The 72,089-nt window shown below is 39.4% G+C and overlaps 1 protein-coding gene across 2 annotated transcripts; it reads right to left on the bottom strand.

The window, feature by feature from the left end:
- Positions 1 to 32,973: 32,973 nt before the first annotated feature.
- On the bottom strand, positions 32,974 to 51,566 carry lysmd4 (LysM, putative peptidoglycan-binding, domain containing 4). Of its 2 annotated transcripts, none has more exons than XM_063004548.1 (4): positions 51,492 to 51,566; positions 42,112 to 42,380; positions 35,690 to 36,101; positions 32,974 to 33,093 (listed from the first exon to the last, which is right to left on the bottom strand). In XM_063004548.1, the coding sequence occupies exons 1-4, from the start codon at positions 51,502 to 51,504 to the stop codon at positions 33,041 to 33,043; spliced, it is 747 nt and encodes a 248-aa protein (XP_062860618.1). In that variant the 5' UTR covers positions 51,505 to 51,566; the 3' UTR covers positions 32,974 to 33,040. The 2 variants fall into 2 exon arrangements, with proteins under 2 accessions (XP_062860618.1, XP_062860619.1); XM_063004549.1 differs by having other exon boundaries at positions 35,744 to 36,101.
- Between the last annotated feature and the right edge of the window lie 20,523 nt (positions 51,567 to 72,089).

The raw sequence follows: 72,089 nt of genomic DNA, 5'->3' as shown, positions 1-72,089 counted from the left end.
TTTTAGATGTACAGTATATTAACAAATGAAATGAAGTTGGCCAGACTAAACAAGAAGTGTCTTTGGTTCATACTGTCTGCAACAATGAAATAAAAGTAAAAGTATTTTTGTCCCGAATCACGAATCCAGCCTCTGTGTGCGCCTGGAACTTATGTGCACCTGCCATGTCCACCTTTCTGGGAGCACTCAGTCTGAAGTCAACGTCCCTCACTATGATTGGTCTTTCGCTGATTGTCCACAGCTGCACCTCATTTCAGGTGAATCAGTCAGCGGATGCTATTTTGAGTTTGCCCCTGTTTGCCCATGTTTGTCTCTTGTTAGTCATTGCTTCTTGTTATTTCAGGCTCCTGTTAGTTCATTCTCTTGTCCGTGCTCTTGTCTGTGCTCTTGTCCATGTTTAGAAGTTTAGTGTTTAGTCTAGTTCATGTTTTATGTTAGTCAGGTTGCATGTGTTAGCTTAGCTTAGTGTTTAGGTTCTTGTTTGTAGAATTAACATTTAGCATAGGTCATGTGTTTGTGTCTTGTCTTGTGTACCCCTGTCTTGTGTTTTTATAAATAGATGTTTGTTTAACATCCCTGCCTCTGTGTCCGCCCCTTCTTGTCACGTCTAGCCCAATTCGTTACAATTTTATTTGCATTAGCCATATTGTCCCAACGTGTACACTTTGGGGTGTTTCTGCATGTCCTTTCCAATTGTAAATTTCCAATGGGTATAAGTAATTTAACAGTAAGTTCTGCTAGTCCAAATGTCCTATATAATTATATATTTATAATTATATAAATTAAATGCAAAGTATTTTAACATTGTAGTTATTTTAATGTAAGTTCTTGCAATGTTGTGGGGTTCTCTACAATTCCATTTTAAAATAAATTCAAAATGATTTGCCTTGAGATGTGTTTTCTCAAGTTCACATAGAATTTATTAAAATCTTGTGCGTAGTTTAAGAGTTTTAGTGTCATAAATCATTAAACATGTTTACAGCAGAGACCTGATTAACAGTAACATGCGCCTATTTATTATTAAAATGTCCTACTTTCTAATAACCAAACGAGAGCCGAAAAGCCAAAAGCAAGACGAGCATAAACTAACTATGACTTTGTACAAGAGCCAATGACATATGATAATAACACTATAAATTATTAAAAGGTCTCTAACTGATTTGCAGGCTTCTACAGGGATTGTATGCTATTTTTTTCGGGGTCAAACACACAGGCTCTGATTTCACTTGCTTGCACAAATCACACACACACACGCACACACACATTTTAAGTGTGTCGACACTGAGCTCACTTGCAGTCCCACTTGCCTCAGGATGCAACCTTTCAAAAATCTCCATTCCAAACTGACAAGTTTAAACAAAGCAATTTCGGGCCCTGCTGCACCTGCTGTGTCCACAGCCTTAATGTGAGCTGTCTGGTCGGAAGATAATAATTTGTATCATTACGTGGCTGAAAAGAGGACTGGGTTTGGGGTTTGCATGAGTAAGTGTGTTCAAATGAAGCTCTGGTGAACAGAGTGGCAGAAGGCAGAACAGATGAAGAGACGGGATTTAAAAATAAATAGATGTGTACACCCAAATATCAAACATTTCTAAATAATTACAAATAATATGGAATTGTTTCTGTAACAGCACTACTGCTTTAAAATACCAACTTTTCTAAAGGATTATCTTCTTTTACCACTGTTGGGTGATTTTTTTTTAATGCATTTTCTCCCCTTTTAGCGCATCCAATTGCCCAATTGCATCATGCTTCCTCTCCGCCTATGCTGATCCCTGCTCTGACTGAGGAGATCAAAGCTAACCCACGCCCCCTCCGACACGTGGGCAGCAAGCCGTATGCATCTTATCACCCACATATTGATGTGTTGTTTCACCTAGCGTTGTGTACGGAGAGACACACCCTAAGAGCACTCTTTCCTCACATCTGTGTAGGTGCCTCTAATCAGCCAGCAGAGGTCGTAATTGCACCAGTCTGACAGAGAGAGACCCATCCCATCTGGCGGCCAATGGTTGTTCATGTGGCCGCTCAGCCTTAGCCGGCAAGGCAGAGCTGAGATTCGATGCGATGTATTCGAGATCCAGCTCTGGTTGCAGCATGTGTTTTTACTGCTGCTCCACCTGAGCGGCCTGTTGGGTGATTTCTGGCTTAAAGTTGTAAGCGAACAAACTCAGTTAAAATTTATAAGCCAATCTATGCTTTATGTAGGTAGAGAGGATAATTACGAGAGATGTTTTGGTTGGAAATGGTGAGGGCGGGAGGAGTAGTAATTGGTCGTGTCTTGGAGACTGAGAGAGAGATTATAGTTGGGATTTAGCACCATCTGATTTCCACCTTTTCGGACCTCTCAAAGAAGCTTTAAGGGGAAGATTTTCATGTGATGATGAATGCTTCACAAAGGAAGCTGACTATGTAGAAAAGTGATGTAATTAGTTTTTTTTAAATTCTTAGTAAAGTTTTTTAAAAAGTGTGGAAACCTTTTGAAGAACCCTCGTACAACAACATTTAAAGTAGCTGTGTTTAAAATTGTACACTACGGCGCCCAGGTAATGCAGCGGGATATTCTGCTAGCACACCAGCACCAAGATTCTAAACTCCTCGGTCAGTAGCTGTGTTTAAAATTGAACAACAACGGCACCCAGGTGGCGCAGTGGGATATTCCTCTAGCACACCAAGCTCCAAGATTCTGAATTCCTCGGTTTGAAACTCGGCATTGCCACCAGTTGCACCCAGGTGGCGCACCCAGGTGGCTGCACCAAGGTTGAGCAGCGGGATATTCCGCTAGCACACCAGTGCCAAGATTCTGAACTTCTAGGTTCGAAACTCGACGTTGCCACCGGTCAGCTGGGCACCATCTAGCAGGCATAATTAGCAGTGCCAAATTGCACACTACTGTATTAAATCATAATTATTTTTAACTTGTGCACTTAGAATGTTTGTTACTCACTATGTAGCACAAACAATGTGGTTTGGGAGGCAACCAGTAAATTACTTGTAAAAAAAATAAAGTAAAAATACTTCAGTGTGAAGACTTTACATTATGTATGAACATAATGTAAATAAGGAATTAATGGAGCTAAATGAAATGGATTGTGCTGTTACCTATGAGAAAAGATGCAAAAATGTTTAACATTGATTGGCACTCAGGTGATGCTCTAGTCTATCTCACCACCAGGAAGAACTTCAGCTCTTAAAACTTCAGCAGACAGAGGGGGATTCCTCATTGCTGCTGCAAAATCCAACCTTTATGTCCAATTTAAATGCAGGCATGAGATTCACATAGCGTGACTCTCCATATGTGGTACAGGTCTTTGTGCGAATCTGCTGGTGTATGTTGGAGGGGGATGGTGACCTCTGTGGCTCTTCTTGTCAGTGCAAGGGGGTCAGAAAAAATATGGAGAATGCCCAACAAAACAGTGCTTCAAAAACCTCAAAAAATGTCTTATTCAATTTCTTTTAAAACTTGCCTTGTTTATTTAAGTTTGCCTTGCCTTGTTTATTAAATTTTGAGTGTTGGATTAAAGACCCTCAAATCTTGTTAAGGCAATGGTGATTGGCTTTGCTAGACTATAACTGACACCATAACTACAACCCCAAATCAGTAGGGACAGCATGGAAAATGCAAATAATAAAAAACACAGAGTTTCTTACATTTACTTTGACTTTTACTTGATTGCAGACAGGATGAACCTGAGATATTTCATGTTTTGTCTGCTCAGCTTTATTTCATTTATTAATAAACATCATTCCTGTATTTCAGGCCTGCAACACATTCCAAAAAAAGTTGGGACAGTAAAGCATTTACCACTTTGTAATATTGCCATTCCTTTCACCACACCTAAAAGACATTTTGGCACAGAGGATACCAAGCAATCTTTTCCCTGGAAAAGATGACGTCTTGAAGGCAGCATATGTTGCTCTAAGATCTCAATGTACTTTTCTGCGTTACTGCTGCCATCACAAAAGTGTAAATGACCTTTGCCAAGGGCACTGACACAGCCCTATACCATGACACACCCTGGCTTTTGGACTTGTTGCTGATAACAGTCTGGATGGTCCTTTTCATCTTTGGTCCGGAGCACACAGTGTCCATTACTTCCAAAAAACACCTGGAATGCTGATTCATCTGACCACAATACATGTTTCCACTGTTTGATGGTCCATCCTAGATGCCTCCGAGCCCAGAGAAGTCAATGCTGCTTCTGGACATGGTTAACATAAGGCTTCTTTTTTGCACAATAAATTTTTTAAGTGGCATTTGTGCATGTAACTCTGTATTGTAGTGCTTGACAAAAGTTTGCCAAAGTAATCCCTCACCCATGTGGTTATATCAGCTATTGTTGAGTGGTGGTTCTTGATGCAGTGCCGTCTGAGGGATCGAAGATCACGGGCATTCAGCTTAAGCTTGCGTCCTTGGCCTTTACACACTGAAATTCCTCCTGATTCCTTGAATCGTTTAATGATATTATGCACTGTAGAGGGAGAAATATGCAAATCCCTTTCAATCTTTCTTTGAGGTAAATTGTTTTTAAACATTTCAATAATTTTCTCACACATTTGTTGAGAAACTGGAGATCCTCTGACCATCTTTGCTCATTAAAGACTCAGCCTTTCCTGGATGCTGCTTTTGTACCAAACCATGATTACAATCTTCTGTTGACTTCACCTGTTTGGAATCACATCATTATTTAGTTCTTTCACCTCATTACTAGGCCTTAATTTCCCCCAACTTTTTTTTGGAATAGGTTGCAAACCTGAAATGCAGGAATGGAGGTATATTAACAAATGAAATGAAGTTGAGGAGACAAAACATGAAATACCTCAGGTTCATTCTGTCTGCAATCAAATAAAAGTCAAAGTAAATGTAAGGAACACTGCTTTTTTATTGTATTTGCATTTTCCATACTGTCCCTTGATTTGGGGTTGTAATAAAAATGTATCTTATTTATTTTCTGCTTTTTTTTTACGTTTTGCTCTATAGCACATACATCTTTAGATTTGTGTGGTCTACCCCTCTCAACTGAGCTGTTGCTGCTCTGAGAAGCTTTTTATTGCGGTTACAGTTCACCAGGATAGATACGGATTACACAGAAGAGTGATTACATTTGAACTCACTAGTTGAAAAGGTGGCTTTTTGAAAGTCAAAGAAGCTTTCAAATTAAATATACCCTGTCTGGCCGTTCAGGTGGTGCAGCGGTATAATACTCTAGCACACCAGAGCTGGGATTTCGAATTCATCGTATCGAATCTCAGCTCTGCCATCCAGCTGGGTGGCTATATGAACAATGTTTGGCTGTTGTTCATCCAGGGAGGGAGCCGGATAGGGACCTCATAACTGATGCAATTATGACCTCTGCTGGCTGATTGATGGAGTCTGCACAGAGTCGAGGAATAATGCGATCAGGGTGTGGCTCTCTGTGCACAAGGCTGATCCGCTTATGAACTCGCCTTGTGCAGGTGAAAAGATGCAGGTGGCTACTGCACACGTGTCGGAGTTTGCGTTTGTCAGTTTGCTCACCACAGCTCCAGGAGAGAGGAAGCATAATGCAATTGGGTAAAAATTGGACACGCTAAAAAATTGGGAGACAAAGAGAAAATGAAAAGAAAAAAAGAGAAAACCCTGTCCATAACTGCCTATGCGACCTTTGCTAACTGGGCAGCGGTTGTGGTTTTGTTGTATTCTATTCAGGAAATTCACCACACATGTGGCGCTCGGCTGCCTCTGACTGATCACACTCATCTGCAGGCAGTTTGTGTGCTAGTTTTAAATGGATTGTAATTTTACTTTAAACTTGTTAAAATGTCATTGGTAATAATATTGGCTATTAAAATGCTAATGTAAGCTTACATTCTTTGAAACAGTGACTAGAAAATAAAAATAATTATTCAGTCAATTATAGGGCTTATTGGTTTTCTGGCCATAACTTCAAATCTTTCTTAGTGTGCCAGTCATTAGAAGACAATTTTTTGGAAAATCTAGTTTTCTTGAACCATCTGTCTGAAGCCAAAGTTGCTGAGTATTTGTAAACAGAACTGAGGTTAGACTTTGAAGGATAAAAACTCCAATGTTTATGCCAGGGTTTGATTAATGCCAGGGTGATTTGGTATCTGGGGTGGAAAAAAGTTAACCTCTCACACATGCTCTGGCCTGCTTCCACTGTCTCAATGCCAAAATAACGTTCACTCTTTGGAAGCAGAAATAACAAAGTTGCAAGGGATTCTGGGGTTTTGATTCATTCACACAGTGCATAACACGTTCTGGCAGATGGACAATGACAACATTTCAAAACACACAAAGACAACCGGTTTAGAATCAAAAGACAGTGACGAACTGCACTGGAACATCCAGCATTATGAAGGGGACAGATGAGAGGTATTAATTTGGGGGAAAAAGTGTAATGGAATTTAGTTTGTTCTGGTCTGTCAGGATTTCATAGCCAATCTCAGCACTTGCTTGACTTTTATCTACCAGCAAAACAACAGTAAACATGCTTTATTGTTTACAGACCATCTTCCCCTTCTCACGTTTCCCTTTCTTCTGGTCAAGGGGTGAGGTTGCTAAGCAATGTGACCTATCTCCAAGGTGATGTAAATCCCTTGGGTCTGATTCTCAGTAATCACCTACCACACACACACACACACAAACCTGTACAATTCAGGTTAAGACAAATGCAAAAAGAGACTAAAGTTGCCTTTACCCTCGTATGCACTCATTATCAGTACAGATCCATGTTCCGTATTCAACAAATAAACAGACAAAACTTAAATCTACCATGTTAAAATATAAAATAAGATTCAAAAACCTTTTCCACAAATTAATCTATAAGAAATAGTATATGGGCGGCAGCACTGGTGGGAAGCACTGTCGCCTCACAGCAAGAAGGTCCTGGGTTCGATCCCTTTCCGTGCAGAGCTCTGGTTTCCTCCCACAGTCCAGAAACATGCAGTCAGTTGGAGACACTGAATTGCACTATAGGTGAATGGGTGTGTGTGTGTCTGCCCTGCGATGAACTGGCGCCCCATCCAGGGTGTTACTGTGTGCCTTGCGCCTATTGAAAAGCTGGGATAGCCCCCCCCCTTCCAAAATAAGAACATTGGCAAAGAACATTCTCATGTGTCTCATGTTCTTCCTGTGTCTGTATAGGCTTGATCTGGGAACAGTAAAGCATTAAGAAGGTGGACAGGCTATTTTAAATTACACTCAATTGTAAGTGGGTGAATGTGTAGTGTGTTGCAATTGATTGGTGTCCTCTCCAGGGTTTATTCCTGCCTTGAGCACTGTCTGAGTGTTTCTGGGAGGCACTGGCACATGGGTACCCTGACCAATAAGTTAATAAATCCTAGATGCCTCCGAGGCCAGAGAAATCGATGCCGCTTCTGGACATGGTTAACATAAGGGTTCTTTTTTGCACAGTAAAGTTTTAAGTGCCATTTGTGCCATTGGGGTTGTATTAGAATTTATAATAGAGATCTAATTATACTTACTGTAAATAACAATAGTAACAATATACTATTGATATTTTCACCTATTGCACCTATTATTTACAAACAAATTTCTCCACAAATTACTCCACAACATTTGTTAAAGCATAATAAAATCCTTGACAATCGTTCTACAATCTCCCTGTATTTGTGACTTCAGCAGACTAAAATGCTTGAATTTGCAGCAGCAATTTGCCCCCATATTTGTGACATGGTTCAATAACATTTCTATAACTGATGAAAGAAATAATAATAATAATAATAATAATAATATAAATAATAATAATCAATGGAAATTAAAGAGTACCCATAAGAATGAAAACATGCATATTAAAACTTATTTACAAACAAAATTCTCCCCACATTTATTAGACTAAAAGAATCACATAAATTCATCACATTTATTTCAGAAACAACAGTTTTTTTGTTATTATATTGCTTATTCCACTACAGGTGGCCCTTACCTAACATAAAAAAAGAAGACTCCTCTTACAAACAGTGGATTCTGATATTGAACTCTGGAGCAGTGAAAATACTTTACACTTCAGCATCTGCCAGTATGAACTCTTTTCTGTATATAATATCACATTCCAGTTTTAGCAGATGCTAGAAGAACATAGTGGATGTATATGGGACCACTTAGGCTGTAGGCTGCTCAGGCTATAGACAATTCTTAGCACTGTAATGGCACTGACACGACAATGACATAGTATGAGTATTTCAGGTGCAGCAGTGTTGCTGAGATCCTAAAAAGCCATTCCTACACATTATGATATGTACAAAGAGTAAACAAATTTTTTTGGCTTTATGAGGGAGGTTGTGGCAGTTCAACGTAATAAAATGAAAGTAAAATAAAAAAATAATAATAACAAATAATGTATTCATAATGCCAGCTGTAAATGTTGGTAGTAAAAGAGTAATGGTTTAAAGCTGTTTTTAAAAGCATTGGCTGGCTCCTTCAAAGAACTGTGTGTTTCAATCTTTGTGAAAACTTGTTGGGACGAGGCCCCATGTACCATAAACAGGTCTTATAGCCAAACATTAGTTTCCGGGCCTCAGCAGAAATTGACGCTTTGCTAAGCGCTTGGCTTGAGCAGTGCGGTAAAACATCAAAGTGCACCACGACCTGAATATACATCAAATCCACTCTGAATGCATACACATAAAACTATGTTTAGATGTATTTTCTTCACTGTGTGGTAGTTTCACTTTTAAACCTATGTTATAGCTCGGGGTGCTAAGAAATGAGAAATGTGAGAAAGTTTAATGTGGCTTAATGTACTAAAAGAAAGACAAAGGAAAACTAACCTTCTCTCAGTTATTATTTGTCATAAGTTCTCTCCTTATGAAATTCCTTGGTTGTTGTTTTAGTACAATAAGTCACATTGAGCTTTAAGCCTTGTTTGTGCGGCATATCATATCAAACAGTTTGTTTCATTGGAGGCACTTTGAAAAGTTCGGGGCAAACTGGGTCAAGTTCAATCATGAACCTTGATCACCGTGTGAAGCTCAAAACTTTCAAACCCCATGTGGCAAAAGTGTGCGGCAAGCTAAGTGACACAACCACACTCCATAGGAGACAACGGCACAGCCAGCACAAACGCGGTTTTGCCACTTCTCATGTAAATGCACCCTTAAAAACATATTACAATTTCTAGTGAAGGCTCTACAGAAAACAAGAGCCTAGAGTTAAAACAAGGGGCATAAAAATGTGATATATTTAAATTTGGGTGGCACAGTGGTAAAGCTCATAGAGTGGGTGCCACACTAAAAAAATAACCTGGGTTTGATCCTCACCTGTCTGTGAGAAGTTTCCCCTTTTTTCTTTGTGTACGCATACACATAATGTGGCTTCTACCTACAGGGGTTGGACAAAATAACTGAAACACCTGGTTTTAGACCACAATAATTTATTAGTATGGTGTAGGGCCTCCTTTTGCGGCCAATACAGCATCAATTCATCTTGGAAATGACATATACAAGTCCTGCACAGTGGTCAGAGGGATTTTAAGCCATTCTTCTTGCAGGATAGTGGCCAGGTCATTACGTGATGCTGGTGGAGGAAAACGTTTCCTGACTCGCTTCTCCAAAACACCCCAAAGTGGCTCAATAATATTTAGATCTGGTGACTGTGCAGGCCATGGGAGATGTTCAACTTCACTTTCATGTTCATCAAACCAATCTTTCACCAGTCTTGCTGTGTGTATTGGTGCATTGTCATCCTGATACACGGCACCGCCATTTGATGCACATGGTCCTCCAGAATGGTTCGGTAGTCCTTGGCAGTGACGCGCCCATCTAGCACAAGTATTGGGCCAAGGGAATGCCATGATATGGCAGCCCAAACCATCACTGATCCACCCCCATGCTTCACTCTGGGCATGCAACAGTCTGGGTGGTACGCTTCTTTGGGGCTTCTCCACACCGTAACTCTCCCGGATGTGGGGAAAACAGTAAAGGTGGACTCATCAGAGAACAATACATGTTTCACATTGTCCACAGCCCAAGATTTGCGCTCCTTGCACCATTGAAACCGACGTTTGGCTTTGGCACGAGTGACCAAAGGTTTGGCTATAGCAGCCCGGCCGTGTATATTGACCCTGTGGAGCTCCCGACGGACAGTTCTGGTGGAAACAGGAGAGTTGAGGTGCACATTTATTTCTGCCATGATTTGGGCAGCCGTGGTTTTATATTTTTTGGATACAATCCGGGTTAGCACCCGAACATCCCTTTCAGACAGCTTCCTCTTGCGTCCACAGTTAATCCTGTTGGATGTGGTTTGTCCTTCTTGGTGGTATGCTGACATTACCCTGGATACCGGGGCTCTTGATACATCACAAAGACTTGCTGTCTTGGTCACAGATGCACCAGCAAGACGTGCACCAACAATTTGTCCTCTTTTGAACTCTGGTATGTCACCCATAATGTTGTGTGCATTGCAATATTTTGAGCAAAACTGTGCTCTTACCCTGCTAATTGAACCTTCACACTCTGCTCTTACTGGTGCAATGTGCAATTAATGAAGATTGGCCACCAGACTGGTCCAATTTAGCCATGAAACCTCCCACACTAAAATGACAGGTGTTTCAGTTATTTTGTCCAACCCCTGTACCTTAAACACACAGAAGGGTGGCACGGTGACTAAGTAGGTAGCACTGTCGCCTCACAGCAATAAGGTCCTGAGTTCGATCCCACAGGTGGGGAGGTCCGGGTTCTTTGTGGAGTTTGCATGTTCTTCCCTTGTCTGCGAGGGTTTACTCCAGGTGCTCCGGGTTTCTCCCACAGTCCAAAGACATGCAAGTGAGGTGAATTGGAGATACTGAATTGTCCATGACTGTGTTCGATATAACCTTGTGATCTGATGAACCTTGTGTAATGAGTAACTACCGTTCCGGTCATGAATGTAACCAAAGTGTAAAACATGATGTTAAAAACCTAATAAACAAACAAACATACAGAAAAATAAACTGGCTTCTTTAAACTGCCCTATTGTTTGAGAAGGCACGTAAGTGATAAGCATAAGTATATGGTGATTTGAAAATGAATGAATAAATGTATGTTTTTAATTGTACATTTAAATGTATAAACCTAAGTTAGGATAAAACTGTTTATGTCAAAAGGTAAATATTGTATCAGTTAAATATTTTCTGCAGTTTAAAGTAAATGCAAGTACTGCCAACAGGAAGCAAGAGAAAGTAAATGTCAAGAGCTTATGCACAGCACACAGAGGCTCCATTCACTGTTTTGCAGGTTATGGCAGGTTAATTTGGCAGACAGACAAGCCTGTCCAGTGTATTGAGGTAAGACCTTATCAGAAGGGCACCAGGACATTTATCTGGTTTTGGATCAGCAAACCCATGCTAAAGAAAAATGAGCCAACTAGGTCCTGACAAAAAACTCCTCACTCCTCAACACACCACCCCCAAAATGCACAAATACTCATCGTCTGGCTGCCGATGAGAGACATCTGCCTCACTCATGTGTCCATCCTCTGTGTTGACTAATCCCTTCATCATCTGCAGTGCTGATAACCTCCTAGTCATGTCGTTGGATGGTGCGGGATCACAGTGGGTAAAGTGGAGCATGAGATAGCTGAGATACACTCTTGTGTTGCAGAGTTAAAAAGTACTACTCATTTTGGCAGTACCATATTAGAGTTACTGGCAAAGTGACAAGGCTGAGCTGTGGGAGAAAACACTGTGGGAAAGGCTTCTCATCATGCAGCATTTTGGACGAACAGAAAAAGAACATGTTGCATGGCGTCATGTCTATCGATTCCATATGCTGCTCCCTGACATGTAAACAGAGGCAGTGAAAGCAGAGAAGAAAAAATCTCACTGTGTGTTCTTTTATGAAGGCACACTTCAAACGCAAGCCAAATTACGAGGGCTTACGTTTTCAAAATGCTCAATAGTGTTGATAGGTTTTCCATCAGACTTGGCTGCCAGGTTCTAGAATACAAAAACACTGCAATTTATTTTTAAATATAAACTTATCAAATACACAATACACACACAAACACTTGCACAGTCAAAGCTCCCATTCTCTATGCCAACGGGGTTCTGGGCACCATTTGCTCTGCAGCTGCACATGCAGTACACATCTGGGAATGTAGCAAAAATAGTGCCAGTGTGATGTGCAACAAATGTTTTCCAAGCAAGTTTAAGGATGAGCTGAAAATCGTGAGATCCCTTCCAATCTCCTTGTCTTCACCCTCTCCCATTTTTTCCAGAATTTATAGAATCCAACAGCAAGTGGTTTTCATTAAGCATGTAATCTTTCAAACAAATGGCTATGCAGCTCTTGCAGCTGGGCCTGTGATTACAGGGAGTTATTATACTATTTACCCCATGTTGTGCCCAGCCATAGCTACATTAGCACTGGTTAAGTGGTGTGTAGGCCTTTTGTTTTCAACAAAAAACCCTTTTTCTCCCCTGCTGTGTACCCCTGCCCCGACTGAGGAAGAGCTGTACAGTGGTACCTTGAAACTCAACATTAATTGGTTCTGGGAGTGGCGTTGAGTTTAAAAGGCGATGAGATTCAAGGTATTTTTCCCATAACAATATATGGGAAACCTGTATGAAATATGTTTCATGGTCCCGTGGAACTGCATATATTTTAGGCTTATGTACAATAATGGGGTAGTTTTTGACACTTATAAATTGAAAATAACACTGAAATACAATTAAAAAACAATTAAAAATGAATATAAAAATATAATAAAATCTGCACTTTACCTTTACTTTTTTTTTTGTTTCCTTATGCTTCTTAATCATGGAGATGCTTGATCTTGGAATATCGTATTCTTTTTTGAGTTCAGTAAAGGTGCATTCACATGAGAAGCGGCAAAACTGATTTTGTGTTGGCTGTGGCGTTATTTCCAATGGAGTGCTTAACGTGACTTATTATACTAAAACAACGAGCGAGGATTTTTTTATTAGTGTAGAGCAGTAATAATTACGAGAGGTTTAGTATTTCTATGTTGTTCTTTCAATACATTGTCACATTAAGCTTTTTTTTAATGATGAGCGTTTTAGACTCGCTCACATTTTCTCAGCACCCCAGCTGTATCAAGTTTACATGGAGTTAAAGGGTACAAATTTCTCAACGAAGGGCGTAGAGTTTCAAGGTACCACTGTACTCAACACATATCCATTCTGACCTGTACAGTTGCTAACTGCTTCTTGACATCTAATGCAATAAAGAGAAACTCCTTCAACAACCCTTCCCAAAATACATAGCCAACCATTGCCTGAGATTCAAATCAAACCAACAATGGCCCTAATCAAGGTTGTTATTGAATATATCATACAAAATCATAAAAATTTTAATAATAATAGTACCAGTACTAATAAATGATTACAAAAATCTGTTATATGCCCATTTGCCATACACAACTGGGCCTGGCTGGTGGCAGAAGCACAGCTTGATGTAAAGCAATCCCTGCACTCTATGAAATGTTACTTACTACACCTGGAGACTACACTTTATGAGCATACCTTGGACTTAATCAGGACTGAATAATTCACTATATGTTAGCTCAATTAATTAGCCTTTTGTATGTCTGGCTGACATGCCTAGCTCATGGCCAGACTTGACCCCTTGTTTAGCTTGTTACGCAAATTTTTTTGCTGCCAGTTTTGTTGTTCTGATTTCTAGGGATCCAGCCAGTGAGTAGTAGCTACATTCCTGCATTGTAGCTGCCACAGACACCCTTCCTGTTTTCATGGTTAGTCTATGGGTGTCATTGCAGCCTTCTGGTGTTGTTGCTGCTACTAGTTTGCTGGGTTTGCTGGCTATCTGCTAAGTGCCTTAACTGTAGTGGTTGTAACTGGCTGGTGAACTGAGTAGCTGGTGGTGTTGTACCCTGGTGCTATTTTGTTTCCTCTCAAGTCTGTACCTGTGTTTGTTTGTGTTTCCAGTTGTGAAGTGTAGTGTTTATGCTCCAGTGATGCAGTTGCCTGTCTTTTCTATTCTGGAGGCCTGCTTTGGGCTGCAGCTTACAGTCTGTGTCAGTTTGCAGCCACAATATTGTTCTCTCTTGGTTAGGCCACCTGCAGTTGGGTTCACTCTTTAACATAGCAGGTGTGGGGTTACATCTGATGTCTCTGTCACAAGGTGCTCATTACTGCATGACAAATTTAGCCTTTACTATACAATTCCTTCTTAAGTCTTCCCCCAACACACAAATTCATGCACTCAAACAGAATTGACAAGCCAGTAAAACACTTCCTTGTGCTGACTGGTTAAATATTGCCTGCCATCTAATTTTCCTCTGTTTGTAGAGCCTGGGGCAGCCACCTGAACCTTCTTTTTTCTGAACATATTTTCAGCTCTATGAATGTAGAAAGTTCCTGAACCCCTTCAAGGCGTAAATACACCTGATTACATAAAGGGTATTCAGAAAGTAGTAAGACCCCTTGACTTTTTGCACAGTTTGTGTTGTGGATTTGATATGGAATAAATATCTGGAACAATGTGCTTTGGACAGATGAATCCAAAGTTGAATTACTTGGACACGTAACAGAAAACATGTTTGGCGCAAACCAAACACAACATTTGAGCACAAGAACCTCATACCAACTGTGAAGCATTGAGGTGGAAATGTCATGGTTTGGGGTTGCTTTGCAGCAGCAGGGCCTGGCAAGCTCTTCATTATAGAATCCACGATGAATTCTTCACTGTATCAGAGGGTGCTTGAGGAAAATATAAGACCATCTGTCCAAAAACTGAAGTTGAAGCGGAGGTGGACCATGCAACATGACCCCAAACATTCCAGTTAATCCACCAAGAAATGGCTCAAAAGAAAGAAATAGAGAGTTCTAAAATTTTAGCTTACTTGAAATAGCAACCTATTCAGGATGAAGGTTAGTAAGAAAAAATACTGTACTGAGAAATCTGAATCTACACATTGTCCAATTTATAGAGTAGAATAATACAAGATAACCAGATATTCATAATTCTAAAGAAATGGTCCTTATATAAGCTAAAGTGGCAAGTATTTAAGTATTTTAGTGTGACCTTCTCTTACACTTGACCAACAGCAGGAACCTGGCTCTCTTAAACCTAAATGGAATGAAACACTAATTGCTAACACCTGTGTTTGTCCTCTTCTATATTAAAATGACTGCTGTGAAAAGATCTACTACACCAGGTTTGTGCAAAACATGCTGGAGCATTACATACACATATTTTATGAGTTTAATTTATTGAAAGATCTTATAATATGTATAAGACCAAATTTAAATCATATTTTTCCATTCAAAATTGTAAGGGTTGGTCCTGGGGCTAGTAAGACTCCGGCCACTAGGGGTCAACAAGGCAATCAGGCCTAAAGCACAACACCTGTGCACAGGTCTATAAAAAGACAGAAAAGAAGTCAGAACTTGCTGGGGTTTTGTCTCACGCTAAGCAAACACAACCAGTCGGTATTCTGGGTAGAGGGCTGAGAGATATCACTCTCACTCTCACTCTCATTCTCTTGTTTCAAGTTTATCTCTCTTGCAAAGTAAAAGTGAAAAAAAGGAAGAAAGAAAAACTGTAAATAAATAAATAGTTTCTTCTCTTAGTTTATCCATTGTAGTTCTGCTTTTCTGTTGGGAATGCTTTTTGTTATATTATCTCCTTTTCCTCATGAAACTGGAGGTGGCCAGTGTTTCCCTTGGCAGTCTTTGTTCTCAGTTTTCCCGCTCAAACATTTCCCCAAAGCGGGTGGGTTTTTGTATTTTTCCTATTTTTTAAACCACTTTTGAGCCTATTGCTTTTTAATCCACCTAAGTTAAAGCACTTTCTATAGAGCCTACTTGGATGAGTGGTAGAGTGCTCAGTTTGTAACGCAGCAACCTGAGAAAGAGATAGACACCTAACACAACAAAGACTCAGGAACAGGAGAAATCTGCAAACCCAATTAGAATAAACCAAATTATACAAAAATTCAGAATGAAATATCTGAATTTTTGGGAAAATGAAACTGAAGTCCAGAATAAAATGCAGTGTTATTTGGCCCTAAACAGACACTACAGTGCAGCAGATTATCTGAGCACAGTATCAGACCCTAAATTAAGAAACACCCTGACGAGGTACAGACTGAGCGCACACAACCTGGCCGTGGAGAAGGGGTGACACACCCGATCCTGGCTGCCCCGGGAATAGAGGCTGTGCCAGCACTGCACTTTCAGTAAAGTAGAGACGGAGCTGCACTTCCTCACCCAGTGTACCAAGTACCACCACATTCAATCCCAATTCCTCCCCAAATTTAACATCATCCCCGACTTCAACTCCCTCCCAGACCCCGACAAACTGCCCCACCTACTGGGGGAGCACAGAGAGAGCTGCACATTGGCACACACCTGCCACCAGGTGAGGGACAGTGGGTGACCATGTCTCATATACACGCACACAATCTACTTTTTATGACTACCTCATTACTGTAAATGTTATAATTTTTATTGTTATTATTTGCACTGTTTTTATTAATATTTTATTCCATTTTATTTTTTGCACCTGTAACTGTTTTGTATATATTTGTTCTTTCTTATTGTTATTGTTCTTTTTGGCAATACAAATGTCCTTATTTGTCATGCCAATAAAGCCTCTTTTGAGTTTGAGTTGATAGTCTATCCCACTTGGAAAGTCTTTTAGTCTGTTTCTAAGTTTAATAATCTGTTTCATGATCAGACCAATAAGCATTTGGGTCCAATTCCTAATGAGTCTGGTGGCTCACCCTGTAAAGGGTGTGCAGGGGTTCTGGGTTCAAGTCCACCACTGGGTGAGCACCATTACAAAAACACCAAATATCACAGAATCTAACAGACATGACATTATTATTTTCATCAGCACGACCACTCTCAAAGAGCAATCAACAAACAAACTGGATACTCGAAATGTGGTACCTGGCTCACCATCTGGCTGCTTCTTTTTGATGCCAAGTTGACCCTTCTACAGTCCAAAGAAGCTTGATGAGGAATGGTCTTTTTGAAAGAATAGCAGCCAAAAAAAAAAAAACACTTATGGAAGAGGAACAGGGTGAAAAGGCTAAGATATGCTAAAGCTCACAGAGTTTGGAATGAAGATCAGTGGAAAGGAGTATTATAGAGTGATTAATACCAGTTAGATTGTGTCCAGTCGTCGATGGTATGTGAGAGGAAAAGTTGGAGAGAGATGGAACAATAAGTGATTTTAGCCTTCAGTGAAACATGATGGAGGGTCTGTCCTGGGTTGTGGCTGCATTTTTGCCAGTGGTGGTGGCAATATACTGTAGTTCAAATTGATGGGATCATGAATGTCAAAGTACAGGCAGGTTGTAATTCATCATACTGTTGCTTTTGGGTTTCTGTTGATTTGAGAATGGTTTTATTTTTCAGCATGATAACAATCCCAAGCTAATGCAGTGAAATCATATTCATAAAGAAAACAGCTGATAAATCACTGACAGTCTTTATATGGTTTCCACAGGGTCTAGAACTGAACATTATAGAAGCATCACTATGAAGAAATCACATTCCATCTCATGCTTCCCTACGCTATATGCCTGAGTGGCTTTTCGCTGGGAGACGATGCCTATTTTCCAGTGCTTGATGCCTCCTGGTGAATGCAAAACAGGTACTACATCAGTGGCTTCACCCTTTTGTGGAGAGGAGGTTAGAAAAACACCCACCCACACTGAGTTGACAACATGACTGACAGCACATCACATTCTCTGGCCAGATGTCGTCTGCTGATCTTTCAGGAAAATTCCTTAGGGGAAAAGAAAGAGATAGATCTACCCACAATGCTATAAAACCAACCAAAAGGGCAACACATCATGAGCCATAATGTTGTAATGCTGAATCTACTGTGGCTTTCTTCTCCTCACACCTTTTCATACAATTTTAAATGCATCCAAGTCTCTGCCATGCATCGTTAAATTGCTGGCAGTGCTACCAGTAAAAGACATGGCAATCGCCTGTTAAATACAAATCTAACAGTTTAGTGTTCTCAGGCTCCATATGTTGTTCTGTGCTGAGCGCTTGTTTCTAGCATGACATAAAAAAAATGGAGCATTAAAAAAAGATTTTGGCAGTAGATCCAAAGCACTGCCTGCTTACTGTATTTATTAACAAAACTACAGTATGTACTGTAGTTTAAAACTGTTTTATATACAGCTTTTTGCTTTGCTTTAGTTTCTTAGATGTGCTCTGATCTTTACCCAAATGTCTCACAGTCTAGGCTGGAAAAAGTAGCACAATCACTGTGATTTTAACTTCCCCAAAGTAAGATTCTTTAATTCTTTAGATTAACTAGTGGTAGAGGTGCTCTGCCTAAAAAGTGTAAAGTATTATTGTCCTAATAAAGTTAGGAAAATAAATAATAAATGTTTAAAAATAAAATTGTGGCACCCAGGTGGATATTCCGCTAGCACACTAGCACTTACTAGCACTAACACTAGTTTCTGAACTCCTCGGTTCGAAACTCGGTGTTGCCACTGGTCGGCTTGGCGCCATCTGACGGGCATAATTGGCAGTGCAGATACTAATTGGCCACCGTATCTGCAGGGTGGGGGCCGGACTATGTGTGGTGGGTGGGTCTTCATACGCTGTGCAAGGACCCTGATTGGCGGAAGAGATGCCTGTGCAGAATGGGCTGTGCACATGTCGGAAGAGGTGTGTACAGCGATGTGCTCTCCTTGGATGCAATCTGGTATCTCTCAGCAGTGGGAAAACAAAATTGAGTGTGCTAAATCGAAAGAAAATGCAAAAAATGGACAACTAACTGCACATCTTAAATTAGCAGATTACCACCTAAACTATATTTCCAGCAGTTTGTGGAGACTTGTTGGACTTTATTCTAAATAAATAAGCATTAATATGGCATTAATTTTCATTTCACATCATTTTTTGGTCATGGTCATGGTCATGGCAGGTCCATTTCCACCAAGAAAACACTGGGAACAAGGCAGGAATACCCTAGACAGGGTGCCGGTCCATTGCAGGGCTTCAGTCACCCTTCACATCAGACATAGCCGATCATTTCTGTGTAGAGGTCTGGCCGACCGACATCATAAAAGACCACTGTGCCCCATGTGTTTGTCCATAACAGCTTTTATTCATCTGGATTCCCACAAGAGTTTTTAGTGTCTGTAGGAACTTGTGCCAGATTTGTCAAAAGAGCATTTATAAGTTAATTAATGGTTTAATTCATCCCAAAGGTGTTTAAAGTCAGGGCTTTGTGCAGGTCACTGGAGTTTCTCCATGCCAAACTTTGTGCAGCCAGTGTAAGTAAACAGCTCTGCTTAAATTGTTCCAACAATGTTAAAAGAATGGGTGTGGCTAAAATAGCTAATAAAATAATTACAAAATGCCCAACAAGAAGGAGGTAAATAAGTAAGTCAACAATATAATGGTCGAGTCAGCATCCAGACCTCAATCCAATTGAGATGCTGTGGAATGACCTAAAGATGCCTGAAATATATTAACGACAAGAATATTCTATTCTGCTGGTTTTCACCACTGGTTGGGCAGCTTAGTTTTCCAACCCGTTTTCCAACTTTGATTGATAACTGATGTGTTTAATAAACACATTAAACATATAATTATTTTTGTATTATTATTCTGGGTAAAAATTTATTTGACTTTCCTAAACCCTATTTTTAAAAAAGGGTCTTTTTGTAAAATGCAATAAAAACAAGAATCTGTGATTTGTTCAATCCAAAATAATTTTTTTTAAAAATATTTTGGCTGACCAAATTGATTGCATGTTGAGTATAAACAAATTTGGAATTTGATCCCTTAAACACACTCAAAAATTAAAAATTAAAGGTTTACAAAATAGTTACACTGTTTTAAAACATTCTACAATATGAAGATGACTTGGTAACATGATGCCAAAGGTTCAGTCTTTGCAAGTAAAGATGGGCCATGACTCACCCCTTTGTGTTAAATATCATAAGAGACTTAATTAATTGACTGATTCATTGTCTGTTTTACCTCTGCTTTATCCTGGTCAGGGTCATTGTGGGTCTGTTTAATTAAGCGAAAGACAGGAAACACCCCAGACAGGCTGCCAGACCATCACAGGGCAGACATTCATAAACCCATGCAAACACAGGGAGAACATGCAAACATACATAAAGGCCCAGCTCTTCTTTCTGTGAGGTGACCGTGTTCCCTACTGTGCCACCATGCTGCCCTCATAAGAGAACTGTCAGAAAGAATTCTCATTTCTACATATTTCACAGCCTGTCTAGGGCAAGGCAGGAAACCTCTGTTGAATATGCGTGACCTTCAAGCCTTCAGACAGCACTGTATAAGAAATCAACATGCTATTATGATGAATATAGCCACATGGGCTCGGTAGTTAAACCATTGATACTTAACACTTAACGAAACACTATGTTACACAAGAATAAAGCCATACATCAAGTCATCCTTGCAGTCCAGATTAATCCCCTATTGAAAATATATGGTAAATCATGAGTAGAATCAGACTACAGCAACCACTGACTGTTGCGCAGCTATTCTTGTTTTCTACTTTGTTTTGATTAAAAGTTGAATTAGTACAAAATGTGGTGTAACACAGTGGTAAACATAGTTCTGAGCTTTTTTGAGTATTTTTGTAGTAACTTTAATTATAACCATTAAATAATGCAATATTTGAGGGCTCCTGGGTTAAAAGAAATCTGCAGTTCATGCAAAAGGGTAGTACGAAACATGGTAATTCACATGATAATGGTATTCTGCACACGTCTTGCACAGCATGAAATAACTGCTATTTGAAAAGATCCAAAATATATCGCACTGCACCGTAATTCCTCAATTTTCTCAAGCGCATCATGCAATGGGTATTTTGTGTTACATTAAAATGGTTTAACAGTAATCCTGAAATGGCGTACAAACGTTATCTGTCAGCAAATTGTTCTCCTCATTTCCCGCCACGTGCTGCCTGCTCAGCCACCTCCAAACCTTCCTGTAAATTTCCCTACAAATTACCCAGTGTCTAGTTGATCCCCCAGGGAGACGAGGAAAGCCTCACCAAGCCCAACAGCAACATTCCTCACCAAGCACACACACACGCACACTGAGTACTCACGTGACATGTGTAAAAAAGCCCTAAACTGAATCATGAGTTTTCAGTGTTTATTTTAAACATGTGATCCTAAGTAGTCAATGAAAACAATGTTTAATTATGATATCGTAAAACCTTTACATTATAAGGGCAGTGATGGCTCAGTGGTTAAGGTACTGGACTAGTAACCAGAAGGTTGCCGGTTCAAGCCCTGCCACCACCAAGTTGCCACTGTTGGGTCCCTGAGCAAGGCCCTCAATTGCTCATCGTGTTCAGCTCATTGTGTAAGTCGCTTTGGATAAAAGTGTCTGCTAAATGCTGTAAATGTAAATGTTTTATTGACATAAATCACTCAGTATTATATAAAAAAGACAAATATAATAATAATAATAATAATAATAATAATAATAATAATAATTTACTCCATTGTTCAGGGAATTCATAATAATGGTCTTTTAGTAAGACATAAATGATAAATATGAATATGAACAACAGCAGATATTTTTTCAGTCTTAAGTATATTTAGTAACATTTTGAAGTTAATGTCCATGAACTTACATAACTTAACTGTCTTTTTGTAAGAAAGTAAAACGTAGATTTTAGCTTTGAGGGCAAATCAGTGCAAAGCACATCCCAAAGCTGTGAATAATGATAAACAACATGGAAGTCCTCATTTTACAGCAGCCTTGGTAAAGGCTGCCCCCTAGAGGACATTCCAAGTACACTATAAAAATAAATATAAAAATAAACTTGACTACTGCGTCTAAAAATCTTGTCGATTTGATCCCATTCAATGTTTAAAGTCTCTAAACAAATGATTTTATCTTTTTATTCATATTTAATTACTTTTCCTATTTTAATAGGGACAACTGGGTTGATATAAGTGTGATAACATGCACTTAATGTCCTGTACACACGAAAACCTAGGGAGCTGCCTTGATGTCTTACTGCCTACATAGGCAGCTGCCTCAGTAGAGAGGATTCTAATAAGTCAATGACTTATAAGGCAGGTTATTCGGACAGTCTACTTCTCGGGAGCGCACATAGGATGACGTAAAATGCTGTCTATGTAGAGAGCTCACTAGCTTTTCGAACACACCCATTGTATGTGTTTTTGGGGTCAAACTGCTTTATTTTTTAGCTGTTTTTACTCACATCTGCTGTAGATGATACTGAGGTCACTATAACATGCTATTTTTGTTTTTATCTTCTAAACCTGTAAAAGTGCAAGAATAACTGATAGTTCCCATGATATGGGGGAGGGAAAACATAATTCCCACAGATATTCCAGCTTTGATATTCCCAGTGCTGTGGGGGCAGGAAACTGATACTTCACAGCACAACATAGAGAAGAGACAAACTTATAAAAGCTTGCATTGCAGCCTTCTAAGCCAGTTCTCTTGGTGCTCCATGTGAGCTATTTTAACTGAAAATGACCTGCCAATGAGGTTTTATATAACAGCTCTGACAAAATTCAAAATGTACCTGTACCCTCTTCTTCCATCTGTAATGTGTACAGCATGTGGATTTGCATTGTCTTGTTACAAAATGCATGGACGTCTCTGGAAAAGATGACGTCCTGAAGGCAGCACATGTTGCTCTAAAATGTCAATGTACTTTTCGGCATTAATGCTGCCATCACAGAAATGTAAATTACCTTTGCCAAGGAAATTCCATGTGGTTATAAGCTATCGATGAGTGATGGTTTTTAATGCAGTCCCAAACACTAAAATTCCTCCAGATTTCTTGAATTGCTTAATGATATTATGCACTGTAGATGAAGAAATATGCAAATCACTTTAAAACTTTTTCTTTTATTGAGCAACATTGTTTTTACATTTTCTTATGCATTTGTTGACAAACGGGAGATCCTCTGCACATCTTTGCTTTTCAAAGACTCTTTACTTTACTGATTTACTTTTGTACCAAATCAGGATTACAATCCCCTGTTGACATCAACTGTTTACAATCACATCAATATTTAGTTGTTTTAAATATTATGCCTAAATTTACCCCTGTCCCATTTTTTTGGAATATGTTGCAGAAATGGAGGTATATTAACAAGTTGAATTCAAACATAAGATTATGTTAGAAATAATAAAATTCTAAACTTCGACAATAACTGAAAGCCATTAAAACACCAAAAGATTTTTTTTTACATTTTTCGTTCTGTGAGATTTTATGTTGATTTGCCTATTTGTCCATAGTCATGTAATAAATATTCTCAATATACAGGCAAACTGGAAAGTCTGCACGCCCCTTTCACCATCTCCACATTTTATTACATTACAGACTCTGTCTATAATAGATTAAGTTCATTTTTTGTCACAAAATTCTACACAAAATAGTTGACAATGACAAAGTGAACATTTGTGCTAATTTATTAAAAATCAAAATGTAAAATATCATATGTACACAAGTGTGCACATCCTTTGATATGACACCCAAAAGTGAGCTGAGGTGTATTTTGTTTTCACTGATACTGCTGAGATGTTTCTACAATTTGAAGTCCACCTGTGGTAGATTTAATTGATTGGACATGATTAGGGATTTCCAACACCTGCCTATATAAGGTCCCACAGCTGACGGTGCATATCAGTGCAAACTCCCAGCCAGACCTCAGAAACAGGATTGTGTCAAGGCATAGATCTGGAGAAGGGTACAGAAAAAAATGCTGCAGCTTTCCCAAGATGCCTTGAAGCTGTAATTGCTGCCAAAGGTGCATCAACTAAGTATTAGGCTAAGGGTGTGTACAAATATGTAACCCCTAAATAAAGCATTTTTGTCAGTTAAATAAAATAGCATATTTTCTAAACCCTGTTTTCACTTCATAATTATTGGTGATTAGATTGGTGTGTAGATGTTTGAGGCAAAAAAAGGACTCCATCTATTATAGAATGAGTTTGTAATGTAATAAATAGTGGAGAAGGTGAAAGTGGTGTGCAGACTTTCCGGCTTGAAATGTATAAGTCTCTGAAACTGGTATTTGCACCCAGCTTGTGCCTGGGGGCTGCTATGCAGATGTTATTGGCTTCTAGCCTCCTAGATATACTGGTGCTGGTCATAAAATTAGAATATCATGAAAAAGTTGATTTATTTCTGTAATTCCATTCAAAAAGTGAAACTTGTATATTATTTTCATTCATTACACACAGACTGATATATTTCAAATGCTTATTTCTTTTAATTTTGATGATTATAACTGACAACTAATGAAAACCCCAAATTTAGTATCTCAGAAAATTAGAATATTGTGACATGGTACAATATTGAAGACACCTGGTGCCACACTCTAATCAGCTAATTAACTCAAAACACCTGCAAAGGCCTTTAAATGGTCTCTCAGTCTAGTTCTGTAGGCTACACAATCATGGGGAAGACTGCTGACTTGACAGTTGTCCAAAAGACGACCATTGACACCTTGCACAAGGAGGGCAAGACACAAAAGGTCATTGCTAAAGAGGCTGGCTGTTCACAGAGCTCTGTGTCCAAGCACATTAATAGAGAGGCGAAGGGAAGAAAAAGATGTGGTAGAAAAAAGTGTACAAGCAATAGGGATAACCGCACCCTGGAGAGGATTGTGAAACAAAACCCATTCAAAAATGTGGGGGAGATTCACAAAGAGTGGACTGCAGCTGGAGTCAGTGCTTCAAGAACCACCACGCACAGACGTATGCAAGACATGGGTTTCAGCTGTCGCATTCCTTGTGTCAAGCCACTCTTGAACAAGAGACAGCGTCAGAAGCGTCTCGCCTGGGCTAAAGACAAAAAGGCTGCTGAGTGGTCCAAAGTTACAGTGTATCACAAAAGTGAGTACACCCCTCACATTTCTGCAGATATTTAAGTATATCTTTTCATGGGACAACACTGACAAAATGACACTTTGACACAATGAAAAGTAGTCTGTGTGCAGCTTATATAACAGTGTAAATTTATTCTTCCCTCAAAATAACTCAATATAGACAAAGAACCGGATGTGGGTCTCTCTCTGTCAGAATGCGATTGCGTTCTCTGCCGGCTGATTGGAGGCGCTTACACAGAGATGGGAGAGGGTGCCCTTAGGGTGTGTCTCTCCGCATGCAACGCTGGGTGGCGCCAAACTCGTCAATGTGTGGGTGGCAAAGATGCATCTGGCTGCTGCTTGTGTTTCGGAGGGGATATGGGTTAGCTTCAATCACCTCCGTCAGGGCAGGGTTCGGCATAGACAGAGAGGAAGCACGATGCTAATTGAACAATTGGATGCGCTAAAAGGGGAGAAAAAGGGGTAAAAAAAATAAAAAAATAAAAAAAATAACTCAATGTACAGCCATTAATGTCTAAACCACCGGCAACAAAAGTGAGTACACCCCTAAGAGACTACACCCCTAAATGTCCAAATTGAGCACTGCTTGTCATTTTCCCACCAAAATGTCATGTGACTCGTTAGTGTTACTAGGTCTCAGGTGTGCATAGGGAGCAGGTGTGTTCAATTTAGTAGTACAGCTCTCACACTCTCTCATACTGGTCACTGAAAGTTCCAACATGGCACCTCATGGCAAAGAACTCTCTGAGGATCTTAAAAGACGAATTGTTGCGCTACATGAAGATGGCCAAGGCTACAAGAAGATTGCCAACACCCTGAAACTGAGCTGCAGCACAGTGGCCAAGATCATCCAGCGTTTTAAAAGAGCAGGGTCCACTCAGAACAGACCTCGCGTTGGTCGTCCAAAGAAGCTGAGTGCACGTGCTCAGCGTCACATCCAACTGCTGTCTTTGAAAGATAGGCGCAGGAGTGCTGTCAGCATTGCTGCAGAGATTGAAAAGGTGGGGGGTCAGCCTGTCAGTGCTCAGACCATACGCCGCACACTACATCAAATTGGTCTGCATTGCTGTCACCCCAGAAGGAAGCCTCTTCTGAAGTCTCTACACAAGAAAGCCCGCAAACAGTTTGCTGAAGACATGTCAACAAAGGACATGGATTACTGGAACCATGTCCTATGGTCTGATGAGACCAAGATTAATTTGTTTGGTTCAGATGGTCTCAAGCATGTGTGGTGGCAATCAGGTGAGGAGTACAAAGATAAGTGTGTCATGCCTACAGTCAAGCATGGTGGTGGGAATGCCATGGTCTGGGGCTGCATGAGTGCAGCAGGTGTTGGGGAGTTACATTTCATTGAGGGACACATGAACTCCAATATGTACTGTGAAATACTGAAGCAGAGCATGATCCCCTCCTTCCGGAAACTGGGTCGCAGGGCAGTGTTCCAGCATGATAATGACCCCAAACACACCTCTAAGACGACCACTGCTTTATTGAAGCTTTATTAGACCTAAACCCAATAGAACATCTTTGGGGCATCCTCAAGCGGAAGGTGGAGGAGCGCAAAGTCTCGAATATCCGCCAGCTCCGTGATGTCGTCATGGAGGAGTGGAAAAGCATTCCAGTGGCAACCTGTGAAGCTCTGGTAAACTCCATGCCCAGGAGAGTTAAGGCAGTTCTGGGAAATAATGGTGGCCACACAAAATATTGACACTTCAGGAACTTTCACTAAGGCGTGTACTCACTTTTGTTGCCGGTGGTTTAGACATTAATGGCTGTATATTGAGTTATTTTGAGGGAAGAATAAATTTACACTGTTATATAAGCTGCACACAGACTACTTTTCATTGTGTCAAAGTGTCATTTTGTCAGTGTTGTCCCATGAAAAGATATACTTAAATATCTGCAGAAATGTGAGGGGTGTACTCACTTTTGTGATACACTGTATGTTCTCTGATGAAAGTACATTTTGCATTACCTTTAGAAATCAAGGTCCCAGAGTCTGGAGGAAGAGAGGAAAGGCACAGAATCCACGTTGCTTGAGGTCCAGTGTAAAGTTTCCACAGTTAGTGATGGTTTGGAGTGCCATGTCATCTGCTGGTGTTGGTCCACTGTGTTTTCTGAGGTCCAAGGTAAACGCAGCCATCTACCAGGAAGTTTTAAAGCACTTCATGCTTCTTGCTGCTGACCAACTTTATGGAAATGCAGATTTCATTTTCCAACAGGACTTGGCACCTTTCTTACAGTGCCAAAGCTACCAGTACCTGGTTTAAGGACCATGGTATCCCTGTTCTTAATTGGCCAGCAAACTCGCCTGACCTTAACCCCATAGAAAATCTATGGGGTATTGTGAAGGGGAAGATGCGATACGCCAGACCCAACAATTGAGAAGAGCTGAAGGCCACTATCAGAGCAACCTGGGCTCTCATAACACCTGAGTAGTGCCACAGACTGATGGACTCCATGCCACGCCGCATTGCTGCAGTAATCCAGGCAAAAGGAGCCCCAACTAAGTATTGAGTTCTGTACATGCTCATACTTTTCATGTTCATACTTTTCAGTTGGCCAACATTTCTAAAAATCCTTTTTTTGTATTGGTCTTAAGTAATATTCTAATTTTCTGAGATACTGAATTTGGGGTTTTCATTAGTTGTCAGTTATAATCATCAACATTAAAAGAAATAAATATTTGAAATATATTAGTCTGTGTGTAATGAATGAATATAATATGCAAGTTTCACTTTTTGAATGGAATTACTGAAATAAATCAACTTTTTCATGATATTCTAATTTTATGACCAGCACCAGTACACTATGCTAGCATTATCAAAATTAATTTTAATGTTATTTTGGTTTATTTAAAAAATGGATGGCTACTTATAAATAAATTGATAAAAACTAAATGATGTCACTAGAGACTGATAGTAAATAACCCATTATCTAGCTGGATGCTAAGGCTGTGTCTGGTAGTAAACACTAATTAGGATACAGAGCATAATAATGACAGTATAGGTTGTTTGTGGTTAGGATGTAGGACGAAGACCCCGGTGAGAGGTAATTTACAGTAGCCATTGCATCTTCTACATGTCTTTGGAATGTGGAAGGAAATAAAAAATGAATCAAATAAAATATAGACCTTTTTCTGTAGGACCTGACAATAGACTAGAAGTGGGGTAAGATCCTTGTACGCAGCATAATGGTGCAGCAAATAGTCTGAATATTACTGCACAGGGTCATGTAAACCTGTGTTTAAATCCTGCTTCTGTTTCCTACTGAGTTCTCTCTTAAAAATGGTAATGGATGAATTAGCTTCTAATAATTGCCCTAAAGGCAATGAACTGGCACTCCACTATGTGTCCAGTTGTCTGAGCAGACTTTAGACAGATGAAAGTTATTGCTGGTATTGGAGTTATTTCTGTAGGGACGTAGTTGTCATCTGCTACGTTTCCTGCCTGCAGTTTTAATCACTGAAGAACTTGGGTCAACACTTAGAGGGCTGTTGTACCTGCCCAAAAATAGAGCTCTTACTGTTGGAACTGACACTGGACCAGAAGTATGCATTTTGCAGTGGGGTAAGGCAGCGGTCCCCAACCTTTTTTGCACCTTGGACTGGTTTCATATAAGATTTAATTTCATGAACCGGCAGGGTAATAAATGAGCGGGCCCGGTGGTTGGGGACCACAGGGGTAAGGTCCTTGTACAGTAGTGTTCAAAATAATAGCAGTCCAACACCATTAACCTGATAAATCACTGTTTTTAGTAAATATGCTATTTCTACATAGCAAAAAATTGACTTGAAAGTGTAGTAGAGTAATGAAAACAAAACAAACCCAACAATTAGGACATGCACCCCACTCATTCTGAGTAATCGAAGCATTGATTGAAAGGGGGTTGTTCAAAATAATAGCAGTGAGGAGTTCAATTGGTGAAGTCATTCATTCTGCAGAAGAACGGGTGTCAGTTTTGGCCCTTATTTAATGTAGGAGGGTGGCAAATGTTGCACAGGTTGGTCATAGCGCATTTCCTTTTGAAATACTGGGGAAAATGAGTTGTTCCAGACATTGTTCTGATGAACAGCGTACTTTGATTAAAAAGTTGATTGTAGAGAGAAAAAACATACAGAGAAGTGCAGCAAATTATAGCCTGCTCAGCTAAAATGATCTCAAATGCCTTGAAGTGACAACCAAAACCTGAAAGATACGGAAGGAAGCGTGGAACTACTGTTCAATTGGATCGAAGATTAGCCAAAATAGCAAATTCTCAGTCAATGATCACCTCCAGAAAGATCAAGGAACATCTAAATTTACCAGTGAGTACAGAAGATGATTAAATGAAGCCAATTTACCAGCAAGAACTCCTTGCAAAGTCCCGTTGTTAAGAAAAAGACGTTTCCTGAATGGGTTAACATTTGCCAAGGAACACATTGACTGGTCCAAAGAGAAATGGCTCAACATTTTGTGGACTGGTGAAAGCAAAATTGTTCTATTTGGGTCTAGTGGCCGTAGACAGTATGTCAGACGACCCCCAAGCACTGAATTCAAGCCAAAGTTCACTGTGAAGACAGTAAAGCACGGTGGTACAAAATGATGATATGGGGATGTTTATCATACCATGGTGTTACGTCTATTTATCACATACAAGGGATCATGGATCAGTTTAAATATATCAGAATACTTGAGATCATGTTGCCCTATGTTGAAGAAGAAATGTCCTTAAAATGGGTGTTTCAACATGACAATGACCCAAAACATCTTGGTTACAGACAAACAAGATTGAGGTAATAGAGTGGCCAGCCCAATCCCCTGACTTCAATCTCATAGAGAACTTGTGGGCTGAAATCTGAAACGCGTTTTTTTGTGGCAAAACCCAAAATTGCAGAAGAACTGTGGAATGTAGTCTAATCATCCTGGACTGGAATACCTGTTCAGAGGTGCCAGAAGTTGGTTGACTCCATGCAACACAGATCTCGGAAACAATTGTTCTGCCACTAAATATTAGTTCAGTAATTTAAAGTAAACCTCAAACATTTTTTCATGTTATACATACATTTTTTGAGTTTTTAAAGAAAAATGCTGGCATTGCTATTTTTTTGAACAGCCTAATATTCATTTTTCTTAATTTTCAGTAAAGGATTAACACAAACTGACTAAATCTTGTTAATGTTTTGATTTAGAATTGAAAGTGTAGTATTTTCAGTGCATTTGCATTTATGGAAATAAAAGTTATTATAATGATTTTGTGCTTTATTCGCTTTTTTAAAATCACTGCTATTTTTTTGAACACCACTGTACACAGCAGTGTTTTTTCTTTTTTGCATGGGTTTTCTTCCACCTGTGGGTGGATTATGTTCTCTTAATTGTACTAAGGTCTGAGTTAATATGCAGTTAGGTGAGTTAGGTGTAGTTCCACCTGGTGTCCAGTGTTTTCAAGCAGACTTTGGACAGATTGTGATCCTGATCAGGATTAAATCATTTTAACTCCAATGCACAAATCCAATGTGAACACATGCAAAAAATACTACTACACTTAAAATACTAAATCTACTTTTAAATTCATATACAAATTTTAGAATTTGATATTAGTCTCTATTAACAGTGCTAGGTTTTTAGGTATGAACTGCTTGTTTTATGTCTTGCCACATCAGGTTCAAATCTAGGCATTCCCAAATTTCTCAAGAATTATCTTTCTTTTCAGCCATTCCGATGCAATAATAATCTGATACGATCTCTAAGTTTCTGCTTATAGACAACCTTTCATTCTCCTTAGGAATTTCTTTTTTCCCCAATTATTATCCCGCAGTCTAGTCGTGTCCAATTACCCTGATTGCGTCCTCTATACTGATTCGACCCTTCACCGCTGACTGAGGACGCCTCTCAACTGACATACGCCCCCTCCGGTACACACAGTTAGTACAGCATTTTTCACCGGCACGAGTCGAGTTCATACACTTGACGGGCACCATGTACGGAGGGCCACACCCCCATCAGCATTATTCCTCAGCCCTGTGCAGCCAGCAGGGGCCGCAGTCGCACCAGTTATGAGGACCTATGATCCGACTTTTTTACTCTCTAACCCTGAACAACAGGCAATCGTTGTTCATGCAGACGCCCAGCCCAGTCGGAAAGGCAGAGCTGAGATTCGATACGATGTATACTTTACTGAGCGGCCATTCTTAGGAATTTCTGATAGAAAGAAATTCTGGGTTTCTTGGGTTTCAGGTAGTTGTTTCGGTCGTTATGTAGCAGAGCACCCTGCCACATTATACCAAAAGTCAGGTGATGGTCGTGGTGGTAGAGTGATAATGTTCTTGCTATAATATGCCAAATTTGCTTTTTGACAAATGTTACAAGACCCTTGTTGTCCAAAAAGCGGCACATTCACGAGGGTTTTTCAAAAAGTTTCTGCACTTTTTTTTTTTTTTAACTCTATGAAGAAAAGTGATGTAATCTGTTTTATTTTTTTCATTCTTAATAAATAGTCACCTTCTGATGCATTTTTCCCAGCATCGCACTAACTTTTTAATGCCATCATCAAAAAATGTTTTTGGTTGAGCGCATAGCCACTGATGCACCGCTGCTTTAACATCATCACATGAAAATCTTCTTCTCCTTAAAGCGTCTTTGAGCGTTCCAAAAAGGTGGAAATCAAATGGTGCTAAATCCAGACTATGAGCTCTCCGTCTCTCAGACACGACCAATTACTACTCCTCCCACCCTCACCATTTTAAAGAAAATATAAAAGTCCAGAAACTTTTTGAAGATCCTTTGTGTAATTTGTCTGTTATTATTTCTATTTTTTCAGCTGCTTAATTTCCCCCCAAACATCAGATAAGCATTAATGTTTAATTTAGTTTACAATCATTTTCTTTTTAATACTCTCCAATTAATACCTTGTCCTTCCGGCATTTTTTGTTACGTTCTGAATGATTATCTGTGACTTCTAGAAAAAGTGCAGATGGAATGCCTTTATTTGTCCTATATACATATGCATGTGTACAGTACAATTAATTTTTTTTTTTCCCACATATTTCCACTTTTTGGGAGCTGGAGTCAGACATTGTATGACACCCCTGGAGCCAAGAGGGTTAAAGGCTTTGCTCAGGGGCCCAACAGTAGATGCATGGCAGAGCTGGGATTCAAAGCCACAAGCTTCTAGTTGGTAACCCACAGCTCTACCCAGTAGACTACCACTGTTAGAGATAGTAGCTCTCACTGTAGTCCCAAAAAGTTATGAAGAGGTTTAAAATATCTGCTTGACTTTGATGATAGGCTCAAAGTGATTGATTTATGTTTATAACCTACACTTACTTATCATAACATTTTTATTTATTTTTTTCCCTTTTTCTCCCACTTTAGCGCATCCAGTTTCTGCCCATCAATCATCCTCTCACTAATGCTGGTCCCTGCTCCTGATTGGGGAGGACGAGGCTGCTCCACGCCCCCTCCGACACGTGCACAGCAATCCAACATCTTATCACCTGCACTTGACGAGTGCAGTGCAGTACAGCGCTGTGTACGGAGAGTCACACCCTCTACCGCACTCCTTTCCCATCTCCGTGTAGGCGCCACCAACCAGCCAGCAGAGGTCACAATCGCAACAGTCTGAGAGAGAGTCCCAATCCGGCTTAATCCTGCCCCTATCTGAACAACAGGCCAATCGTTGTTCATGCGGCCGCTCAGCCTCAGCCGACAGGCAGAACCGAGATTCAATACGATGTATTCGAGATCTCAGCTCTGGTGAACAGCATATGTTTTACCGCTACGCCACCTGAGCGGCTATCATAACATTTTTAATTATTATTTTTTTAATTAAAGAATTTGCTCTTTGCGTATTGCACTATTGCAAGCTAATCCACTAGAAACATGTACTTGTTCATTAATTCACTGATTTAGTCAATAACTTGCCAATTAATTTATAGCTTGAGAAATCAATATTCCAAGTCGGAATTCAGGATAATTCAGCTTCTCATTTATGAAAGACCTGTTTTTTTTGGTGCTGGCCATTTGGACAAAATACTTTAGCAAGTGTAGAAGGTACTATATAAAGGTTTAATTAATTCAATAATTCAGTCACTCATTTATCTAACACTGCTATTAGTAAAAGTCTTTGATCAGAAAAAAAATGTAAACATACAATAACTGACCCATGCATAAGCGTAATGTTGCAGCTTTAATTTTTAAGAACCGTTTGCAATGTCCAATCAAACAATGTAGGCAACTAAAAACAGCTCCTGAACACATCCTGAACACTGCATACAGTGCTGTACAGTGCTAAAAAACAAACAAAAAAACACATACGTTAGATACTTCAAATATTCCTCAGACACATTTTAGTTGTAGTAGATTTTATACCTCATTTATATTTTCTGTTCATTTCAGGCAGCTATTGCACTTCATATAGGAACACACAAACAATACATTTCCATTTAAGACAAACACTTGTCCTATGTCTCTGTGACCATATCAAGATATCTATTTTTAATATTTATCCACCATTAAGTAAAGAACATAGCATCAACTGAGCATCCAAATTAGCTTGTTTTAAAAACCCTAGCCTTTACAATAGACCCTTGCAGCAGTAACAGCCTTCACTCTTCTGAAAAGACTGACCTTACAGTTGGCACGTAACATGTTGTAGTGTGAGCGAACATTCCAGAAAATGTTTCACTACTCCAAAATAATCTAATTTACATCACTAGATTCAATGCTTGGCATTGCACATGGTGATCTTAGGCTTAGCCATTAAAACCCAATCCATAAAGCCCCTGAGTATTTATGCTTTTTTTGTATACACAGACAATTTAGAACTTTGTACTGAGTTGTGCAACAAAGAAAATAATACTGTTTATGACCTATATTTAAACAATAGAAATACTCTTTGGCACAATTCTATTAGTTTGACTGGGCAAATACTAGGGCTGGCACCGATCCGATACTGTACCAAATCCCTGGATCGGATATCGGAGGGAAAAAAACATGTAATCCGATCCAATACTGTTGCTAAATGTAAATAACACTTAATGTAAATAAGGCCATTCAGAAATGAAAACACACTAATCTACTTAAACTTTTTAGCATTTGAAAAAATCTGCTACTGCCACGTCTAAAAACACTGTTTTACGGCGTGTCGTCAAAGTGTATACAATTGGAAGATGTTGATGTCAATCAAACGCGATAGACCAGTGAGAATTGATGCAGTGTTAAAATTTTAAAGTTCTGTCACGTTTGTAGATTATTAAAAACCAAAGAGCGCTTATTAAAAAACTTGCTGGATTTTAAAGAGGACATCTGTGGCTAAACGGGAAACAGTGTAGTTTGTTTATTCATAACACTAATGGATTAAATACATTTACAATACATTTGTAAATTTTTTATTATTTAATTGTTTCATTTTTTTATTGTTTATAAATCATTTTTATGATTTATTTTATAATTTTTCGCTGCCTCTTCAAGGTGTAGACTTGAGAGTTGACAGATTTTATATTGAAATTATAATTTATTTGTTAAATACAGATAAAGTTGGACTTTAAATTTTATTTTAAATGTTTGTACGGTGCTGTTAAACGAGCCAAAAATGCTGCTAAATGTTTTGTGTGTAAAAGTTGAAATAAAAACAGCAGTTTTGCATAAGTGTGATGTTGTAGGTTCTGTATTTATTCCTTTACAATATTTGTTTCACAGTCTGAGCATTGTTATTTAGAGAGCTAGTTTAACCATGGTGCATTGAGAGGTCTATTATTACTGCTTAGTTGTTTGAGAGGAGAAATGACGGTATCGGATTGGTATCGGTATCGGCAGATACTCAGTTTGCATTATCTGTATTGGTATTGGACATAAAAAAGTGGTATCGAGCCAGCCCTAGCAAATACATTTCATAATTTTCTTTTCACCCTTTCACTTTTACAATACCACTTATTAAAATTAATGCATACTAGTTTGAAAACTGGCTTCTTCGCACCTGTAAACCTGTAAAGTTTAAACCAAATCATCCTGAAGACACATTTGACACACTGATAGTAAACTCCAGTCTGCACATTCTGTTTGCCACACAATAATGTGCTATTATACGAGGGATCTTAAAAAAGTTTCCGCACTTTTATATTTTGGTTGGAAACAGTGAGGAAGAAGGAGTAGTAACTGGTCGTGTCTGAGAGACTGAGAGAGAGCTTATAGTCCGGATTTAGCGCCATCTGATTTCCACCTTTTGTGAACTGCTCAAAGAAGCATTAAGGGGAAGAAGATTTTGATCAGTGGCTACGTGCTAAACCAAAAACATTTTGCTGATGGCATCAAAAGTTGGTACGACACTGGAAAAAATTAATCGGAAGGTGACTATATAAAAAAATAATGTAATTTGTTTTTGAAATTCGTAATAAATACAGTTAAAAAGGCACGGAAACTTTTTGAAGAACCCTCGTAGTACTAAAAACCAATAACACTATTAGACAAGCAATATGCTTTTCATAACACCTAAAATTGTTGATCAACTGCTGCTTGTGATGACTGGTTAATTATTGCTGATTTTTTTTCCCTGTGTGCAGAGACTAGGGCAGCCAGAGAGACTGAAAAATATTTTTATCAGTACCTGGAACGTGAGAGAGCTTTGGCGTACATTTCCTTAATCAGTGAGGTATCAAAATTCAAGTTGCCACAGAATTAAAAGGCCACGTACCCAAGGCACCAGCCAAGAGCAGCATCTATTTTATTTATATCTGTTGGTTTTCCAGATGGCTCCTAATTATACTCTTAGGACTGACTGTGCTAATGCTCGCTCCTAAATTATTTAGTGTACTAGTACTGTTAGTCTCTCCAGCTTTGCTATTTTGAATTGTAAAATACACCACATAGAAAACTGGCAAAACAATACCAATACATAGCATAGCAATAACAGCGTTCCACCACCGGATGCCCCAGTCTGCACCGTAGCTGATGAGACGTTGGCCTCTAAATCCCCACGATTTACTTCCATCAGAGCCGTGTGTGAATGCTTCCTCCTGAGTCTCTGTGCTCTGGATCAGTTGCTCAATGTCATTGTCCACCTCTTTGAAGAAGTCCATGTATTGTTGGACTTGAGAACTAAATGAGGAATCTGCTGTTGCTGAATTCTGAAGCTGATCAGAAGCTCCTAGTGCACTAGAGGAAGATCTTTGCTGAGGATGATGGAGCTCGGAGTTAGTCTCAGTCAGCAGGCTGTGCTTCTTTACAGGGATTTTAATGAACTTCAGTGCATATAAGTCCTGCTCCTTTATGAGGTTATTTACTCGCTTTATGTCCGCTACCTAAAAATCAAACAAAAATTTACTGTATGTATGATATATAAAGCAGATGCATCTTAAATATAGCTAATTTTCCATTTGTATTTCCATTTACTGTTAACACTAGCAGTTTGATAGACATTGAGTGCACATAACTGCTCAGCATAAGGCTGTAATCATGATTGCCTTTGGGCAGCAGGATTACATTTACTTTAGGGATGTCCCGATCACGTTTTTTTGTTCCCGATCCCGATCATTAATTTTGATCCCGATCCAATACAGAGTCTCAAACCGATACTTGTATTTTCTAGATATTGTCTAGATAAGAACTAGATAATACTGTTCAAACAGTGTAAACTTTAAGTACATTACAGTTATTCAAATTAATCCAATGTATATGTTTAACAACTGAATAGCTCTGTAGTGCTGTAGGAAAAAAAATTGGCTGCATCCAAGCTATTGCTTAATGTTCTTTTATTTTTACAAAATAAAAGTAAACAAACTTAGTGCAGCATTGTAGTAGTAAAACTAGAACACTCAAAATGAAGTGAAGGTTCTTTTTGAGGAAAATCAGCATCTCTGCCGTGTTAGCGGACAGCCGGTTCCTTTTCTCATCTTATAATAATAAACTCGCTGTATTCGGCTGAGTGTTTATTTTTTAGGTGCCGTATCGTAATTGTAGATCGTTTGGTTAAATGATATCTGGTTTGTTTCTTATGAGCCACCATACTTGTATGCGTGTTGTAACTGTAACAAACTTTTCTGTGGTTGTATTGTGACCAGAGCCGATTTAACCTGCCTGTGGGCCCAGGGGCTACGGCTGGTTGTGGGCCCCCACGTATAGTTTTCATAAAATCAGTACACAACGCAAGACAACAGAGTTCAGTGGCGTAACTAGGAGCTCATGGGCCCCAGTGCAAAAAATTATTTTGGGCCCCCCTCTATATACAGTGGGGTCAAAAAGTATTTAGTCAGCCACTGATTGTGCAAGTTCTCCTACTTAGAAAGATGAGAGAGGTCTGTAATTTTCATCATAGGTACACTTCAACTATGAGAGACAAAATGAGAAAAAAAAAAATCCAGGAAATCACATTGTAGGATTTTTTAAGAATTTATTTGTAAATTATGGTGGAAAATAAGTATTTGGTCAATAACAAACAAGCAAGATTTCTGGCTCTCACAGACCTGTAACTTCTTCTTTAAGAAGCTCTTCTGTCCTCCACTCGTTACCTGTATTAATGGCACCTGTTTGACATCGTTATCTGTATAAAAGACACCTGTCCACAGCCTCAAACAGTCAGACTCCAAACTCAACCATGGCCAAGACCAAAGAGCTGTCGAAGGACACCAGGAAGAAAATTGTAGACCTGCACCAGAAAATGATCAAAATGATCATGAGAACGGTGAGCAAAAATCCCAGAACTACACGGAGGGACCTGATGAATGACCTGCAGAGAGCTGGGACCAAAGTAACAAAGGCTACCATCAGTATACACACTATGCCGAGAGGGACTCAAATCCTGCAGTGCCAGGCGTGTCCCCCTGCTTAAGCCAGTACATGTCCAGGCCTGTCTGAAGTTTGCCAGAGAGCATATGGATGATCCAGAAGAGAATTGGGAGAATATCATGTGGTCAGATGAAACCAAAATGGAACTTTTTGGTAAAAACTCAACTTGTCGTGTTTGGAGGAAGAAGAAGAACCCAAGAACACCATACCTACTGTGAAGCATTGGGGTGGAAACATCATGCTTTGGGGCTGTTTTTCTGCAAAGGGGACAGGATGACTGATCCGTGTTAAGGGAAGAATGAACAGGGCCATGTATCGTGAGATTTTAAGCCAAAACCTCCTTCCATCAGTGAGAGCATTGAAGATGGAACGTGGCTGGGTCTTCCAGCATGACAATGATTCCAAACACACCGCTCGGGCAACGAAGGAGTGGCTCCGTAAAAAGCATTTCAAGGTCCTGGAGTGGCCTAGCCAGTCTCCAGGCCTCAACCCCATAGAAAATTTGTGGAGTCCATGTTGCCCAGCGACAGCCCCAAAACATCACTGCTCTAGAGGAGATCTGCATGGAGGAATGGGCCAAAATACCAGCTACAGTGTGTGCAAACCTGGTGAAGACTTACAGGAAACGTTTCACCTCTGTCATTGCCAACAAAGGTTATGTTACATGTTACAGGTTAAGTATTGAGTTGAACTTTTGTTATTGACCAAATACTTATTTTCCACCATAATTTACAAATAAATTCTTTAAAAATCCTACAATGTGATTTCCTGGATTTTTTTTTCCCATTTTGTCTCTCATAGTTGAAGTGTACCTATGATGAAAATTACAGACCTCTCTCATCTTTCTAAGTAGGAGAACTTGCACAATCAGTGGCTGACTAAATACTTTTTGGCCCCACTGTATATATACAGTGTATCACAAAAGTGAGTACACCCCTCACATTTCTTCAAATATTTTATTATATCTTTTCATGGGACAACACTATAGACATGAAACTTGGATATAACTTAGAGTAGTCAGTGTATAGCAGTGTAGATTTACTGTCTTCTGAAAATAACTCAACACACAGCCATTAATGTCTAAATGGCTGGCAACATAAGTGAGTACAAATTGTGCCCAAAGTGTCAATATTTTGTGTGACCACCATTATTATCTAGCACTGCCTTAACCCTCCTGGGCATGGAATTCACCAGAGCTGCACAGGTTGCTACTGGAATCCTCTTCCACTCCTCCATGATGACATCACGGAGCTGGTGGATGTTAGACACCTTGAACTCCTCCACCTTCCACTTGAGGATGCGCCACAGGTGCTCAATTGGGTTTAGTCCATCACCTTTACCTTCAGCTTCCTCAGAAAGGCAGTTGTCATCTTAGAGGTTGTGTTTGGGGTCGTTATCCTGTTGGAAAACTGCCATGAGGCCCAGTTTTCGAAGGGAGGGGATCATGCTCTGTTTCAGAATGTCACAGTACATGTTGGAATTCATGTTTCCCTCAATGAACTGCAGCTCCCCAGTGCCAGCAACACTCATGCAGCCCAAGACCATGATGCTACCACCACCATGCTTGACTGTAGGCAAGATACAGTTGTCTTGGTACTTCTCACCAGGGCGCCGCCACACATGCTGGACACCATCTGAGCCAAACAAGTTTATCTTGGTCTCGTCAGACCACAGGGCATTCCAGTAATCCATGTTCTTGGACTGCTTGTCTTCAGCAAACTGTTTGCGGGCTTTCTTGTGCGTCAGCTTCCTTCTGGGATGACGACCATGCAGACCGAGTTGATGCAGTGTGCGGCGTATGGTCTGAGCACTGACAGGCTGACCTCCCACGTCTTCAACCTCTGCAGCAATGCTGGCAGCACTCATGTGTCTATTTTTTAAAGCCAACCTCTGGATATGACGCCGAACACGTGGACTCAACTTCTTTGGTCGACCCTGGCGAAGCCTGTTCCGAGTGGAACCTGTCCTGGAAAACCGCTGTATGACCTTGGCCACCATGCTGTAGCTCAGTTTCAGGGTGTTAGCAATCTTCTTATAGCCCAGGCCATCTTTGTGGAGAGCAACAATTCTATTTCTCACATCCTCAGAGAGTTCTTTGCCATGAGGTGCCATGTTGAATATCCAGTGGCCAGTATGAGAGAATTGTACCCAAAACACCAAATTTAACAGCCCTGCTCCTCATTTACACCTGGGACCTTGACACATGACACCAGGGAGGGACAACGACACATTTGGGCACAATTTGGACATGTTCACTGTGGGGTGTACTCACTTATGTTGCCAGCTATTTAGACATTAATGGCTGTGTGTTGAGTTATTTTCAGAAGACAGTAAATCTACACTGCTATACAAGCTGTACACTGACTACTCTAAGTTATATCCAAGTTTCATGTCTATAGTGTTGTCCCATGAAAAGATATAATGAAATATTTGCAGAAATGTGAGGGGTGTACTCACTTTTGTGATACACTGTATATGTCTAGTAACGTTAAGCAGGTTACACAGATATACTTTCGCTATCGCGGCACTTTACCGCTAGCATTAGCCACTTGCTACCGTAGAGGGTCGGCTCACCTAGCCGCGGGATGTTACGGGTCTTTTGCTCTGCGGTGGTGGAGGTGTGGGAATAAAGGCACATGACAGGGTAGAGTCACTTTAACTGTTTAGTCAGGACTTCAGTGAGGGTTACAGCACTTTAGATCGCATAGTTCCAGAACCCGAACTTCAATGCTGGGATCATAAGGCGAGTCTCATATACAAAACTAACTGCAGAACGTCCGAACGCATGTATAAACCTGGTGCTGCATTCTGATTGGCTGAGCTGAATGTCACTCACATACTAGCTCTTACGTTCACGTCAGAGCCGTAGATAGAGAATGTCCCGCCCCCAACGGTTACAACGGTTCCCTATGGGAGTGTCGCCACTCTGTTCTTTCTACTGCTCTGGTTCACGTTGCTTAACTTAAACCACCAATCAGAATTACAGCAGCTTGTTAAAGTTTATCTGGCAGTCAGAAATATGAATAACGTGTAATTTATTTACAAAATCATTGGTTTGTAAGCTTGCCCATTCTTATTAACCAAAATAACTAACACAATAAATAAAAAATAAAACAGCCAATCCGGGGCCCTCAATTATTCGGGGCCCCTGGGCTGAAGCCCAGGTAAGCCCGTGCATTAAATCGCCCCTGATTGTGACAATGGTTTGATGGACGTTTCTACGCGAAGTGAGTGTGTTTTGACCCTTTGGGGCTTCCATAGTGCATGGAATAGTGTGCTTGGCTAACGCGATGACCAGCTGTCCGCTATTCGGTACCGTAACAGAAGAAGTTAATAAAGTGTTATGCTCCCGACAATTTGTGAATATACGGTGTATTTATTTCTTTATTAAGCAAGTGCATCACTACGACGCTCGGTTACATAACTAAGCCAATCAGAGTGCTTGATACTGAGATGTCGTTCAGTCTTAACACGTAAACTCGTAAAAGCTGTATGTTATGGTCCTGAAGTTTTCATACTCGGATCAAAAGTTATTGTTTTGTAAACCGGTGTGATGCTTGACTCACACACCATATAAATAGTAAAATTCTACAGTAATGAACGCAGCTCTGCTCCTACCGCCTCGTGAAACGCTCGCATTGCAGACATTACACCGCTGTTGGACTCGTTTCACTTTCCAATTTAAAGTATTTCCACACAGCGGACATGCTGACGTAAAACGAAAAATCGGGCTTAGGATCGGCCTTAGTAAAGCCGATACCGATCAGTTAAAAAATGACTTGATCTGTCCCGATTCTGATCTTTGAGATCGGATTGGGACATCCCTAATTTACTTTTAACAAAATCACCATAATCTTCCAGTAAGACTGGCTGATAGCATGGATCTCAGCAATGGTGGGCTAGTGTAAAAGATCACTGTGTTGTTTTACAGTTGTTATTATTCACTAGAAATAGTAAAAATATAGGTTATCACCATTGCCTTAAGTGGAGTGTATATAGTGTCAGAGTAGTTCTGTATTATAGTGTCACAGTAGTTCTGTATTATAGTGTCCAATAAGGGGCGGGGGGGCTGCTGGAGCCTATCCCAGCTTTTAAATGGACACAAGGCATACAGTAACACCCTGGACAGGATGCCAGTTCATCGCAGGGCAGACACACACACACACACACACACACACCCATTCACATATAGGGCAATAAAGTGTCTCCAATTAACCTGGCTGACCTGTTTTTGGACTGTGGGAGGAAACCGGAGCTCCTGGAGGAAACCCACGCAGACATGGGGAGAACATGCAAACTCGGCACAGAAAGGACCCGGACCGCACCGCCTGGGGATCGAACCCAGGACCTTCTTGCTGTGAGGCGACAGTGCTACCCACTAAGCCACCATGCCTCCAACAAACAAGCAGTAGTTCTTTATTATATACACAGTAGATCCGACAAATTCCAAATAAAAAGAAAATCAAGAAAATCAAATCTGCAAATTGACAAAACATATTTAGGGACACTATATAAGTTGTAAGCTACCTTGCATCCATACTGCAGTGCTAGTTTGTTGAGATTATCCTCATGTGATATGTGTCTTTCAAGCAGCAGCATCTCTCCTGCTCCGTTTCGACCCTGTGAGGTAAAGTCACGGCTACGTGGACGAAGCTCTATGACGTTGAGCTCCTCGTCATCCGAGGAGGTCTCCAGCTCTTCTGCTCTTCCCCTGAACATGTAGACCTGTCCATCTGCGCTGGCGTGAACGTCAACAGGAGCCTGAAAGGCTCGGGGTGCGTCCTCATGCCGCATCTCTGTAGTGAAAGCAATAAAGCAGTGTTAGACATTTTTTATGAATAGTCCCTATTAATAATTTCTATATACATTATTCCAAATCTTAATAGCTATGTACATACACTGATCAGCCATAACATTAAAACCACCTCCTTGTTTCTACACTCACTGTTCATTTTATCAGCTCCACTTACCATATAGGAGCACTTTGTAGTTCTACAATTACTGACTGTAGTCCATCTGATTCTCTGCATGCTTTGTTAGTCCTCCTTTATGCTGTTCTTCAATGGTCAGGACTCTCCCAGGACCACTACAGAGCAGGTATTATTTGGTCATTCTCAGCACTGCAGTGAGACTGACATGGTGGTGGTGTGTTAGTATGTGTTGTGCTGGTATGAGTGGATAAGACACAGCAATGCTGCTGGAGTTTTTAAACACCTCACTGTCACTGCTGGACTGAGAATAGTCCTCCAGCCAACAGCGCCCCATGAGCAGCATCCTGTGACCACTGATGACGGTCTACAAGATGACCAACTCGAAAAGCAGCAACAGATGAGCGATTATCTCTGACTTTATATCTACAAGGTGGACCAACTAGGTAGGAATGTCTAGTAGAGTGGACAGTGAGTGGACACAGTATTTAAAAACTTCAGCAGCGCTGCTGTGTCTGATCCACTCATACCAGCACAACACACACTAATACTGAAAATGATCCACCACCTAAATAATACCTGCTCTGTGGTGGTCCTGACCATTGATGTTATGGTTGATCAGTGTATGTACCAAATAGGTGCTCCTAAAATGTGCTTGATGAGTGTATATCTACAATTCCATTGCACCCACTAAATATTCCATTCACATACATATGTACATATGTAAAGCAGATATAATCATGCACGTGACTGATAATGTGACACAATGATGAGCCAAAACATTAGAACAGCCCCCAAAAATGTGCATTGTCACTGACAGGAATACATCAAATGTTACTTACAGTACACATGAGGAATGCAGCAGATATGATTAGAATAAAGACCAAAGTAACCTTAATATGGACCAACATTGTTAGGGTCATTTGATTGGGTTAAAGTACAGGATCTTCAAAACAGCAAGGGAGCAATGCTCGCAGCCAGTTGTGGTAAGCATTTATCAACAATGAACCACTGACAGGTTGTTGGGCGACTCCAATGGATAGACTAATGGATGTCAGAGGACACAAAGGCTGTGGCGTCTAATACTGACTACTGTTAGGCTGCTGTTGCTTAATTTACAAACAGTAAATTACAATAGTGGTGAGGTGGTGATGTGTCCTGATGAGCGCTGAATCCTTCCATGTGTGGAGACACGTAATTGTGGTTCTTTTTTTTATGTGGGATACACGTGGGGAGCGAAGGCTGGCTCGTGTGATCCGATCCAACAGACGAGCTACTGTAGCTCAAACTGCTGAAGTAGTTAAAGCTGGTACTGATAGAAAGGTGTCAGAATACAAAGTGCATTGCAAGTTGTTGTGTATGGGGCTGCATAGCCGCAGACCAGTCAGGTTGCTGACCCTATCCACCGCCGAATGCACCAACAACGGGCATGTGAGCATCGGAACTGGACCACAATAAATATTATTATTATTATTAGTAGTAGTACTAGTAGTAGTATATTTCTTTTCAATTAAAAAAAATAACCTTTGTCTTTTCCTGCTGCTCTTTCTTTTGAACACCTGGCTTTCAAGTTGTCAGGGCCTACTCCTCTGGTCACTGCTGTAGTTTATCGTCCGCCAAAGCCAAACGCTTCCTTTCTCTCTGATTTTTCAGATTTTTTAACCCAGCTTAGTGCCCTCTCATCCTCTGTACTGCTTATGGGTGATTTTAACATCCATATTGATGACAACAACTGTAAATTTGCCAGGGAATTTTTGGAATTGTTACAGTGTTATAATTTCACACAACATATAAATTTTCCAACTCATAAAAAAGGTCATACTCTTGACCTTGTCTGCTCTACTGGTGTCCTAGTTCATCAGCCGTCCAGCCATGACCTTACTGTCTCTGATCATTTGACAATCATCATGGACATTGAGGTCACTAGGCCCATCACTAGAGCTAAACGTAAAATATCCTTCAGGAATCTTCAATATATCTCTCCCTCTGCTTTCTCAGATTCTCTTGTTAAAAAGATGTCTGTCTGTCCTGTACTGTCTAGTAATTCATCTGACCTTGTCGATTACTATAATGACATACTCGCCTCATGTCTTGATGAGCTGGCTCCTTTGAGAACCAAATTTGTTTCATTTAGTCATTCTGCACCATGGTACACAATTGAGCTTCACCAAATGAAATCCCGTAAACGCCAGCTTGAAAGACTTTATAAGAAAACCGGTCTAACAGTACATTATCAGATTTATTATGATTATCTTCAACATTACAAAGACGCTCTTACGGCAGCCCGATCCACTTACTATTCCGAACTCATACATGCTGGATCAACAAATCCTAAGACTCTCTTTTCCACAATAAATAAACTTCTCAAACCAGTTGACAATACTACCAATTCCTTTACAGTTGACAAGTGTAACTCTTACCTCTCATTTTTTCAAACAAAAGTTGAGAATATCCACAATTTTCTGACAGTTTCCCCTGTCATCTCTGTTTCTCCGCCTATCTCATCTCAATTTATTACCCAGCCTCTGTCTCAGTTCTCACCTGTGTCTCATTTGGACCTATCTGAGATCTTAACAGGGATGCGAAGCTCCACTTGTGTTTTGGATCCTGCTCCATCAAAACTTGTTAAGGGTTGTTTTCCAGTTATCTCATCACTTATCACAGAGATAATCAATTCCTCTCTTAGTTCTGGCTCAGTCCCTCAATCTCTCAAATTGGCTGCTGTTACTCCCATACTTAAAAAACCTGGACTTGACTCTAACATTATGAGTAACTTTCGGCCCATTTCCAATCTTCCATTTCTGTCGAAAATACTGGAACGTGTTGTTGCCTCACAGCTCAAAGATCACCTAAATTCCAATAATCTATTTGAATCATTTCAGTCTGGTTTCCGCCCCCAGCACAGCACTGAGTCAGCCCTCCTCAAAGTCACAAATGACCTTCTTATTTCCTCAGACTCTGGACAAATTAATATTCTCGTCCTCCTTGATCTTACTGCAGCTTTTGACACCATTAATCACTCCATTCTTCTGTCCCGCCTTGAATCCTCTGTCAACATCACTGGTACTGCCCTTTTGTGGTTAAGGTCATATCTCGTAAACAGACAACAGTTTGTTAATATCAACAATTGTAGTTCTGCCATTGCTCCACTGTCCCAAGGCGTTCCCCAAGGCTCAGTGTTAGGTCCCCTTTTGTTTATTCTTTATATGCTCCCCCTTGGTGACATCATACGTCGGCATGGTTTACATTTCCACTGCTATGCTGATGATATTCAGCTTTACATCTCCTCCAAATCCATTAATACTGAACTTCACTCCACTCTGACAAATTGCATCACTGAAATGAAATTGTGGATGAAAGCTAATTTCCTCAAATTAAACTGTGAAAAATCAGATATGATCATTGTAGGTCCTACAACCCTGGCAAAAACCACAAAAAATTTTCAAATTACCATTGATAATGACACTTTGTCTCCGTCTTCTAACATCCGAAATCTTGGTGTAATTTTTGATAGCAACCTCTCTTTTGACCGCCATGTAAATCACATCACCAAAACTGCTTTCTTTCATCTAAAAAACATAGCACGTCTACGTCCATCACTCTCCTTTTCTGCCGCCGAAACCTTGATTCATGCTTTTATTACATCCAGAATTGATTATTGCAATAGCATCCTTTATGGTACATCTAACAAAATCCTAAAAAAACTTCAGTATATCCAGAATTCAGCTGCTCGCCTCCTTACTCATACTCGCTCCCGTGATCATATTACACCTGTTCTACAAAAACTTCATTGGCTTCCCGTTGCTCAACGCATTCAATTCAAAATTCTTCTATTCACTCACAAAGCTCTCCATAATCAGGCCCCATCCTACCTCACCGACCTGCTCCATCAGCACATTCCCTCCCGTAGCCTTCGCTCTTCTGAGGCTAACCTACTGTCCATACCCTCTAGGACCAAGCACCGGACCTGGGGTGACAGGGCCTTTTCCATAGCTGCTCCATCTTTATGGAATGCTCTCCCCAAACACCTACGAGATTGTCCTGACCTGTCCAAATTCAAGCCACTTCTCAAAACTCATCTATTCAAAATGGCATTTAACTTGTAACAACACGAAATAAATGCTTTTATTTTTGCTATTCTTTTTAATAGTTTTTATACTTAGATCACGACAGAAATGTGAAGTCCTAGATCCTAAAACTTGTAAAGTTTTCAGTTTCCTGATTGCATGTGAATCTGTCCTGTTTCTGTCTAATTTTAAGAAATTGTTCTATATTTATTGTTCTCTCTCATAATTTAGCTAATTTTTAATGAACTGTCTTATGCTGCTCTCTTTGTTTTTATCTTAATTATTCTTGATGTTGATGTACTATTTTGATTTTGTACTATGATTTGTATGGTGTATGTACGTATTTGTTTTGATTATTTGTCTTATGTAAAGCGTCTTTGAGTATCTTGAAAAGCGCTATATAAATAAAATGTATTATTATTATTATTATTAATTCTATACACATCACTTTCAAAGGTATAATGGTGATGTGTATAGAATTTAATATAAATATAATACTATTACTACTACTAGTACTACTACTAATATCTAGTTCTTTTGACAAATTGTTCATGTGCACTATTATTTAACCCCCAGCCTCAGTGCTTGGTGGAACATCCTTTTTCCTTGATAATAAGTGATTTTGGTAAGTGCTACCGAGCTTGTGGAGTCTTTACTCATCCTTCGTGAGCAAAAGCTTCAAGCTCAATAAGAACTCACCAAGGATTTTCAATAGAATCCTTACTGACCCACCTCCTTGCTTAACCAAGGGGGTATATATTCTTATGCTCATATGTCTTGCCAAACAGTTCCAGTTTTTATTTGTCACTCCATAGAACTGTGTCCCAGAACTCTGCAGGCCAATCTAAATTCTTTCTGTAGTATTCCGACACTCCTTTTGCATCTTAGTAAAGTGTGGCATGTGTTGTGGAGTTCAGCCATGAAGTCATTGGGTGTTAAGTGATCTTGGGCAATTACAAAGTTAATCGTGGCCTTATATAGCTATTTCAGAGCTGGTTTATGTGATTTAGGCAATTATCCTTCTGCAACACCCAATTTAGTTCCATGTTAAAACGCCTGTCTAGAATTTAAGGTTGTGCTTAAAAATCTTCTTTCTTCACTATACCATCCACTTGTGGCAAGATAATTAAACAATCATGAAACCTCTTCCTCCACAAATTGCTTTCTATGTCAGTGTGATCACAAACATGCCTAATTGGGGTGTAGGGTGCCGCTTTTTTAGGGCAGGGTTTTTTCAGTGTCATTTGTGTTCCAGCAGCTTCAGATTCATTGCAGACTTGCATTTTTTTAGCATCCAAATGTCCTCTAAGCATAAAACACTTCAGGCTTTCTTGCTGACCTTTGAAAAAGTGACCACTGTGTGATTGATGTACTTTGTTCTTACAGTAAAGTTGATTGTTTGTACAGATGACCCTTGGACCTGATGTTAAGGAATGGTAAATGGTTTTAAGTGAAAATCTTTGCAAAAAAGTAAATTAATTAATAAAAATGAAAATAAAAGAAGCCAATCAACTTATTATACATAAAGTTTTTTTTTTTTTTTATATACACACAAATATACAGCCGCTTTACAATTATTGGCCCCTGATAATAATCGTTATATTAAATTAAAGAAAGTAAATTGATTTATTGAAAATCCCTTATTAAAGGATTTAATACTTTGTACACTCTCCCTTTGTCAACAAAAAGCAGCACTTACATTTTCTGCTTAATTTTTCAACTTTATAAGATGCTACATGAGAAAATATAAAACCCTTCCTCAATACATAATCTCTCTAAGTTCTAAGGTCCCTTTCTTGTGCACTTTCCTCTTCAACTCATCTCACAGGTTTTGTAGATCAGAGGATTTAGATCAGAGGATTGAGATAGCCATGGATGATGTGTTTTTGTGTTGATCTGGACATGTTCTGGTTCATTGTCCTGCTGAAAGATTAACCCATTTTCTGTTTCTTGGCAGAGGCAGACACATTTTAATTTAAAGTACTGGTATTTCACAGTGTCCATAATACCCAAACAAGGTTCCGTGGGCTTTTGGGGGACAAACAGCCCCACAACATCAAATAACCTTCACCATACTTAACAGTGTATATTAGGTTCCTTTACATGTAGTCATATTTCTTTTTATGTCAAACCCAACCTGAGTGTCTGTAGCCTAAAGCTCAATTTCTGTTTCATCTGACCACAGAACACTGTTCCAGTCAAAGTCCTAGTAGTGTTTATCAAACTCACTGCATGTAAGTTTGCAGGTAGATAATGGGAAAATGCCACAGGTGTATCAAATCAAGCACAAAGCAATTTTAAAGGGTTATTCTAAAGAGCGCAGTGAATTTGAGCATGGTACTTTATTAGAATGCCACCACTGCAACAAGACACTTCGTGAAATTTCCTCCCTCCTAGACATTCCACGATCAACTGTGAGTGGTTTTATTGACAAGTGTAAACATTTAGGGATTACAGCAACTCAGCCACTTACAAAGTTCAAAGGTAAACTGTGCTTCTAGAGCCTCTTGGCATGGGTTTCTATGGCCGAACAGCTGCCCTACATTACCAAGCAGAGAGACAAGGGTGGGATGGTGTCAAGCACAACACCATTAGACTATGGAGCAGTGGAAACATGTTCTGTGGAGTCATGTTTCTGGCTGTCTGATGGATGAGTCTGGGTTTGGGTTTGGCAAATGTCTGATTGGTAAAAGGATGGATAATGCTATGGGGTTGTTGTTCAGGGATTGGTCTAGGCCTGCTCTGTGAAGGAAAACCTTAATGCTTCAGCATATCATCACATTTTGTATGCTTTCAACTTTGTGGAAACAGTTTGGGGAAGGCCCTCTTCTGTTCCAGTATGACTTTGCCCCAGTGAACAAAGCAAGGTCCTTAAAAGGATGGTTTGGTCATTTTGGTGTGGAAGAACTTGACTGGCCCCGTTTGGTGTAGAAGAACCGACTTGACACCTTTGGGATGAACTAAAACTGAGATGTGAGCCAGGCCCATTCGTCCAGGATCAGGGTCTGACCTCACGAATGCCTTTCTGAATGAATGGACAAAACGAAAGCCTTCCCAAAAGAATGCAAGCTGTTATGGGGGGAGAAACTCGACATTGATACCTATGGATTTAGAATGAAATGTCATAAAAGCTACTGTAGGTGTAATTTGTAGGTGTCCCAATCCTTTTGAATATAAAGTGTTATACCCCAGTGAAACAGAAATAATAATAACTGTGGAGGATTCTGCATATACCTACAGACAATATATAAAAACATTACAATCACCCTTCAAAAACGTGCATGACTCAAATTGCAGATGGTTTTAACATGGGTGATGAGGTGAATGTGTCACAACACACAGTTCATCAAACCCTTCCGTGTATGGCACTGTGTAGTTACAGGTCAGTCATAATGCCCATGGTAACTCTTGCCCATAATTTAAAGCACCTACAATGGGCATGCAAGCCTCAGATCAACAGAAAAAGTTCAAATGGCCTGACTATCCTGTTTCTCCATAATTTTGTGAACAGCTGGGCATGCATGAATTGTTTATCTATGGAAGAGATGGCACCAGAATGCACTGTAAAACGCCTCAACATACAGAAGCTAAAGGACCTGCTGGTGATGTCCTGGTACCAGAAACAACAAGTGTCCTTCAGGAGTCTTGAGAAGTCCAAGTCTAGGCGAGTCTTGGATTTGATATCATACGCAGGTATCACTAGTGTTTGGTTCATTAGTGTTTATGAGCATACAAACAACATCTCGCAAAGTTAAATAACATTACATAATATTAACAGTATAACTTGATGTACACCGATCAGCCATAACATTAAAACCACCTCCTTGTTTCTACACTCACTGTTCATTTTATCAGCTCCACTTACCATATAGAAGCACTTTGTAGTTCTACATTTACTGACTGTAGTCCATCTGTTTCTCTACATACCTTTTTAGCCTGCTTTCACCCTGTTCTTCAATGGTCAGGACCCCCACAGAACCACCACAGAGGAGGTATTATTTAGATGGTGGATCATTCTCAGCACTGCAGTGACAATGACATGGTTGTGTGTCGTGCAAGTATGAGTGGATCAGACACAGCAGCACTGCTGGAGTTTTTAAATACCGTGTCCACTCACTGTCCACTCTATTAGACACTCCTACCTACTTGGTCCACCTTGTAGATGTAAAGTCAGAGATGATCACTCATCTATTGCTGCTGTTTAAGTTGGTCATCTTCTAGATCTTCATCAGAGATCACAGGACGCTGCCCACGGGGCGCTGATGGCTGGATATTTTTGGTTGGTGGACTATACACAGTCCAGCAGTGGCAGTAACAGTGAGGTGTTTAAAACTCCAGCAGCATTGCTGTGTCTGATCCACTCATACTAGCACAACACACACTAACACACCACCACCATGTCATTGTCACTGCAGTGCTGAGAATCATCCAGCACCCAAGTGGTCCTGTGGGGGTCCTGACCATTGAAGAACAGGGTGAAAGCAGGCTAAAAGAGTATGTAGAGAAACAGATACAAATATTACAGTCAGTAATTGTAGAACTACAAAGTGCTTCTATATGGTAAGTGGAGCTGATAAAATGGACAGTGAGTGTAGAAACAAGGAGGTGGTTTTAATGTTATGCCTAATCGGAGTATGTACTATTTAGACCCAGCAGGTTTTTAGAAAAGCCACAATAATCTTATTGTTTAATAAAGTGTGTATTTAAAAATCCAGAGACCGCCATGACAAACAGTGTATATACACTTCTGTACAACTGTAACGGATTAACTCCAAGGTTACTCACTTTAAGCAGCTCTAAATCAGTGTACATTCTTTCAATAAAAGACTATTAAAATTAACGTGTTTTTCTACAATAGTTTGTTTACTTAATAAACAAAGAACTAGTAAATATGCAGATAGACATAACTCACCGTCCAAGTTCATAAACAGCTACATGGTCTGACCAAAATAACTATAGGTCACTTCAGAAAAGTTCTTGTCACACACGAAATTGCTTGTTGTGACAGAGGTAGTATGCTAGAGTAACCAGCCAATCGTGTGAAAGCTTTAGATCCGATCTGACCAATGACAACAAAGTTCGGGTGTTATAAGATCTGCAAATCATAGCTCCAGACAGGCTAAAATCTATGAGGTACATGGCTTGTTAGTCTAAGATTTTTTCCCGTCTCTTTCCTGTGTTTTGTCTAAACGAGGACTTTGCTCATTTAAATCTATAGACTAAAAGAGTCCAAAGACATTACGATAAAAAACAAAATTACACTGCATTACATTTTTTCCTCATAGTTACACTTTTGCTGTTTATATGCTGTTCATTTATTTTGGTGTCGACTCCGATTCCAATTCTCTATTGAAACTCTAAAGAGTCGATTCTGCAAATCAAAGCTCCAGACTGGCTGAATCTATGAGGTACATTGCTTATACAGTAGTCTAAGAACTTTTTGTCTAAACGAGGACTTTGCTCATTTGAATCTTCTGAGTCTAAAGACTAGAAGAAGCATTACGATAAGAAACAAAATTACAAAAAGATTAAACAACAATGATTAAAGATTAACGTCGCAAACCTATTTTTGTCATCATAGTTACAGTTTTGCTGTTTATTTCATTTATTATGGTGTCGACTCCGATTCTGTATTGAAACTATAGAATCGATTCCAATACTTGATTAAAAAAATCCCTTTTGCTTACCTATTACAAAACGTAAACATCGGAATAAATAAAGTCATCTGAAAAAAATACGTACATTATTCGCGTTTTAACTAAGAAATGTTACATTTGTTTCTAAAATTTGTTTTGTTTCCAAATTTAACTTACTTGTGCTTTTCGAGTCATTGTACTAAATGATTTGACTCTAATGATCGTTTCAGGTGTTGGGAACCGATTGACTAGATTCGATTACGCCGACATTTTTGTTTTATTTTTAAACGTTAACTCAAAGCAGTTGAGGAGGTCTGACAAAAATAAAAATAAAAAAGTTAAGTATGTAGTATAAAAGACTAATAAACAATTAGTAGCAAAGAATAAAGTATCTTATCGTTTATTAACTTTTAGTGTGCCACCCTCTGTATTTGTGTTTCAGACACATGACAGCAATCAATAGTTAAATAGCTTTTAAGTAGTTTTATACAAGGATAAAACGCTGCTTTTAATGAGGGAAAAAAAATCAATGATGTCAATTTCACTATATAGAACCGACTCCACAACTGTAGTCGACTCTTGATTCCTAAATCATGCACTTGGAGAATCGAATCTTTTTGGATCCTTCAGCCGCTGTAAAGTTCGGTTGACGTAACAAACGTCTTTGACCGACGTGTCAGGTAATATAAAAGTGACCATGTTGATGTAAATCTTAAAGTTACCACAAGGTGGAGACATTTATCTGCAAAACAGGTAAACTCAGTTACGCGTTTAATATTTAACTGCCAACGCTTTTAATTTATAAGATTTAATCCAATATTTATTTCTTTACTATTTAAAAGTATGGCTTGAGGTACAGCACTGCCCTAAATTCCTGATATTAGATACTTTTGGGCCAACATCAGTCTTACATTAGTGATCCTTTAAAATCTCTTTCTGAGGACTGCTTTAAACTGCTTTACATTGCTTTAAAAAGTACATAATAATAATAATAATAACAACAACAATGAATGCATTGAATGTTACATGACAGATAATATAAATTCATTCATTCATTGTTCATTTTGCCACTGCTTTATCCCATTCATCCCATCACAGGCATGACAGATAATATCTCTTTTAAAATAACATAGATGATTCTTTTTTGATGTCTTCAGTATAAGCACTATTTACAGTGACACCAAAACATTATTTTTACTAGTTACACAAAACACATAGATGCACATCACACATATAATACCGAAACAATACTTTTTATTTTTACTAACCACTTTATCTTAATCATGGTTGTGGTGGGTCTGTTGTAATTCAAAACACTGGAGGAAAGACATAAATACACACTGGACACAGTGCCAGTCCATTAGAAGGCACAAACTCTGTTTGTTTGTTTGTATGGATTTTTTAACGTCATGTTTTACACTTTGGTTACATTCATGACAGGAACGGTAGTTACTTATTACACAAGGTTCATCAGTTCACAAGGTTATATCAAACACAGTCATGGACAATTTTGTATCTCCAATCTACTTCACTTGCATGTCTTTGGACTGTGGGAGGAAACCGGAGCACCCGGAGTAAACCCACGCAGACACAGGAGTAATGATTTATTGTGGAAAGAATCAGGAGATTTGGAGAAGTCTCAGCCCATACTGAAACCACTATATATGGCCAAAAGTATGTGCTCACTACTCCTATGTTTTAACCACACCCATTACAAACAGCTGCTTAAACAGTAGTTTATATGCACCCAAATAAGGGCTTTTTTGTTTTCCAGCATGGCTGTGTCCCATTGCACAGGGGTGAAGTCCATGAAGACTTTGGCATGTTTGGTCTGGAGGAAATCTATTGGTCAGGTGACCTCTATCCCACCATTAAAACATTAGCTGTCATGTCTGCTTGATTAACATCAACTCACAAATGCACTTTTAACTAAAAAGGCACACATTTCCATGGACACTCTCCAAAATCTTCTATTTCCCCAGAGATGTGGATTCTGTTTTAGCCATGTACGGGGGCTATATAAACTATATGGACAAAAGTATTGGGACACACCTCTTAATAATTTAATTTAGGTATTTGATTCAGCCCCATTGACACGTGTATAAAATCATCACCTAGCCATGCAGTCTGCCTTTACAAATATTTTAAAGTAAAAGCATTTAGGTATTACAGCAACTCGACAAAATGACAGACCACATAAAGTTACAGAGCAGGGTTGCCATGTGTTGAGATGCATAAAAGTCATAAACGCTTTACTAAATCCCTAACTGCAGTGTCCCAATCTTTTTGTCCATATTGTGTATTAACTGTTTTAAAATAGGTCATCCAACAAGCTCATGGTCAGGTTTTCACATACTTTTAGCCATATAGTTTATCTTACATGTTTCATAATTATCTTACAATAAACACATTCATTATTTAAATTATTTGAACTTTTTCACTTATTTTAATAAAATTATCACTAAATTATTTTGCTATAGTGACACTAACTGTTGGGCCAAAATAAATAATACAATTAATAATGATACAATTATTATTATTAACATTAATAATTAAATGCATTTTTTAGCTTTATTTTATAGATAAGAGATATTTTCTTTCATTCATTCATTTATTACCCACAAGCCACTGTGCCACCCCTGAGCTATTTTCTTTTTTCATGCAAAATGTACAGTTTTTAGTCTTTCTTGAGTGAAAACGCTTTACCAGGGTTAGGCTTAAGTGCTGATGTGTATCTGCTACACTTAAAGAAGTACAACACAATACCATGTCACCTTAATGCTGAGAATGATTCACTATCCAAAAAGATCTGATAACTTGGAGTTATGTGGGGTACACAGAGGGACTACAGTCAGTTATTGTATGCCCACAGAGTTAATCTGTATTATAGGTGTACCTAAATAGGTGTATCTAAATAGTGCTCGATGGGTGTATAAATAAAATACTAGAAATAATACTTGTATGTGTTTGTGAAATGTTATTTGAATATAATTAAATCTTAGTATGGTCGAGTACACACATGGTCGAGTTTGTTTTTATTTTATTAATTTGGTTTGTAATTCATTGATTTCTTATGTATTTTTTCCTCCAGTAGTGCAAGATTCAATATTGAAACATATGTTACTCTAGATGGCAGTGTGGTATTTTCATTTGTGTTGTAGACCTCAAATAAAAGGAAAGTTTAAAGAATGTTTGTCGTTGAGCTTGGTATGGTGATATACAGACGTTATGGGAGTAAATACATGTTTGTTTGTTAATTAGGATTTTAACGTCATGTGTTACACTACATTCATGACAGGAACAGTTCGCCACTCATTACACAAGGTTCATCGTTTCACAAGGTTATGTCTAACACAGTCATGGACAATTTAGGGTCTCCAGTTCACCTCACTTGCATGTCTTTGGACTGTGGGAGGAAACCTGAGCACCCGGAGTAAACCCACACGGACATGGGGAGAACATGCCCCACCTGGGGATCGAACCCAGGACCTTCTGGCTGTGAGGCGACAGTGCTACCCACTTGGGCACTGTGCCACCCGTAAATACATGTAATAATAAATATTACATACAAAATTACATTAGGGTTGTTGTCTGTATAAATGCTAAAGACATTTTCTTCCTATTAACAAAAACATTTCTTAAAAACTATCAACCAACCAATAAAGAAATAAATAAAATAAATAACTACATTTAAAAAAGGTGATCTGTAAGTGTACCTGTGTCCATGTAACACATCACAGGCTATTTGCCAATCAGTTTGAGTCCTGTCAGTCTTATCGGCTGGAGGTGTGTGTGGGAAAACAAACTGAATCCTGGTGGCTGGGGGTCTTGGCTTCAGGTCAGAGGATATTGATTAAATGTCAGCTTTTCAAGTATACGCGATTCATAACTGCAAGGAGGCTTCATTGCACGATTTATCTCAGCCTGTCTACAGAAAGATTAAAACCTGTACAACACACTAAACATCGTCACATATGAACCTGATCTGAGACAAGAGCTTGATGTTAGTAATAAATACTTACAAATTGATTACAAGCTCTTTTAGGCCTTTGTGGTAGGTATTTTGTGGCTGTTTTAGGTATTTCTGATTACAGATGTAGTAGTAATTAATAACTGTAGGTTTTAAAATGATATAGTTAGGGGTAAAAAATAATACACACACACACACACACACACACACACTGCAGTGACACTGACATGGTGATGGTGTGTTAGTGTGTGTTGTGCTGGTATGAGTGGATCAGACACAGCAGTGCTGATGGAGTTTCACTGTCACTGCTGGACTGACAATAGTCCACCAACCAAAAATATATCCAGCCAACAGTGCCCCGTGGGCAGCGTCCTGTGACCACCAATGAAGGTCTAGAAGATGACCAACTCAAACAGCAGCAACAGATGAGCGATCGTCTCTGACTTTACATCTACAAGGTGGACCAACTAGGTAGGAGTATCTAATAGAGTGGACAGTGAGTGGACACGATATTTAAAAACTCCAGCAGTGCTGCTGTGTCTGATCCACTCATACCAGCACAACACACACTAACACACCACTAACACATCATGTCATTGTCACTGCAGTATATATATACACTCATGCAGCCCAAGACCATGATGCTACCACCACCATGCTTGACTGTAGGCAAGATACAGTTGTCTTGGTACTTCTCACCAGGGCGCCGCCACACATGCTGGACACCATCTGAGCCAAACAAGTTTATCTTGGTCTCGTCAGACCACAGGGCATTCCAGTAATCCATGTTCTTGGACTGCTTGTCCTCAGCAAACTGTTTGCGGGCTTTCTTGTGCGTCAGCTTCCCTCTGGGATGACGACCATGCAGACCGAGTTGATGCAGTGTGCGGCGTATGGTCTGAGCACTGACAGGCTGACCTCCCACGTCTTCAACCTCTGCAGCAATGCTGGCAGCACTCATGTGTCTATTTTTTAAAGCCAACCTCTGGATATGACGCCGAACACGTGGACTCAACTTCTTTGGTCGACCCTGGCGAAGCCTGTTCCGAGTGGAACCTGTCCTGAAAAACCGCTGTATGACCTTGGCCACCATGCTGTAGCTCAGTTTCAGGGTGTTAGCAATCTTCTTATAGCCCAGGCCATCTTTGTGGAGAGCAACAATTATATTTCTCACATCCTCAGAGAGTTCTTTGCCATGAGGTGCCATGTTGAATATCCAGTGGCCAGTATGAGAGAATTGTACCCAAAACACCAACTTTAACAGCCCTGCTCCCCATTTACACCTGGGACCTTGACACATGACACCAGGGAGGGACAACGACACATTTGGGCACAATTTGGACATGTTCACTGTGGGGTGTACTCACTTATGTTGCCAGCTATTTAGACATTAATGGCTGTGTGTTGAGTTATTTTTAGAAGACAGTAAATCTACACTGCTATACAAGCTGTACACTGACTACTCTAAGTTATATCCAAGATTCATGTCTATAGTGTTGTCCCATGAAAAGATATAATGAAATATTTGCAGAAATGTGAGGGGTGTACTCACTTTTGTGATACACTGTATATACACTCCCACTAAATTGTAGTATATATACACTACTAAAAAAATTAACAGAGCATTCAAATCACACATTGGATTTTGATGATCAAAAGAATCCTGGATACCTTCATCCTGGTATCTAACAGCAGTCAGGGTACTGTTGGCTATCACATAGAGGTTTGTGCTAGCCCCCAGACATATGCCTCCCCAGAGCATCTCTGACCCATCGCCAAACCAGTCATGCTGGATGATGTTTCAGGCAGCATAACGTTTACTATGGCATCTCCAGACTCCCATGAAGTTTGTGTCTGACAGTTTGGTCAGAAACTTGCACACCAGTAACTCGCTGGAGGTCATTCTGTAGGGCTCTTGCAGTACTCCTCTGGGGTGATGTGGTAGTGCAGCCGGTAGTGTGGTATTCTGGGCCACTTACTGAAAAAAGGCAAAAGGTGGATTGACTGCTAGGTAAGTAAATGTAAGTAAATGTGTGTTTTTTCCAAAAGGTGCTAAACCCAGCCTTTAATAATGAATTTTTTAAAATAATTAATTACTTAATTAATTAATTAATTAATTCATTCATTTATTGTCTGTTTTACCACCGCTTTATCCTATTCAGGGTCGTGATATGTACATTTCACTTTTAAATCATTCACACTTTTAAAGATATGTGGTAAACAATGACTGGGTCCTGGGCACCTAGGTTTAATCGTATCCTCCACTTAAAGTCTGTAAGATGTTTTGCATGTCCTACTCATGCTTGTGTGGGTTTTCTTTGAGTATTGTGGTTGCCTTGCACTTCTTAACACATGTACAGTAGGTGGTTTAGCTGCAGTAAATTACCATTATATGTAAATGTTTGTTTGTTTGCTTATTGGGATTTTAAAGTCATGTTTTACACTTTAGTTACGTTCATGGCAGAACAGGTAGTTACAGGTTACACATGATTCATCAGTTCAAGTTCAGTGTCAAACACCATCACAAGCACTTTTGTTGAACATGCACATTACACATACCAAGGACCCAAAGAGGTACATAAACTAATCTAAACATTATTATGAAACTGCTGTTACTGCTAGCACTGAACTAAGGCTAACCACAAAGACTAACTAAAAACCTAAAAACTAAGTAACCTACTGTAATCTAAAGACAAAACTAGAAGATGTAAGACTACAAGACAAAGGAATGAGATCAATGACAGAACAGAAGAGCTAAGGTGGGAACACACTCACACGGAAATGTAATATATGACATATATGCCCCTATATCAAAAATGTTTCAAAATGTTACCTGTAAGGTGATATATTATTATAACATACATACATCCTCGTATATACAGGGGTTGGACAAAATAACTGAAACACCTGTCATTTTAGTGTGGGAGGTTTCATGGCTAAATTGGACCAGTCTGGTGGCCAATCTTCATTAATTGCACATTGCACCAGTAAGAGCAGAGTGTGAAGGTTCAATTAGCAGGGTAAGAGCACAGTTTTGCTCAAAATATTGCAATGCACACAACATTATGGGTGACATACCAGAGTTCAAAAGAGGACAAATTGTTGGTGCACGTCTTGCTGGCGCATCTGTGACCAAGACAGCAAGTCTTTGTGATGTATCAAGAGCCACGGTATCCAGGGTAATGTCAGCATACCACCAAGAAGGACAAACCACATCCAACAGGATTAACTGTGGACGCAAGAGGAAGCTGTCTGAAAGGGATGTTCGCGTGCTAACCCGGATTGTATCCAAAAAACATAAAACCACGGCTGCCCAAATCACGGCAGAATTAAATGTGCACCTCAACTCTCCTGTTTCCACCAGAACTGTCCGTCGGGAGCTCCACAGGGTCAATATACACGGCCGGGCTGCTATAGCCAAAAGTTTGGTCACTCGTGCCAATGCCAAACGTCGGTTTCAATGGTGCAAGGAGCGCAAATCTTGGGCTGTGGACAATGTGAAACATGTATTGTTCTCTGATGAGTCCACCTTTACTGTTTTCCCCACATCCGGGAGAGTTACGGTGTGGAGAAGCCCCAAAGAAGCGTACCACCCAGACTGTTGCATGCCCAGAGTGAAGCATGGGGGTGGATCAGTGATGGTTTGGGCTGCCATATCATGGCATTCCCTTGGCCCAATACTTGTGCTAGATGGGCGCGTCACTGCCAAGGACTACCGAACCATTCTGGAGGACCATGTGCATCCAATGGCGGTGCCGTGTATCAGGATGACAATGCACCAATACACACAGCAAGACTGGTGAAAGATTGGTTTGATGAACATGAAAGTGAAGTTGAACATCTCCTATGGCCTGCACAGTCACCAGATCTAAATATTATTGAGCCACTTTGGGGTGTTTTGGAGAAGCGAGTCAGGAAACGTTTTCCTCCACCAGCATCACGTAGTGACCTGGCCACTATCCTGCAAGAAGAATGGCTTAAAATCCCTCTGACCACTGTGCAGGACTTGTATATGTCATTTTCAAGACCAATTGACACTGTATTGGCCGCAAAAAGAGGCCCTACACCATACTAATAAATTATTGTGGTCTAAAACCAGGTGTTTCAGTTATTTTGTCCAACCCCTGTATATGTAGATGTAAGCTTATAACATATATGAAATACCCATAATAAAATGTGTATATGTAACTATAATACCATATGTTAAATTAATCTCTCTGTTGTTCCTCAGCCTTTGTCCCGTTTTTCGGTTACAGGGTCAGCATTTCCGGCTTCTTCCCGTTAGAGATCGCCGACGGGATTTGGCACAGTTTTTACGCCGGATGCCCTTCCTGACACAATCCTCCCTATTTATCCGGGCTTGGGACCGGCACTACAATGCACTGGTCTGTGCATCCCAGCGGCTAGGTAACTATGGGACATTTCCGTGTCAATTAGCCTAGCGGCATGTCTTTGGACTGTGGGAGGAAACCCACGCAGACACGGGGAGAACATGCAAACTCCGCACAGAAAGGACCCGGACCGCCCCACCCGGGGATCGAACCCAGGACCTTCTCGCTGTGAGGCGACAGTGCTACCCAATTAGCCACCGTGCCGCCCGCAGATGTTAAATATATCTATAGGATTAATTTTATATGCTGTATCCATATATGTTAACATATATATTTAATTTATTTATGCAATTTTATTAACATAACATATATAAAAAAAGGCTGTATGAGAACATAATCTCAACTCTGCTACCAGTTGGCTGGGCGCCCTCTAGCAGGCATAATTGGCTAATGCCTGCAGCAGACAAAACTGGCTTAGAGTCTGCTGGCTGGGAAAGACTGTACTAAGGGGGTGGAGTTATTTTGTAGATATTTGAGTAACTTATACATAGAAGAAAAAAACATTATATATATATATACAGTATATATATATATATATATATATATATATATATATATATATATATATACATATATGTACATATATGTCATAAAAATGTATTACACATACATGAGCATACATATTTTTATGGGCCACACATATATGTCAATATATGAAATTGTTCCAATTTCTAATAGCTTTCATATATAGTTTGCAAAAATATGGGCATATATTTATATATGAAAATTTTATATATGTACATTTTGTACACTGAACAATAATTCAAACACAAGGAAGACCTGTCGGTCATGAACATGAAAACCAGTGAGAGGGAAGGGGCAGAGACAAAGAGGCGTAACACATTGTTACACATTTATGATTGAAATTGAGAAACGTCCATTGCTAAAAAGTGTATAATATGCCAACTATATAAAATAAATAATATGCCTCCAATGTTCTAGCAACAGTTTGGGGAAGACCAGTGTAGCCAGGCTCATATGAACATAGATTGACGAGTTTGGTGTGGAGCAACTCCTAAACTCACTCACTCACTTTCTTAATCGGAGCTCCCGGAGGAAACCCACACAGACATGGGGAGAACATGCAAACTTCTAACAGAAAGGACCCGGACCGCTCTGCCTGGGGATCGAACACAGGACCTTATTGCTGTGAGGCGACAGTGCTACCCACCGAGCCACCGTGCCGCCCGCTCCTAAACTCAACCCCACTAAACATAAACTGTTGATTGTGAACCAGGCCTTCTTTGATTTAAACCTACAATACTTAAGGATATTTTAAAGTATAATGGATCAAATATCATAGTTTCTAAAAGAAATGCAAATCTGGATTTATGGGATAATTAAATATGTGCTTTAAATTAATGAGATTTTAATTTTAATGGGTCTGGACTGAGTGCATCCGTGTTTATGTATAACTTTCATGTTTTATATTCATAAATATGAACAATATATAAAAAAAAACAAATTTCATTTGTCATTTTGTTGTTTGCATACATTACTCACTATTTCTCAATGAATGTCTAATGTATAGCTTAAGGGTGAAGCTATAGATTGAGACCTGAATGCTACATTGGCACCTTTTAGCTTCTTTTTACCTGTTAATAAAATGTTCTTCATCTACATTCTCTTATAATATTGCCATCCAAAGATACCCCAGCATCATGGGTGGGCAATCCACACGCAATGGAAGCTGCTAGTGGAGCTAATTATGCTCCAGCCCTAAACCATTTTCCAAGGCTAAGAGACATTTAGATCTGGCAGTACTGGACCAAACAGAGGCCTGGAGTGCCTAGTGACACATAACCTTGCCCTGTCACCACCCTCAGCAGTCCATCAGTTAAGATCAGCTTGATTGACGTTGATTCGTGAGCTCTGGATAACCTCAAAGTTACTGTTAAATTGAGCCGAGGACATTTGGAGCAGAGCCTTCTGGCATCAGATCCCACATCAACTGAATATTATTGTGGAACGAGAGCCAGCTCTTTACTGCTGTAGCTTACTGTTTACTACCAGTTTTATTGCATATACACGTTAAGTGGTATTTCTTTCTGACACCATGATGTGACATTCTGTTTCGTTTTAGAGGTTGAGGGATAATTGGATCATTTTTAATTGACCCATATTCAGTCACTTCACAGCATGAAGGTCCTGAGTTCAATACACAGGTGGACCAATCTGGGTCCTTTCTGTGTGGAGTTTGCTTGTTTTTTCTGTGTTCATGTGGGTTTCCTCCGAGTCCTCCAGTTTTCTCCCACAGTCCAAACACATGCAGTCAGAGTAGTTGGGAGATCCAAATTCGCCCTAGGTCTGTGTGTGACCTGTCAGGGGTGTTCCCTGCCTTTCCCCCACCGTGACCCTAACCTGGTCATACATATTGAGGGTTTATAATTTTCTGATGCTCTACTTTTTGGTAAACTCATTTTTGGTTTAGACTATGAGCAATTCATAGGTCAATTAATCAGCAACACGTTTATACCTGTTAATTAATGTAATTATCCAATCAGCCATTCATGTGGAGGCAGCACAGTGCATTCACTCATGCACACATGGGTCAGAAGCTTCAGTTATTGTTCACATGAAACATCAGAATGGAACATATGTGATCTGATGGACTTGATTATTGTTGTCAAACTGGCTGGTTTAAGTACACTATACAGACAAAAAGTATTGGGACGTCTACACATTACACTTACATGAGCTTTAATGACTTTAATGAAATCCTCTATGGACATTAATATGGGATTTGTCCCCCCTTCGCAGCTATACCAGCCTCCACCCTCCTGGGAATGCTTTTTACAAGATTTTGGAGTATATATGTGAAATTCTTTGCCCATTTATCCAAAAGAGGTCAGGGCTCTGTGCAGGTGAGTTAGGTTTGTCCATAACAGACTTATCCAACCATGCTTTTATGGACTTACTTTGTGCATTGGGACACAGTCACGCTGGAACAGAAATGGACCTTCCCTAAACTGTCTCCACAAAGCTGGAAGCAAACAGTTGTCCAAGATTTCTAGATATGCTAAAGCATCGAGATTTACCTAATCTGGAATTAAGAAGCCTAGGCCAACGCCTGAAAAACAACCCCATAGAATTATCCCTTCTCCACTAAACATTATGGGTGTGTTCAAAAACCTAGTGAGCTCTCTACATAGACAGCATTTTACGTCATCCTACGCACGCTCCTAGAAGGAGGCTGTTCGAATTCCTAGATGGCTTAAAATGCTGTCTACTTAGTCACCTTAAATCTGAACGGTATTTTGACAGAATAACAAGGGAGCATCGGATGCTGCCTTAACGGTGAAGGCAATTCAGTGCGGCACAACTTTTCTCACAGAAAAATTTAATATGGCGGACGATGCAGAGAACAGTTATTATTTTCAAACGTAAATACATTATTATTGATTTTTAATTTGTATAAACTTGCACAAGTGTTTTTATTTGCAAATTTGGCTTGTCAGCGAATTTAACCTGTTCTGTACACGGAGGGAGATGTTAGTTGACATGCCAGCATGTTGTGCCACTACATCCCATTGATTTGAATGACATAGCGTATTAAGCAAAAACTGATGGAATCGCTGTCTAAGTAGTGTGTTTGAATAACCTGCCTTATAAGTCAATGACTTATTAGAATCATCTCTACTTAGGCAGCTGCCTATGTAGGCAGTAAGACAGCAAAGCAGCTCACTAGGTTTTCGAACACACCCAATATTACCACACTTGTTTCCCACAGCTCCAAAGTCCAGCAGCAGCATACTTTACACCACTCCATCCGACTCTTGGCATTGTGTTTGGTGAAGTAAGGCTTGCATGCGGCTGCTTGGCCATGGAAACCCATGCCATGAAGGCACACAGTTTTTGTTCTGATGGTAATGCCAGAGGATGTTTGGAACTCTGCAGTTATTGATTTAGCAGGTCATTGGCGAGTTTTATGCACTATGTGCTTTAGCACTCTGCAAACACCCTCCTCATTATTTTTCATGGTCTGTCACCTCATGGCTGAGTTGCTATGGTTCCTAAATGCTTCCACTTTTTAATAATACAGTGATACCTTGTAACTCGACACCCCCTAAACTCAAACTCAATGCCCTTCGTGGAAATTTGTACCCTTAAACTTGACATTTACCTTAAACTCAATGTGTTGAGCTTTTTTTAAATGTATTTATTTAATTTCAAATTAACAAAGAACAGCCGCTTTGTTCAGTGCTTGGCTTGAGCGATGCAGTAAAACATCATCGAAGTGTGCACATGAGACAAATCTGCATTTATGTGGAATAACAGTCAAATCCACTCTGAAAGCGTCCACATGTACTGTATATGTGTTTAGCTGGATTTTCCTCACTGTTTCACTTTTAAACTTGTGTTATAGCTCGGGGTTTTAAGAAATTGTGAGAATCAGCTTTTCAGAGAGAGTCTAAAACTCTTATCGTTAAAAATAGCTTAATGTGACTTAAAGTATTAGAAGAACGACATAGAAGCACTAAACCTCTCTTAATTATTACTGCTCATAAGTTCTCTTCCCTAATGAAATTTCTTGCTCGTTTTAGTACAATAAGTCATGTTAAGCTTTGTGCACCGGCACACCATAGGAAATATGGTCTTCATGCACGCAATGATTTTTTCTCATATATCGTACTGCTTTACAAGTTGGTCACAAACAAGCTCTACAATCTTAAAACCTATTGAGTCTCTTTATAAACAGGCACTAAAGGTATTAGACCGGAAGCCCAATAGCTATCATCACATCATATTGTACAAAAGCATAATTTATTTAGTTTTGATAACTTTAAACATTTTGCAGATGCTTGTCTCATTTTCAAGATTTTAAATGGGCTTGCTCCTCCTCCCTTGAATCAGTTTATAGCACAAAAAGATAGTAGAGGTAGTAGGATAACAAGAGCAATTACTAGAGGGGACTGTATTGTACAATACAGACAAAGCAAATTTGGGCAAGCAGTCTTCTCAGTTAGAGCCACTCAATACTGGAACAGCTTACCAATCGAGTTAAGAGCGAGCACAAATTATCAGACTGTTAAATATAAATTGAAGACATGGCTGAAAGCAAATCAAACCTGTTATCATTGATAATCACATATATTTCTATCTACTGTTTGTGATGTTATATGTATGTATGTTTATGTGTATATATGTGTGTATTTTAATAGCTTCTTCTGTGTATAATGTTTTACTGAGCTATTGACACTGCTTCCAACCCTACAACAATAACCTGCCTAGGGACTACAGATGGAAATTAGCTTTATAGCTAACTCTGGTACATTTACATTGATGTGGAAACAAAAATGTTGATTAATGTACATTGTCCCTGTTAAATAAATAAATAAATAAAAATAAAAAATAAAGGCACAACCAGTGCAAAAGCTATTTTGCCACTTCTCATGTAAATGCACCTTTACTGAACAGAATACAGTATTCCAAGATCAAGCATCTCCATGATTAAGAAGCATAAGGAAACAACAAAGAAGTAAAGGTACAATGCAGGTTTTATTGTATTTTTATTGATTTGTAACTGTTTTCAATTGTATTTCAGTGTTTATATATATGTGTTTATATATATGAGCTCTTAGAACAGCCTATTCAATACATTTTTTTTACAAATATTTGTAATAACAGACTTCATTGCTAGGTGCTTGATTTTTTACACCCGTGTCAATGGGAATTAATCAAACACCTGAATACAGTCATTAAGAGGTGTGTTCCAATACAATATAGTATATGTTTAAAAAAAAGTGCTGATTATTGGGGTTTTTATGCACAGTGATGGCTAAAGTAAAAAAAATTGTAACATTTTAAAATTCCAGTAAATAGCAATTGTTTTATTGTGAATGCAGACTGATTTATGCTTTTAACTAGCATGGTGAGTGTTTAGGGATTGCGTTTCATTCTCTCTCTAGCAAAGCATGTCTAGTACAGTACACTTTTACTGTATAAAAATGTAGTTTGTGAGTCCAAACCTACATGCATTTGTCAGATCAAGCTGGTGTGTGTTCAGATTGGTTTTCTCCTCTTCAACAATCATGCACACATAGAAAACAAACCTTCTTGAATAATATCTCCCTCTTGTGGAAAATATATAAGTAGGAGAGTGTGTGAAGGGTTGAGAGGGTGAATAAGTGTGTGTGTGAAAGGCTACGTGAGAGGGTGAGTAAAACACACAGACATGGAGGCAGACATGCCAGGTCCATAATTTGCTTCAAAGCCTGAAAATGAAATAATAATGAGTGTGCAGCTTTGCTTAGCCTGGGCAGATGTGAATTAAACATGGATGACGAGTGGAAGAGATGAGCTGCTGCTTTCCACAATCCCTCAGCCTACCTATTATTAAAATCTGACCTGCAAATGATATCATGAACATTGGGTTCCTGAGTTGTGTTGTGTGCTGTACAGTGCACCCAGCACAACACCCCCCCCCCCCACACTTTTCATCTTCTACATGCCACATCTGTTTTCCTTGCTCTTCTAGTGGGAACTCTAGCTTTTATTGTAACCGTTTCTTCAAATGTATTGTTCATAGACTAATACTCTTGCTGTGGGATAAACACTTATTCATGCTGTAATGTGCCAGTGTCTAGTTTGTAGTTAGATTGAATGTTCTTATTTTTAAAAAATTGAAAGAAAAATTTAATCAACTGCTTAATCCTTTATAAACTGTATCCTTCATGAACAGCATCACATAAATCCTGACATCATCTTTATTTAGTTAGGGGAAAGAGAACATTCTAGCTTAGAATATCATTAATACAAAAGGAATCTTACTGCACATAGAGAAAATGTTGCCTTTATTTTAAATCCTAACTCTTTAAAGGCAACAATTTAGGAAAAACAACAGATAAATGTTAAGGTGGCAAGTCTTAGGACCAATCATTCATATTAAAAGTGGGATGAGTCAGTGTGTGACTTAGGATTTTTAATAATTTATGCCAATCACATTTGGGCTCTTCATTGTTGGGGCTCTTAGCTGAGTTTAACCAGTACATGACCTTAGCACTTCTAACTCTAAGTTAGTGGCCAGGCTGGGGAAAAGCATATGCTTTAAAATATTAATCGAGCTCTCCAGCTAAGAAGTCACTTCTGGTAGTAAAGCAGATTTGACTTGAACCAGCCATTAAAGAAAGAGTCAGATTAAATGTAAAAAATGTGTTGTTTTTTTAATGAACTTACACAAACAAATATAAAAATGCAAGTATCACACTGTATGTATTACTGCTACATTATTTAATATTTTTTTTGCATTTTATTGGAGCCTTTTTTTCCTCAATTTTCCTCCTAAACTGTTCGTGTCCAATTTTGATTGTAATTTGAGGAGAATTACAATCAGGAAATTGGACACAACTACTGCTGCAGACTGTCCACTTCTGACCAAGGAGGGCTGCAACTGTCACACATCCCTCTGACATTTTTTCACCTGCACTAGGCAGGTTCATATAAGATCTGTTTCGTGCACAGAGTCACGCACCGTTATCACCATTATCACCCATTATCAAAACACCTGTTATGTAAAACACCTGTTTTATAACATTTAAACATAGTAAAAAGATTAAGTCTCTTAGTAAGGTTCGGGACATCACTAGCTTCTGGAACAGATTTCAATGGCATTGCTTAGTCAAGTCTCTAAAATTATACAAAAAAATGGAATACCTCCAATTTTTTCTTCAAAAGATATTTCTTTTTTAGTTGGTCTTGTACTGAGGGAAAAAATGTTTAAATGGCTGAGAACTGGAAACTGGAAAGGTCAAAGCATGACTGATGAGCCAAAACATGTGCATGGTGATGTCTATTTTGAAACAGTTGTATATGTTATATGAGTCAGGTACTTATAGTACACATGTTAAATGCGGCAGACATGGGCAGGCATATATAAAGACATAATTGATTTTAATAAGGACCAAATCTTTACGGCCAGAGGACTGGATTAAAGTATTTCTAAAGCAGCAATGGGTGCTGAGAGTCAGGAAAATCCATGAACTACCAACAGGTTGTTGGGTGGCCAAGACTCATTGATGCTAGATGACATGAAGCCTGCTATGGTTTAAATTGCAGATAATTTTAATACTCATGTATGGAGCTGCAAGTCACAAGCAGGTCAAGTGTAGATGTTAACTGCTTTCCATCCACAAGCACCTACAATGGACATTCAAGTACTGAAGTTGGACATCAGTAGAAAGTTGAGTAGTCAGATGAATCCTGTTTTCTTCAAGATCATGTGGGTGGCTAAACAAGTATGTCTTGTTTATCCGTGGAGGAGATTGAAAGTCAGCACTGTAGGATGGTTCCACCTTTCAACATACAAAAGTTGAAGAACCTGAGGATAATGTCCTAGTTCCAGATACTACAGGAGTCCCTCCGATGGTCCAAGTCTCAGCTGGTTGCAGGGCTGGTGGTTCCAATGTTTTGAAGAAAGCAATTATTGTAACTGAAACTCCACTTTCTGTGTCACTCTATTCAAAATCCCTTAGACCTTCCCATCTTCCTATCTTGATCCAAGATGAAGGTCAACTCTGCCTTCTAAGAATGTTAATTGCTTAACTAATTCATGCAGTGCATCTGTCTGAAAGAATCTGCATTTGTTATTTTACTCCAGTCATTTATTTAGGCTTTTCCTCTATTTAAATGTTGAGATGGTTTTGCTACCCAGTCTTCACTCAATCATCACCCCCAGTGATTGTAACTGGATGGGCACATTATTCTCTTGGCCAGTAATCACATTCATAACAAGGCATTAAGTTTAATATTCCCTGGTGGCTGCGTGAGTCATGGTGACATCCACGAAGCTTTGAACACCTCATGCAGTGACACAGAAGTCCTCACCTTGACTGCATTCATTGGAACCACCTAATACACTATCTAAGCATGGGTTGAAAAAATAAGATGAAAAAAAAACTGAAGTACCCGAAGGAACCCATATAGACTCTAGGAAATTATGGGAAAATCCTCACTGACAGCAAACAATGAACATTGAAACTAGGGTCATTGGGTTGCTTTTCTGATGAAAGACTGCTAAAAGTAGATGGCAGCTCAGAGGTCTGTGGGTATGAACAAAAAATCAGACAGATCTGTGGAAAATAGCCAGAGACCATGATTGTCAGAATATATATAAATTGTGGAAAACATTAGCATGAAGACACAAGCTGAGGATGCCCTCTGACTGAACCATAGAGATAAAAGCAGTGAGAGATGTAGAGTACATTATTACACATTATTCATAATTAAGGGCAAAAGTTGGGACAGTATGGAAAATGCAATTATAAATGCAGTGTTCCTAACATTTACTTTGACATTTATTTGATTTCAGACAGTTTGAACCCGATATATTTCATGTTTTGTCTGCTCAACTTAATTTCATTTGTTAATATACCTCCATTCCTGCATTTCAGGTCTGCAAAACATTCCAAAAAAAGTTTGGACGGGGGCAATTTATGGCTAGTAATGAGGTGAAAAAACTAAATAATGTTGTGATTCAAAACAGGTGATGTCAACAGATAGTTCTAAGTCTTTGATGAACAAAGATGATCAGAGGATCTCCAGTTTGTCAACAAATGTGTGAGAAAATTATTGAAATGTTTAAAAACAATGTACCTCAAAGAAAGATTGGCAGGGATTTGTATATTTCTCCCTCTACAGTGCATAATATCATTAAACGATTCAAGGAATTGGGAGGAATTTCAGTGTGTAAAGGCCAAGGACGCAAGCTTAAGCTGAAAGCTCGTGATCTTCGATCCCTCAGACGACACTGCATCAAGAACCACCGCTCAACAATAGCTGATATAACCACATGGGTGAGGGATTACTTTGGTAAACCTTTGTCATGCACTACAATACAGAGTTACATGCACAAATGCCACTTCAAACTTTACTGTGCAAAAAGAAAGCCTTATGTTTCCCATATCCAGAAGCGGCATCAACTTCTCTGGGCTCGGAGGCATCTAGGATGGACCCTCACACAGTAGAAACATGTATTGTGGTCAGATGAATTAGCATTCCAGGTCTTTTTTGGAAAAAATGGACGCTGTGTGCTCCGTACCAAAGATGAAAAGGACCATCCAGACTGTTATCAGCAACAAGTCCAAAAGCCAGGGTCTGTCATGGTATGGGGCTGTGTCAGTCATTTACACTTCTGTGATGGCAGCATTAATGCAGAAAAGTACATTGAGATCTTAGAGCAACATATGCTGACTTCAAGACGTCATCTTTTCCAGGGACATCCATGCATTTTTCAACAAGACAATGCAAAACCACATGCTGCACACATTACAAAGGCATGGCTGTGGAAGAAGAGGGTATGGGTATTGCACTGTCTGCATGTGAATGCCATAATGTGTGGAGAATTTTGAAATAAAAAATGTGACAATGACGACCCCGTACTGTTGCACATCTTAAGACGAGTTCGCAGGAAGAATGGGACAAAATAAAAGCTGAAACACTAAATCACTTGGTATCCTCGGTGCCAAAACATCTTTTAAGTGTCAAGAAAAGGAATGCCAACATTACAAAGTGGTAAATGCTTTACTGTCCCAACTTTTTTGGAATGTGTTGCAGGCCTGAAATGCAAGAATGGATGTTTATTAATAAATGAAATGAAGTTGACCTGACAAAACATGAACTATCTCAGGTTCATCCTGTCTGCAATGAAATAAAAGTCAAAGTAAATGTAAGAAACTGTGTTTTTTTTTTAATATTTGCTTTTTCCATGTCGTCTCAACTTTTTCTGATTGTAGAAAAATACATAAAAATATTACACTAGTACATTTTATGTACGTTTCATTTAAAGAAACATAATGAATTATTATTTCAGTTTACAGTTTTTTTGATGTCTTACTTTTTGCTGTGTTGAATGTTATAACCTTGGCTTTGTTTAACTCCTTTGCAAAGGCAGAAAAGATCCAAGCAAATAGCCTCATCTTTAACAAATGCTCTTTAATACATGCACCCCTGTGGTGGGGCCTATTTTTCCTAGAGACAATAGAAGAAGACAGAGTTTACTAGGAGTCAAATCGAAGGTTAATTGGAGCCAGAGAAATGTCATCCAGTGGTACCAGTTTACCCAAGAGGACTTAGCAGCCCTGGGTAACAGCGAGTGGCAAGTTTCTACACCACACATTGGAATGGATCTATAATAGGCTGAGAATGGACTCTTGAAGTAAGTGAAGCTGACATATGCTGCTTCCTATTCTTCCTAAAGTGTGTGTGTGTGTTTGCCTGTGTGTGATCTGGCCTTTTAGTGTGTATATAACCTCACAGTAAACCAACAAAGTGTTGGCACCATTTTCTCAACACCTCTCTGTCCGTTTGCTTCTTCTACCTGTGATCGAAAAGTTAGCACACAGTGCTCAAAGAAACACATGTCTTTAATTACAGGACACAGGTGAGACAAATCCTACAGTAATATGATTTCACTTCTAAATAACACTGCTAATCTTCTGGAATACTGCATATCCAGAATATTATTTTACCAGTGTGTGTTTAAAATATTTAATTAAATAGAGTAGACTATATTATGT

The sequence above is a fragment of the Trichomycterus rosablanca genome, chromosome 11 (genome assembly GCF_030014385.1).
Source record: "Trichomycterus rosablanca isolate fTriRos1 chromosome 11, fTriRos1.hap1, whole genome shotgun sequence".
Classification (NCBI taxonomy): domain Eukaryota; kingdom Metazoa; phylum Chordata; class Actinopteri; order Siluriformes; family Trichomycteridae; genus Trichomycterus; species Trichomycterus rosablanca.
This window is presented reverse-complemented; position numbering and strand designations above follow the sequence as displayed.

Bases quoted from the DNA above. Each gene is read 5' to 3' on its own strand.
- lysmd4 (XM_063004548.1), bottom strand. The intron at 36,102-42,111 runs GTAGCTTACAAC...TTTGATTTTTAG, and splicing joins CACTGCAGTATGGATGCAAG to GTAGCGGACATAAAGCGAGT. The intron at 33,094-35,689 runs GTATTGTTTTGC...TTTGTTTTTTAG, and splicing joins TATTGCTATGCTATGTATTG to CACTGTACAGCACTGTATGC.